The sequence below is a fragment of the Macrosteles quadrilineatus genome, unplaced genomic scaffold, assembly GCF_028750875.1.
Source record: "Macrosteles quadrilineatus isolate MER2022 unplaced genomic scaffold, UCM_ALF_1.0 Scaffold_5__1_contigs__length_97177068, whole genome shotgun sequence".
In the NCBI taxonomy this organism is placed as follows: Eukaryota; Metazoa; Arthropoda; class Insecta; order Hemiptera; family Cicadellidae; genus Macrosteles; species Macrosteles quadrilineatus.
Genome location: NW_026542598.1, coordinates 46259403 through 46327406, shown reverse-complemented (window position 1 = coordinate 46327406; position 68004 = coordinate 46259403). Strand labels below are relative to the sequence as shown.

General features: G+C 35.6%; 3 protein-coding genes across 3 annotated transcripts; 2 read left to right on the top strand and 1 right to left on the bottom strand.

Annotated features, from left to right (window-relative positions):
* Positions 1-9696: 9696 nt before the first annotated feature.
* Positions 9697-16698, top strand: LOC128995573 (uncharacterized). The gene is made up of 3 exons (XM_054420591.1): positions 9697-10054; positions 11258-11584; positions 16520-16698. The coding sequence occupies exons 1-3, from the start codon at positions 9697-9699 to the stop codon at positions 16696-16698; spliced, it is 864 nt and encodes a 287-aa protein (XP_054276566.1).
* On the top strand, positions 15145-29699 carry LOC128995265 (uncharacterized). The gene is made up of 6 exons (XM_054420224.1): positions 15145-15349; positions 17985-18199; positions 20752-20855; positions 27117-27280; positions 28002-28137; positions 29487-29699. The coding sequence occupies exons 2-6, from the start codon at positions 18010-18012 to the stop codon at positions 29697-29699; spliced, it is 807 nt and encodes a 268-aa protein (XP_054276199.1). The 5' UTR covers positions 15145-15349; positions 17985-18009.
* A 3673-nt stretch (positions 29700-33372) lies between these two features.
* On the bottom strand, positions 33373-64594 carry LOC128995050 (GILT-like protein 1). The gene is made up of 5 exons (XM_054419923.1): positions 64446-64594; positions 37310-37450; positions 36317-36502; positions 34728-34874; positions 33373-33696 (listed from the first exon to the last, which is right to left on the bottom strand). Exons 1-5 carry the CDS (start codon positions 64506-64508, stop codon positions 33529-33531), a joined length of 705 nt encoding a protein of 234 aa, XP_054275898.1. The 5' UTR covers positions 64509-64594; the 3' UTR covers positions 33373-33528.
* Positions 64595-68004: the final 3410 nt, after the last annotated feature.

The following is a 68004-nucleotide window of genomic DNA, read 5'->3' as shown; positions in this document are numbered from 1 at the left end:
AAATATCCTACAGTGAAAATATATCAATATATAAATATATAAAAAAATAATACAGTAGCCTACATTACATACGTATAACATTCACAAATTAAACTGGCAAAAGTTCTTTAAGAACTTATCATGCCAGTTACTTTGTAAAAATTTACTTAACAATCTGTAATGGAAATGAGAATAATTACCTGAAAAGGCTCCAATTCTCTAAAGAATCTCACTTGAAACATGTTTGGAGGTATTTACAAACAGCCAATAAAATACACGAAATAAATAACATCTGATTGACAATTTAAAACATAAAGTAAAGAAGAAAGGCAGAGTATAAAATATCATAACACAATCTTTCTTCTAATATATAAAATTCTCGTGTCACAGTGTTTGTCTGCAAACTCCTCCGGAACGACTTCACCGATCGTTATGAAATTTGGTGTGTAAATTCTGTAGGTATGCGAATCGGACGTAAACTATTTCCCGTTTCGAAATTCTTAAAAGGGCTCCGCCCCAGTGGCTCTGGAGTTTCCCATGTTAACCTTATGAGAAATGGAATTAATGAATCTTAACAGCTGTTTCAATTAAACAAGTTGGTTCTGTCCTATGATGTTCAATAGCATTAAAGTTACAAGGATTACCAAAAGGGTGCAGCACTATTATTTCTTTAACATTTATGACAACAGCTAATTTGCAACCAAAAGGTGAGTGAGCGTAGCGAACGAACTTCAACCTGGAGGCGAGTGAGCGTAGCGAACGAGCTAACCTGAAGGCAAGTGAGCGCAGCGAACGAGCTCCAACCTAAAGGTGAGTGAGCGTAGCGAACGAGCTCCAACCCAAAGGTGAGTGAGCGTAGCGAACGAACTTCAACCAGGACGTGATTGAGCGATGCGAACGAGATCATCTTGAAAATTAAACGTAACGGTAGGCCTACTTTCTTTCCATCGGTCTGTCTTAGGGGAAACCTATAACTTAGGCGATACGAAGTTCGCCGTGTCAGCTAGTCATTATACAAAGTCGGTTTTAGTCAACGTTGTGTGATTTATTTAACTCTCCTTGATGTCATATAAAATCGAAAAATGTACACTGTGCGCTTTATTTTTTGGAATACTAGAGCGCAACGAGTATTCGACAAGATCGTAATATATTACTAATTTTTTATCGTAATAATTTTAAAGTTAGTACAATAAAAGAGAAAATATTCACGCACCCCAGCGGTACCGGATTCGGACATAAAATCCGTTAAATTGTCCATAAGGATGATAAAACCATAAATAAGTATGTTTGCTCAGGGTTAATATCAACTAGACAATTTCCCATAGCAATCACACTTGACAAACACATTACCTTGGTTTAATCGCAAATCAACTAAAAACTTAACCGCAACAATTGTCTGCAGCGATTGGGGGTATAACAATTCAGTTTTATAGCTCAGTATGCTTCTAAAACATTTAGAACCTCTGTAACTGCCTACAAGATGGGTTATTGTTATTGCGAGATATAAGTGCTGTGGCACTAGAAACTGTGCCTCATTTTAGCAATCACCTCAAGTGGTTGTATCTTATTTTTGACAAAATAAGTTTAGTACTACCAGCATTGAATAAACCCTTGTTTTTATACCAAGGGTTATTATCAGAAATCAGAAACATTTATTGCCGAAAACATTACAAAAATGTATAGGCCATCGTCAGGTACAATTTCATTATCATTATCATTATATCATTATCATTACTTTATAGCAAAGCGCACTAAGGTACGTATTTTAAGCTGACTTTGAATGCAAGTTCAGTGTAAAATTAGGAAGATTCTGTGTGGCTTTGTTATTGTTTAAAATCAGCTGTTTTATAAACCATAGTCATTTATTTAAAGCCCAACAAAGGAACAGCTGGGTTGATTTTCTAACCATCGAAGCTTTAACTTTTTCGGGGTCAACCCGGCAACCTTTTTACTGTACTATATACACTCATTTAATAGTGCATTCTATTTTCACTCTATTTATGATGAACAGAAACATAGCAAAGTGTTTATCATTATTACTCCCTATTATTATCATTCCTCTTGTGTCTATCATGGATTATAACATTGACTATGGATACTAAGGATACTGAAGCAGACATCCCATCTATATGGACCAGCTGTAGCCAATTTTTTTAAAGAATGTAGTTGTGTACACCAGTCACAGAATGCAATAATCACTCAAATTAATTAATTTAGCAGTAGTTGAATTGGTTATCTCCACTACAAGCTTGGATTAATTCATTGATATTAATAATTTTTGTTGAACAATAACCGATTTAATCCCGTCTACATAATTTCATTCCAAACAGTTTTTCCTGTTTATTCACGTCTGTGTTGAAATTCACCTTACTATGATGTATCGCCATTTATGATGTATCGTCCGATTTATTCTTCTGTGTAGTTAATCAAGCGACAAACCGCAAATAAATAAGTGAAATCGACCGAATCAGCGCGTGTTGAGGTTAAGTTTTTACCAAACTGACTTACCACAATTGTTCCGACAAACTCATGTAGATGTTGACTTATCTGCATAAAAAAGAAATAATTTATATCCACAGAAGAAAGAGCAGCGTTTACACTGTGATGAAATAACGTAATTGTTTTATTTTATAGGATAGTTGCTAAAAATGAATTAAGGTAGGATAATACACGTGGAGCATTAAAGTAGTCATAATATTCTATTTGGTTGTTCATTTGGTTGGATGCCATAACAGAATAGGGAAATAGCCTCTGTTTCACTCCGTGATTACATTATAGCAAGCAATACAAGCTTATGTAGGAATACATATTGATTTCGTTAAATGCTAAAATTCAGACTTGCGACTAATTTCATTGCAACATAATCATACAATACACCTTTCTTCTTTTTAGTCTTAAAATATCTTGTGTAGCGGATTCCACATACGAAGGAATAAGCTATTACCGTAGGTTTGATGGTAAGACGTAGACCCGGGACCGATTAAAACATTTATTGCCTTGCCTGTAGCAGCAAACATATGTACTCGTTGATCTATTTTTTTACATATGATGTTTTAAGGAGATATTTCAGTGAAAATTCAACCAGGCAAATCGAAGTTCTCTTAGTCTACGGATTTGCTGCGATTGAGGTATTATTTATCTTAACCTTACATGCAAATCAATAGTACATAATTCATACGAAAACTAAATAAAAACAATAAATTCAACTCACATGAAACATCTGAACAGTACAACCTTTTCTTTGATAACTTATCAGCTAAAATTTGTATGAAAGGTGTCACTAACGTTGATACTTAACTATTAAAGTAAAAAAAAAACTCATTGATGATTTCAATGTTAATGTTCTAATACAGTATCAAACTCAGAATTCCAAAAAGTATTGTAGATATCAGGGGACTATTTTTACACAAGTTTTATTATAGATATTTTGTTTTAATGTATCGACTAAGACAAAAAATGTGGGTATTTACGTTTATTACGTTTTTTTTTTTACTTCTGTAGTAGGCCTAATGTTGTGTCAATCCAATTTTACCTACTCCACATTCATTATTTACGTACTTAAATACAAATTAAACATAAAACGGATCTATTAATAACTTTTAATTGATAATTGAGACTCTACTTTTATAGGGTAGGGATAAATTAAATCGTCATATATTGATTAAATATTACCATCGACGTACAAAGTCGAAATATATACATTAGACTATATACATCGATAAACAGTTAGAGAGAAACGACGTTTTTCTGGTTATGAAAAAAAAATTGGAAAGTAGCAAATAGAAAGGCAAAAACTCCATGACGAAAGCAGTTCCATATCCGATATAAATTATGTATTTCTATCGGAATACTGTATTTAGAGTAGGTAGGGATGAATATCAGAACGTCTGACAGTTTGTAAAGATTTTATTTACAGGTCCTATCTATATAAACAAGGTCTAGCCAGTTATTTTAAATTCTAAAAATAACATTGTTTCTCATAACGTGTATTACTACTGAAGTTATGTTTTCTCATTTATTATGAATACTATCATATTATTTAAAGGACACATGTAAATAGTGTAGTTTACAACAAAAGGTTTCCCTTTAAGTTTGAAACGATTAAAAAAGTTGAGTACAGTATTAAAGTTAATTCACAACAGCACACGCTGTCGGTGCCAATTGAACTATGTATTTATTTTAACTGGCTTCAACTTAAACATGGAAATTTAATGTTTACTTCAGTGTACATAAAATATACATTTTCATTTCAATTATCAATTACCAGTTACTGTAGTTAAGATTAGGACGCCACCTAGATGCGTATTTTAATCCGAATATGAGTGAAGAATGAGTGCAAAATGGCGTGAGATGCCTTGTGTAGTATTGTTAACCAGCTGTTTCATTAGCTAGAATCGTATATTTAAAGCCCAATAATCAACGACAGCTGGGTCCAGTTTCGAACTACCAAAAAGTTACGAAATTTACTCAGGATCGAGAGGGTGACCTTAGATTGATAGGTGAGCACTGTAACCACTCAGCTACCCAACCAATTTAAAGTGTTTAGTCACTTAACCTAACCTATGGTGTGACCGGTATAACCATAGATTAAAACAAGTGCCTATACTCCTTTTATCTATGGTGTGTATAACAGGTATAACATAATACTACAACAAATCAGAATGAATCCGGCAATGTCCGCTGATCTGACAATTTCGCTCCTCTGTGCTATAATTTCGCTTACTAACTGTCCTGCCAAGCTGCAAAGGTTAGCTCAAATTTCACACGTCGCGTTGCAGAAACGCTGTCTCGGTATTTCTTCCTCTTTGCGTGTGACATTTCTATGACTTCGCAGCGTAAATGATTCTCTTACTGCTGACATTACTTTCCTTGATAACGGCGCAGTTTATATTTTCATGTAAGTAAAAATTCCTTTTGTATGTATGCACAGTCTTGAATAAATGCAGAGAGAAATTAAATATATCTCTTTAAGTAAGTGTTTAGTCTCGACAGTGGATTAAACTATAAATCAAAGAGTAGGCACACTCTTTAATCTAAGTTATAAGTCTAATCTTATAGATGTAGGCCTATCATCCTTATGGAAAAACCGAATACAAATAATTGTAAGGTTAAATCTGCACGGGTTATGAGAAGGATACATTCATATGCAACTTTTAAAAATATGTTCATAAAATAACGATTTATTCGTAAACAATTTCTTGTTTTCTGGTATTATAACCTAATAGTAAAACACAATTTGTTAAATCAACCTGTAAATAAGAAAAACATAGTCGACATCAGTGCACTCAAACGTTACCAACACAAATCAAAACAGGCTTCAGACTTTTTAATGGGATGAGAAGTGTAGCCTACTTCCACCATTGAAAACTCAATGACTCTAACCACAATTCCGATGTTTTCTATGACACTCTAAAATACGTTGTTTTGACGGATGTCATTAGTATGACTAGTGTATAATGAATCTCTAGGGCATTCACAATGTTATCAAACTATAGAAATATGGTTCTATGCATAGTTCTGACATGTTCTACGTGACACTAATAATGCTCCTTGTTTCACCTAATTGTAATTACTTTTTCCTCGTATTCTGTTACGTTTGTATAACTAACTTAGGAAAATTAAAACTATAAGAAAATCGGAGATATACTCTGGAAATTTGAGTCAATTATCAAAGTATCAGATTTTAGATTTATCTGTAGATTTGTATGTTGATGAGATTGTGGAATCTTACTCTGCAAAATCATGTCTAAATAGTAGGCCTACTTGATAGAATTTTGCAATATTTTTTAGCATTTATATATTTTTTTATAAATACCATTCATCGTAGTATATAATTTAATGTGTACCTATATAACTGTGCGATATGCCTCATGAGTAAAATAGTTGTATAGCAAAATGATCATAATTAAAAGAAAGGTTTCGTTTGGTAAAAAATACGATCTGAAAACAGAACGAAACATTGACAAAGAAAAGAGTATTATATAAGTTCATGTGTAATGTGGAACAACAACCAACATAACTAACCAATTAAAAATTGAGTACAACAGATACAACATTATAAATATGTAAAACTAGGAACTATGACACACATGTACACAAAACTTTTTAATTTTCTATTGGGACTAAATAATTAATCGAAGGTAAGATTCTCAACGAGAATCTGAATACAACTTTTTAGCCCGATTAGACTTTAGGTTGCCATTTCCAGTTCGAGGTTTGCATGTATTGCACAATACGCACGTGGACCCACTCCCCTGTTTTGAGGGGGTGGCCTTCACTGATTCATTATATTGAAGGGAGATTCCCCTCACCCCATAGTGCAAGGGGTTGTTTAGCAATTGCACGAAAGTGCGCGGCTACTGCCCACTGCGTGTATTAATTGATGCTATTGATCTGTATTCATTTGTGGTAGCCTAAATTTACAGGTATGTATCCCAAGGAGGTTCATATTATTAGGCAATAGCCTGTAAAACCGTTTGGAATCCAAGCAACGAAAGGGATTATAAGTCAATTTTGAAAAAAAATATTCTTTTGTACAGAACATTTTAAATTTAAAACAAAGAACAGTGGAGAAATAGTCTAAGATTGAACTTTCGATTTTTTGTTAACTTGGGTTATGCATTCAAGCACTAATGTTGAAATATGTCTCATTCGTTTTGTTTTAGTTTAGTGTAGTGTGGTGTAGTCTTCATTTAGTTTCCATTTGTCTGTGTTTCAAGAGATGAGGGAGCCTTAAAATGGAGAGTAAGTGAAAAATACGTTTAAAAAAATAATATTCAGAATATCACCAATAAATCGGGATTAAATTAGGGAATCGTATACAATAACAGAACACGAAAATAATATTACAGTATTATACTCTCACTTTATTCTTAGACAAAGAAGGTAAACGGGTTCGGATTTTACTTGGGAACATTCATCATTGATTTTTATTTAACAATACCATACTTAATACTATGCAGATTTAACCCGAGTAATATTTACTCTTTAATTTAAGGTAGGCCCTAGTACTAAAAATTACAACTATCTCTACAACAACTATTTTCTTGGGTCTTGGCATCGATGTATAATAACTATACATCGATGGGTCTTGGTGACTAAACAGAGAAAAGCAAAATCACTATCTTCAACCCCTATCTAGTTATTCAGAACATAACAGAGCTTTTTAAATTCGAACTATGTTTATTATAAATGTTCAAAGTCATCTGTTAATGGGTCGCCGGAATTTTATCCCCCTGGAATTTTACCCCCTGAGCAAAGCTGACGTCACTATGACGTAGTAACCTGAGTAGCCAAAAGTTTGTTCGCGGCCGGAATTTTACCCCCGCGGATTTGGAAGTCTAATGAAAATAGTCAGAGCGTGATTAATTAGATTAGCGATAAAAACCGGAATTTTACCCCCTGTCCATATAACTAGCGTTTAGGCAACTGAAGATGTACGGGCCGGATTTTTACCCCCGGAATTTTACCCCCCGGAATTTTACCCCCCGGAATTTTACCCCCAGGAATTTTACCCCCTGGCTGATTTTAGAAATTGAATGATTGATTTTCTTATTTCTGTTTTTAATTAATTGTAAACATTTCATTATTTAGTAGCCTATCTTTATTTATTTATTTTGTAATCTCAACTAAGTAAACAGAATTCGCTGTTTTATTTTGATCATATTAACCAACAGTTGGCTTCAAAGATCGAATCCTGACACTCGAATCTCAAAATTAATATTAAAACCCTGTTTGATTAGTTAATGTTACATATAAATTAAGATAGGCTACTTAATAATAAAATGTTTACCATTAAATTAAAACTGAATGACGATAATTAATCATTCTCACTAATTTATACCTGGCCAGGGGGTAAAATTCCGGGGGGTAAAATTCCGGGGGTAAAAATCCGGGCCGTACATTCTAGGTTTTTATAATTTGATGTGTTCTGATTAAACTCACAACCGTGAAAATATATGTTTAATTCCGCGTTTAATCCATCGAGCTGATGTCGCGAAACTCAAAAGTTCGCGGCCGGAATTTTACCCCCTGGTTTGTGACGTCACGTTTGCCCAGGGGGTAAAATTCCAGGGGGATAAAAATCCGCTTCCCCCTGTGAATCAGCTGTTTGGCGGGAGAGGAGAGGTCGCTAACAGCTGACGGCTTCCGCATCCTGTCAGACACGTCGTGCGAGTTGCAATCGTATACTAACAATGGTAATTGTATGGATTTATCTCATGAAATTATTATTTTCAGTTGGTGTTGCAAAGTAATAACATTGCTAAAAGTAGTTTTTATGTAAGAAAAACTATTATTGAGCTTGTGCTTTGCAACTGATGAAAACTTAGGAAGTGTTACAGTGTAATAAAACCAACAATAGTGCAACAATTACTAATTATCAATGAAATTCCCAGCAATAGGAACATAGTATGATTGTATTTTATTCTACCTACACCAAAAGTTTGCGATCTTGACTTCAAATTATGGGGGCACACAAAATTTACGATTCTTTACTTACAACTTGTTCACTAGAATCTGTACTCGGCATCTAATGAAGAATCTACAATTCAATATGTGGCAATATCGAAATAAACAATCTGTGGGAAGAATCTAGAACCTATTGCTGTGAAGTTGCACAATCTAAGGTAAAAGACGATGTAAGGCGGTCTAGGGCCCAGGAAGTTTCAAAGTGGCTGCGGTGGAGTTTAGTTATGTTTTTTGTTGGGCGGTTTTTGAAAAGCGGGGATAATGACTAGGGGCGGATATGGCGGGACGAGAATTGTAGATCCATTGAGGGTTGTTAGAAGCCCCCATGTGGTTTTGGAGGAACAACTCAAGTTACAATTGGAAGACGTATTGTGTTAAACAATACAAGATGTTTATAATCGTGGATATTGTAGATTAAAAACTCGGCGTCTTTCAACAATTTGCAATTTGCTACAACGAATATGCATGTTGTACATTATTAGAAACATAATAAACGGCAGTACTGTATGTATAATTCGCAAAAACTAACATCTGTCGGCGCATTTACGGTTGACGGGTTGGATGTGGTTTGGACGACTTTGGTGGTTTCCCTATAAAACTGCAAGTAACACTGATAAGTGGTCATAACGTTATAAACTTATCAGTAAGGATCGGTGATTGTAAAAAATACTATCGAGTCGTGGTCGCTGGTCTAGTCTGTTACGCGATTAAATCACATGTTGCCACGGCAGATGGCAACAGCGACGATATGACGTTAGAACTCTCTGTATCTCCTCAACACCGATGAGAGATACCTATGTCTAATCTATACCTTACTTCAGTTGGCAACAATGGCACTGAGTACTCAGTTGGTTACACTGAAGATGGAGTTCTTCTCTCCCTCAGTTGGCCAAAATGATTCGGAGCTCTTAATTCCTCTACTAGATGGCAACACTGTAGTGCACTCTTTCCCTACTAGTTGACAGCAATGCAAAGGAAGGGAGCTCTCTGTCCCTCTCTGTAGGTTGGCAACGCGACGGGTGGGCGAGGAGGGAGCTCTCCCTCTCTCTCACTCGACTCCAGTTATTGACTCCGAGAGTGAACACTCCGCTCCGCCTCCTAGCAACATGTTGACGTCGACGTGTCATACTCATACTAGTAGTTCTGTCGTTCTGTGAAGTGAATTTATTTCTCATTCGAAGATTCGATTAGATTCTTGTGTTGTGGAACTCAGTTAGATTTTCTCTATACGGTAGTAAATATAAAAATATGACAGATTGTGCTAGCCTAGAAGCGGATGAAGCTCAGAGAAGATTCGTGTCTATTTTAAAAGAATACCCTATTATGTTGAACGTATCTATGCTTCCGGAAATACGAAAAAAGAGGACCGCCACGTTGACGGAAATCACAAAACGTGTTGAACTTGAAATGAACGTTCCGATCACCGAGTGTCAAATAGCGAAGAAGATTCAGAACCTGAAGAGTAGGATCAAGAAGAGAAATGAACTCATGAAGGCTGGGAAGAAAACGTTTTATCTTAAAGACTGGCAAAAAGACTTCTCAGATTTTATGGAAGAAGAATCTAAGTTGGCAGCGCTGAGGGGAAACAACTTCTGGGTTGAGCAAGGTATGTATCTTGCTTTGCTTTACACAAGCATAACTTTGACTGGCGAAAGGAATAATTGTTATAGCCTTGTATTTTTTAGTGGGATTGATAAATGAAATGGAAACGTTTGATAACACAAACTATTTATTTAGATTCAAACCTTAATTTATATATTTTTTAATTCCTTTGGTGTAGGCAACTACAATACTTTTAAAATATCCAAATTGTTTCTCTCAGTTAAAACAAAATCAAATAAACTACTATTAAGTTATCTAGGAAATTAATGGATTTGTTGCAAATGAAAGATATTACATTCCAGAAATTTATCAAAAGAGTTAAAAAAAATTATTTTTCAATTTTGTGCCGAGATTTTGCGAGGGGGGGCTGCTAAATCTGGTCTATTTTGCCTTTCTCCTCATATTATAATTTTGTGAAGGTCTGCCAGTACTTATAAAAGACAAATATTAAAATTTATATAATATTATAATTTGATAAATATTTTGATTCAGTAGAGTCAATATACTATAATATTTTTCCAATACAGTAGCTCTTTTTTGAATCTTAAAAACCTGTGATTTTAGTGACTCAGATGCAGAGCCCCAAAGTATGATGCTATATGAATGTCAAATTTAAATCAGAAATTAATAAACTCATTATTTTTTTAGCAAAAAGTTCAATAAAATCTATTATTGATGTAAAAAAACATACTTACATACTTCCCCTCGGGTAAAAAAGTGACATATTGAACAAAAGTGATTTTCATCATATTGCTCACTTTGTCAGTAAATCTAATCCACTGTGTTCATTTTTGTTCTGAAACTGGCTTTAACTGTACCATGGGAATTGAATGGAGTTGTAATTTTATTGATGGTCAAAGAGGGAACAAAATACAAGGAATGAGCCAGTATATTAAATTAATGATAAGTGCAATGGCCATCTAAAGTTCACTGATAATGATTGGTGGCAGTAAGTTTATAGCGCGGGACTTCAGTGCCTGAGGTCCCGGGTTCAAATCCCGCCAAATCACCAATGGATTTTATTTAAGTGATAATGCCGTAACCCCTAGGTCTAGCCTGAAGTAATGTGAAAAACAATCCTGGGCTCGTGCCTAGCGCCCTAAGACAAAAAAAAAAAAAATAAATAAATAATAACCATGGATTGAACCATAATTTAACCAATTTTATTGATAGAAGGGGAAGACTATAACAAAAGTTATGTTTCCAGGTGCTGTATCAGCAGAACTTCTGCGAAATGATTCTGAAGGTGGAGAATTTCTTACTTTAAATGCAGAAAACTCTGAAGTGGATGTAAACAGCTATTCAGATGAAGATGAAATGTTCAAACCTCTTCCCCAAGAAATATTGATGAATCATTCTGCTGGAGAATCAACATCTCACACAGAAAAGAGACACAGACTTCCGGAAACCGAAGAAACAAAAAGGTTGTCAACTGCGGAATTGAAAAGGCTTGTCTTACTAGAACAATTAAACTTCTACAGAGATGCAAATAAATTAGTTCAGTTTAAACTAGATGAGCAGTGTAAAAAGAGAAGTAATGTCTTATAAATATGTATTATATCTATATTTAAAAGTGTCCTTTCTTTACAAAATCCTTTTTAGGACAAGGAAACAAACTTATACCCCCCCCAGATTTGGTAATTAAGTTGTAAAAACCGCTCTCAAAAAGTAAGTCAGCAGCATCTCAAAAAGGTGAGACATGGAAAATTAGATGAAGATGGTACAAAGTGAGGTAAAAGATTAATGCAATGGTAATTTTACAAAAAAGAGTACAGTACAATCAGAATTCAACAATTATACTTCATAACAAAAATTGGAATCCCAGTTCCATTTTCAACTTTTCTAGCTGACCGAAATTTCTTTCTTGTTCGTCTCAGACACATACTTGTTGCCCTCATAACTGCACAAATTGTTCTTGATCTGATCCAATTAATTACCAAACTGTATGGGTTTTGTCCATTTTCCTTATAGTTTTTCATCTATAACCCTTAAAAACATTTGGAATTCATTCCCGAAAATTCCATCACGACTTGTTACCAGAGGAGTAAATGATGCATGTAATATTAATTTTGTATCTTTAAAAACTTGCTTGGAGTCAATGGAGACATAAGTATAAATAAAATTTCCATAGGGGGTTCAGTAAAAAGAGTAAACATAATTTACTGACTTTCAAGAAGGAATAGGTGGAGAATATTGAGAAAAACATTCATAGATCCAAGTACAGCACCAGGAAGTTTCTCCCCACAGAAACCTTAACAAAATGTTGGAACTCCTTTTATAATAGAAATTTTGGGGGTTCAATCAATCAATTCATTGAATAGTTCACAAATTATATTATTTTCCCAGGGAAGCTATAATTTTTATTTACAAACTGTATTCAAGTTATTTATTGGCTGAAATGGGTAAACTTCTGAAATCACACAGACCTTTATCATCTGTATATAACCGATATTACTTTTTCTACAGTTATAAATTTAATTAACTTTATCACCTTTGCTTTAAAACCCGCTATTATACGGTATACTACTGATTTAGCCCATCATGGTCACGGGGGGGGGGGGGGGGGGTACATCTCATTGTCTTATCTCCTTTCGTTATCATTGATATTACCTTATATTTTGTCAGCTGGTTTTAAATGTAGAATTGTTTTGAAAGGCAAATGAGGACGGGATTGTGATTTTTTGTTGATGACGTAGTCTTCTGAAAGATTCTCTATGCATATGAAACCCATAATAAGAAACATATACAACTCCAAGAATGACAAAATGCCATTCAAAATGCTATACTTCTACGATTGTAAGCTATGGAACAATTTACATTTTCTTTTATAAGCTAAGCGATTATGAGTTTTATGGAACGAATTCGCAATTATAAGCTGTATCATTATAAGGTATGACACCCTACCCCCTGGAGTTTAGCACCTCACCTCAGAGACTTCAGTAAGAGAGGGACGGACTCGATCCCAGGCGTATCCAGACATCCACTAATCAATGAGTTTGAACTGATTTCTCTTTACACTGTTTTCTTTACCTTCTACATTAGTGCCACTAGGGCCACTTGGGTGAGTGAGTTAGTAGCATTGAGATAAATAGATTACAACTTGAGTCACTACTCTTCTCTGGTTAAACATTAGAGAAAAGCGTGCCACTGTTTTTGCTAGTTTGTTTTCGGTGTTTCGTGTTGTTAGGTTGGCCGTGTCCGGTTGGTGGGATCATGCTGTCAAATTCCAATTCATTCTAACATAACCATAGGCCTACTATTTATTTGGGGTTATCCGTTATTTCAAGGACTTGTATCAAAAAGTTATTTAAGTTGTTGCACGTTAAAAACTTTGTATTCCAAGTTATTTTGAAACATAAATTGAGTTATAAATTGTTTACCGGTACTTTGTATGGTCGCCATTTCATCGAAAAGTATTAAAAGTATTAAAGTTTTTGGTTATAGTAAATAAATACTAACTTATTTACCTCTTTTCAAGCTATGATTAATGGTGAAAATAGTCAAGTTTCCTGGTTTGGGGTTGGAGATTTTGGTTTAGTCTTAGGTTTAGCCCACGATTACTAGAAAAATACCAGTATGGATCATAAACATAAACAAATGATGTTGTTGGCCCGAATCCTATACTAATAGCATGGAACATACGTTTTGGCAGTTCCATTTATTTAATCAATGTTAAATAATGTTTATTTTCGGGCCAAAAACGTCATTTTGTTGATGTTTATGATCCATACCGGTATTTTTCTAGTAATCTTGGTTAGCCCTATGGCATTTAAATAAAGAACGGCCATCGGTTTGGTATGATCTTGTTACCACTGTTAAAATGGGTTGCTCGTAAAATCCTACTAATATTATAAATGAGAAAGTTTGGATGTATGGATGTATGGATGGATGTATGGATGTATGTTTGTGACAAGTGAACGCGAAAAATACTGGTCGGATTGGGCTGAAATTTGGCATGATGATAGCTCACATTCCCGATTAACATATAGGCATATTCTTATTTCAAAAATCCTTTCGGGCTCCACCCCAGTGGCTCTGGAGTTTCCCATGTTAACCTTATGAGAAATGGATGAATTATTGAATCTTAACAGCTGTTTCAATTAAACAACTTGGTTCTGTTCTATGATGTTCAATAGCATTAAAGTTACAAGGATTACCAACAGGGTGCAGCACTAATATTTCTTTTACATTTATGACAAAAGCTAATTTGCTACCAAAAGGTGAGTGAGCGTAGCGAACGAACTTCAACCTGGAGGCGAGTTAGCGTAGCGAACGAGCTAACCTGAAGGCAAGTGAGTGCAGCGAACGAGCTCCAACCCAAAGGTGAGTGAGCGTAGCGAACAAACTTCAACCAGGACGTGATTGAGCCATGCGAACGAGATAATCTTGAAAATTAAGAAGTTAAACGGGGCAAAGCCCGCGGGTTACAGCTAGTAAATAAATAAATTTACATTGCAATCATAATGTTTACATATCTTTGTTTACTATCAACAAAACAACAGGATGACGCCATCTTCATCTAGCCTCTAATTTGACAAGTCCCACCAACCGATCACATGGCCAACCTAACAACACGAAACTCTGAAACGAAACCAGCAAAAACAGTGGCTACGTTTTTTAAACACAGTAACACTGTTTTTTCCTTCCACCATGGTAACACAGTGATGGTTACTCCAACTATTATTATAGCTCACTTAAGCTCAGTGGTTAGTAGTATCATAGATAAAACATTAAACATACTTGAGGAGTATGTTTATCTATGTTAGTATATTTAAATGCTGGGTTAGGTGGATAAAAAAATAGTTGTAAAAATCACTAAAATCAGTGCTCTCTGAACGTTATCAACATTACACGCATGGAAAAAGTCTTCACGTTTGATAGTAGGATGATAAATTTAATTTACAAAAGCAAAATACAAGTCAATTATTGATTTTGTTTTCATAAATTATTTGCTATTATATGCACTCAATATCCCTTTTTAAATGCGAGAGTATAGTATCATTGACTATTGGATGTCAAATATAGTATACTCTGTGCATAATCTTAGCTACTGTAACTGTACTCCGTGTTTATTGTTTCCCACCATATTTTCTAACCTTTAAAATCTTGAATCTTCCGTTCGAAGTAGGCTATTTATTTATCCAAATGAAAGGTATAGTTCCTATTTATCAGTAGCTTGTGTATTTGTGAAGTTATAATTTTAAATAGCCCTAATTTACTGTAACTTAATCTAATCTCAAGCTGCACTTCGAAATTAGAGAAACAAAATAATTAGCTACCTAGGTGTAGGCTAGTTCTGGTGAGTAAATACATTGTAAATATTATGTTCTTTAAAAATACTGATTTTAAACATACAACCAGGCCAATGAATTTTACTGTAAGCCAGCCGATAGGTTTAAATTATGACTATAGGCCTATCTAAGACTAAGTTTTAAAGCGATTGCTTTTGGTTTTCCAAATCCACGACTGTAAGTTGCACTAAGGTCACTTCTAGTATCAAATCAACATTTTAAAATTCCATTCTATAGGCGTACTTACTTACTTGATACTTGTGTGCTACGTCGTTGACCGACAATGTCGGATAGACTGCAAAAAAACACTAGGTAAGTTACCGTACTATTTTTTACATACATACAAAACTTTACGAGGCTGTGGCGGTAAATAAGAGGAGTTACACATTTTTAGGGAAGGGCTTCTAAGTAACTATTAGGGGCTCTTCACTCAGCTCCTCCAGCGAGTATACTGGCCTATTTACTAAGCTGTTTCTGATTGCTGCTTTGAAAGAGGTGATGTTCATATCCCGCACCTTATCCGCAAGGTGTTAAAAAGTCTTATGGCATTGCGGGGATAGCTCTTGAGGGTGCGGGTGAGACGACATCGCGGCATGTCAAGGTGTAGTGCTTGCCGGGTGTCATAGCGGTGATGAACTTCTCTTTGGTCGAACAGATGGACATTCTCTTTCAGAAGTATTAGGATGTTCAATACGTATTGATTAAATACTGTAAGAATGCCCAGGTCTTTAAAAAGGGGTCTACAATGCCCGTTGTAGTCGGCTGACATTATGATTCTTACAGCTTTTTTCTGAAGCAATAATATGTCCTGTGGTGCTGGTGAATGGCCCCAAGTACCAAGCCGTACATAAGATGGCTATGAAACAGAGCATGGTAGGCCTACACAGTTATCAAGAATTGCTTCGGGATGACGTTCCAAAGTTTCCTTAGGAGGCAAATTACCCTAGATAGCCGTGTGCATACCCTATCAATGTGTGAGCTCCAGCTGAGTTTGGGATCCAACCAGAACCCTAGAAGTTTAACCGCGTCAACCCTTTCGGTTAGTGGGTTCAGTGTGCAGAGCAAGGACTCAGTTTTGGCTGCATTTAATTTCAGGCGGTTTGCTGTAAACCAGTTCTTGGCCAGCTCCAAAAAATGGTCAGCTTCAATATGCAGTTGCTCAATATCGCTTCCTCTAGATATCAGGGTGGTGCCGTCAGCGAAGAGGAGGGTGGAGCCATTTAGCCTCAAGTCATTCACCGCCACACTAAAAAGGAGAGGGCCGAGCACCGAGCCCTGTGGCACTCCATGTGAGATACTCCTGATGCAGAAGAAGGCCCCATTTATTGAGACTACTTGTCTGCGATTAGCCAGATAACAGGACCAGGGACTTCAGCACAATTCCGCCCACACCATACTTTGCTAGTTTGCCTATCAGTAGCTTATGGGACACCACATCAAAAGCCTTGCTCAGATTGCAGAGTCTGAGGAGGATTGACTCGTTATGTTCGAAGGTGTCAATCCACTATATGTTATTTTTGCCTAAACAAGATCAGTTGTCAGTTTGTAATTTAAATACGTTTGAAGATATTAAAATAGAAGGAATATGGATCGTAAACGAAAACAAAAATATCGATATATCGAAAAAGTCATCCATAATAATGAATGTTCCCTTAAACAGGAAAGTAGGCTACCTTCAATTGTTCTGAAAGACCTGGCCCAAAACTTGGATGGATGAATTAGGCCTATGTTTTAGTCTAATACTCTAATAGGCCTCTATTAGCCATGAGCAACATGTGGGGCAGCTAGTGGAGCCGCCGGTGTCGGACGTGTAGAGGGGCACGAAGTCAAATGGCGCCTATTAGCCGCGAGGAGACTGGTGGCGACGCCGAAAAAGCTGCCCGAGATGTTACCGGGAGTGATTTTGCCCGGCAACATGTGTCGCGGCCATTTTAGTGTCTAGGCAGTCGGGGGGCATTGCAGTCTCCACTGACTGCGCGCGCATGCTGTAATAACTTGAAAACGAAGCCTGTCACACAGTCTACATCGTGGTTTGAGTTGATTGAGACGTGCCTTGCCATATTGCTGTTCTATTCATTAGTGACTCTCTGTTCACTTTGTTTACCAGTGCCTTTTTAACAGTGTATTCTTTCCTTCCAGTGATGGGCAGAAGTAGTTGAAAAACTTACTGGGGTGAGCCCAAAGATCGTCGAACAGAGTGTAATAAATGCCTTTGCTGAGCCTAGGAACTAGAATGGGATGTCTCCTAAACTGCCTGACTCTTCGCCTCCTTTTTTTTAACAGGAGAAGAAGAAGAAGGAGCTCCGAACTGCTCAATGTCATGTTTGACACTAGAGTGTTGTGGTGAATTCCGCTGTTTGAGCGAGCTACGAATGTGTCGCGTGACTAGTGTCCAGGTTCCAAAACGCTGTGGATCACCGGTATCACCACCGGCGGCTCCACTAACTGTGCCACATGTTGCTCACAGCTAATAGGGGTCTGAAACTGTAGTAACTTAGGCCTATTGATACAGTACCACTAACCAAGAATCATTTGACAGAGAAAGATAACATTAACCTGTAAGCATATCATATGTAATTGTTTCTTGTTATTTGTATTCTCTAGGGCTATAGCCCTACTTAATGATGATCGATTTTCTTTTAGGTGGATGAATGCAGTATAGTTTAATATGTCATCTCCTTTTACATTTGATGAAGACAATAGCTCTCTTAAAGCTAGTGAAGATGACTTAAATAAATTCTCCACGTCGGTATCATATGAGTTTAACAGTTCTTTTGCGGACAAAGAGAAAAATGAAGTAGCCATTGATCAAGCGATTGCTGGACTGAAAACATGTTTGCAGCAGTATGAGGATAAAGGTGAGTTTACCATTTGTAAATTTAAAAACAATACTCCTCTCTTAACCGACTCTTATGGAACCCAGATCAGGTTGTATGAAAAAAAGAGTTAAAACAGGAAACTACATATAAACTTGTAAAATACTGTAGAAATAAATTTATTTTTCCTACAGTCACCCGACAAAGTTGGCTTCCTTGTACTGTTTATAGTACAGAAAGCTGCTAATTGCTGCATATTTATACTTTGTCGTACGGTTTATACTTTGGCGCACATCAGGATTCCAACGAAACAACACAAAACAGCGTGGTTCTATTATGCACGTAATCCGTGTACGCTTGTAAATAGGTTGGCAACACTTAAAGATATTAATACTATGAGCAGCTGATTGACTATTATAACTACGATTTAACCTGTCATTTTGTGTTTATAGTTTTGGTATTTCTGAACATTCTGGACTTTTCTTTTAAACGTTTTTAAAACATTCCTACGATTTTAATAAACAAGAAATTACCTTTAAAGCATTTTTTTAGGTGCGGAAACCACTTGAAATTACAAAAATATACGGAACTATTTTCTCAAGTCGCAAGGAGCACATTGCTTGCCGAGGAAAAAATAGCGGAATGACTACTTTCTCTAGGGCACCTATTTGTGTTGCCAGCTGAACCTGAAAACGTGTTGTATAGTGTTTGAAAGACTTATTATATTTATATGCTTTATAGTGACTGTAGGAAAAATATCATGTGTATCTCGAGTGCAAAAGGCCTTTGCTGCACTCGAGATCATTCCCCACTGCTCTCGTGTGCAGCAAAGTGCCACTTTGCTCACTAGTTACACAAATAACTATTTGACATTGTATGAATGAAAAACTCAAAAAATGAAGCTTAAAGTGTAGTTTTGTGATGTTTTCTTACAAAATGAACTGTTTCTTTCTTTAAAAAGTTAATCCATCACTATTTTTAATTAGGTTAAAATAGGATATGCACATGCATTGTAACATCTTCATAACAATTAGTTATTTTTGACACAGATCTTAGTTATACCGGTACCGTAAGTATAAACGTGTTTATATGTGCCTATTCCCAGATCGAAGTAACAAATATTCAAACTTTACTCATATTATATATAGGATTGTTAATCAATAATTTATTGAAGTTCATTTCACTTGTAAAATGTTCCATGAACATTTGGTAGGAGCATCTTGGAGATTTGGAGATTTGGCATCTTGCTAGGAGGATGTTAGAAGTTGTCAGTTTACTATATACAGCTAGTGTAATAATTTGAATCAGCTGTTATAGCTATTTACCTTACAAGTGTAGTAAGAGCGTTTTTACATCACGCAGGTGAATGTTGTGCAACGAGCGGAAGCGAGTTGCATAATTTACCTAAGTGATGTAAACACGCTCTTGCGTAACGTGTAACCATAGATAAAACATACTCCCTTAGTAGATTTCTCATCCTTATGGAACAGCTGAAGACAATTTTATTGTTAGTTCTGTACGGTTTATGTAGAGGTCGTGTTTTGTTTACAATTTGTTTCCCGTTATTACAGCCACTTAAAACCTCGTTTAGCCAACTAATACAATCTAATCATAAACAATAACTTGTCCCCTAGTTATATAACCAAACAGTAAAGCACAAATCAAGAAATTAACCCTAAAATAATAGAAACAAAGTTTCGTCGACACTAGCGCCTTTGTGACACGTACATGCACTAGACATGAAAAACGTGCTTCAAAATTTACAATGGGATGAGAAGTCTACTTGTGTTGGTTAGTCTATGGTGTAACGTACAAGATTTTACCTGAACCGACAATATACAGGAGGTTACGAATTATATCTTTCATTATCCATTTCACTCATCTTCTAACAGTAACGTTCATTTACAAACAAAAGCTAGGTTAGGAAATTTCTTCAAAACATAACAATAAAATTCAAGCGCACAGCTGATTTCTAGCGTTGAACGTCGTTGGCTCCATAGAGGTAGGCTATATTTTTTAAGTTAAGCACTCAATGTTATTTAAATGGGTTTCATTACCTCACCGAGTGAGATTTTTTCAACTTTACATCACTTGAGAAGTAAAGAAGTTGTATACATCACGCTTGGGATAGGGAAGTTTAACATTGCGGGTTAGGTAAAATATTTTATACTCTTTAGTCTTTGCAGTTGTTGTTTCATTGCTAAGATTCAGCTATGATAAAACACATTCATTGTTGTATTGTTGTGAATTCAAATTGGAAATAATAAAGTGTGTTGAAAGTAACAGCTCTCTGATTTAAAGTTTTTTAAAGCTTTTACTATCTTATAGAATTTAAATCTAAAATGTTGATGTGATTCCAACACCGCCGTCACAAGTATTTCCGGAACAATACTAGATTAGTAGAGCTGAAAGCGCACGACTGTCCCATAAGCGAGTTTCCGCTGTACCTCTCAGTTTCTCTGTGGTTTTTAATGGTTTTTAAGACCCTCATAACTTACAGTGCTTCAATATTGTTGACCATAATTTTTTTTTGTCTGTAGGCCTAATTATGCTGATGATATCAGCTGTTATTTAATGAGATTCTGTAATTTCAGCAAAATATTGTGAGAATCAACTAGACAAGTTGGGATTCAACGTCAGTGATTTACCAGAGAAATTAAGACAAGATTTAAAAGAGGTCTTTAAAGATGATGATGGGGTGAGTTTTGGTCTCTTTAAAGAAACTCAAATCATTAAATTGAATTTATTTACAGGTATATTGGATGGAATGCTTTAAGGTAATTACACAATAAAACATCCACTTATCTACCTATAAGTCTTTGCCGGAAATTCTGGGAATAAGGGTTGGCACACTCTATCCCGACCATGACCATGACCAAGACTCCGATTGGTCGGACACGGCCTGTTTTACAATAGGCGTAAATGGAACAGCGTGCACTGGTCGACTGGTCGGACCCTGGTCGCACGACCAAAGTCCTTGCAGTTTGGTCAGGTCCGACTCGCTGGCTGTTGCCGCCAAAAATAGCACACAATGTAATGGGACGACGCGCACTACCCCCCGACTTGTGTCCGACCTGACCAGTACACCAATCAACCCCCAGTATTCATAGATCAATCAAACGGTGAGCACTTGTTTTTGTGTGGTTTAAGTGACTTATTGAAGTATATTGAAGTGACTTATTTGTGAAGTCAGACATATTTTAATTCAGTTCCTTTTTAGTTACACATTCAACAACTCTAACTCGATCCTTGCAGCAGTCACACATCACCACTACACAAGATATTTGCACAATGTTGGATTATCTGTCCCTCAGCTACATAAGTCAGTTCTAACTACCAACTGTTTTTACGTTTCTCAGATTCTATATCGAAATCTAATTCAATAATATAATATCCAACACCTTTTTAGTTTACCCTCAATACAGAAATTCAAAAAAACAGATGCATGTTACTCCACATAATTACCAATGAAGAGGCCGAAACTTAGATCAGACCTAACCATACTTGACCCTGACTAAACAATCTTTGACCCTTCGACCCCCTCGCCCTAAGAATGTCTTCTGTCTTAGATCGTACTGTCTTTGGTTGTCATCGCCGACATTCTCTCATCCACAAAACAATTTGGTATAAAAGGCATAAAATTATTAAATTATTAAAAATCTTCCAAAATCAGTTTGTACCCTTTATTTTTTAGACTGATAACAGCCAGGCATACGCACATACACCTGTCCATGAAGGCCTATCCCATAAGTAAGGCAAATTTCAACTTACAAATGTTGTATTGTATTGTTGTATAACTACTCTCTGTTTTAGTTTAAATTTCTTGGGATAAGTAAACGTTTTTCATTTCATTTCATTTCAAAGACTTATTTTGTAAAATGTCGTAGGATTTTGAGAGTTTTATTTTAGCTATTAAAGAAAGGCCCTTTTTATGGAATCTATCAGCAGTAGATTATGCCAACAGAGGGATAAAGAAGGAAGCTTGGGAGGAGATCACACTGATGTTTGGTGGACGTGATGACGCTACTCAGAAGGAAAAGTCTCAGTTAACATTGGATGTACCCAGTATGGTTTTTTCTTCCGCTTAAAGTACCTACGATACAAATGCACAACAGCAGCTACTTCTTCAACATCCATCTTGACACCGAAGTTGGTAAAACATTCGTTGTCGTGGTTGGGTCTTGGTCGGGTCGTGCTCTGGTCGCATGGTGAACGACAACAACCGGTCGGGCGTTTGGTCGTGGTCGAGGTCGGGGGAGTGCATGCAGGCCCTTATGCGTAAATCTGCCGGAGAATAAAGGTAATTGTGTGGGGATTTTGAAATTTTACTTGGACAAACTGATTTCAGTCTGCAAGATAAAGACTATCTCCTAAGATTACAGCAAATACGTGAACATCTTTTCTCGTCACAGCAACATCATCGTCTCCCATGATCTTGATGAAATTGTCCATTTGGAACGCACACCTTGCAAACACTTTCCACGGTCGCGGAAATATGCATTCAATTCGACCCTATTGTTGATATGTTTTTCTTTTTGTGAAATAAATAAACTTCACTTGTTAAACGGGAGTTTTTTTGCTCCTCCATTTGGCCGTTTGGAGATGAGGGGTTCTACTGTAACGTTAAAGTCAATCACTGTTTGAGCAGTTCATTGTATGGCTGGTTAAGGAACAGAGTTTAACCCGGTAACTCGAGTAAAGCCTCGATCGCTATTACTAGTCAAGCCTAATAGCTGACATAATGTTGTCCGATTGAATGAATAGAGCTGTTTTGCAATTTACTTTGAAAGTTACAGTTGGTCATAGAATGAATCATGATGAGCAGAAATCAATTGAACTACTTTTAAGTACCTTTTGAGATATTTAATTCAGATCAGCTGTTTCATTTGTCAGGAACATTAAAATCAAATCAAATCAAAACATCAAACTATCAAAACATAAAAATAATATAAATAAATAAGCCGTACAACAACTCATCGGAAAAAATCATTGAGCTTATAGCAACACTTGTTACATAAAAACTTAAATAAACTTTTTTTAAATGACCTGAGGGAAGATGCAGACTTAATGCAATCAGGCAGGTTGTTATAAAATTTAATACCAGAGTAGTGGGGGGAAAGTTCAAAGGTAGAAGATTTGTGTTTGGGATATGTAAGGCAGTCTTTGTGTCTTGTGTCATAATTGTGGTTGTCTGAACTAACAGAAAATTTAGTGATGTTTTGTTTCATAAAAAATAGTAAATTATAGATGTAAAGGCTAAGAAAAGTAAGAATGTTATTGATTTTAAATATATCTTCACATGAATCTCTACTTTTGAGAGAATAAATTATTCTAATGATCCGTTTTTGCAATTTAAATACCTTTTTCTTTTTGTCAGAATTGCCCCAAAAAATGATTCCATAATTATGAATAGGATAAACATACCCATAGTACACCATCATCAGAGTGGAGACATCTACTGATCTAGATAAAATAAGAATTGAAAAATGTTCAACTTTTTTATAACTTCTGCAACGTGAGTTTTCCAGGTTAATTTATTGTCTAAAGTTATCCCTAAAAATTTGGTACATTCAGAAAAACAGCATGGTATATTGGTGTTATCATATTGGAAATTTTTATTGTGGTATTTTTTTTTAAAGTTGATTAAAAGTGACTTAGAGTGATTCAATAATAGCCCATTAGCTTGAAACCAAATTTCTAGCTTATAGAATTCTTGTTTTATCAGTTGTGGAAACCTTGATTTGTCAGGATGGGTAAATATTGCAGAAGCGTCGTCAGCAAACATTACTAATTTGGAATCTAAGGCCATAGGCAAGTCATTTATATAAATCAAAAAGAGCAAGGGTCCAAGAATAGACCCTTGCGGAACACCTTCTGTGATGAATTCATAATCGGACTTAAGCCCCAGTGACTGCAGCCTTATACACTGTTTTCTATGTGATAAAAAAGAAACCAACAATTTAATAGTCCTGCCCGATATACCATAAAACTGCAACTTACGGATCAGGATATCATGATTTACACAATCAAATGCCCTTGACAGGTCACAGAAGAGACCAGCTACATTCTGCGAACTGTCAAGAGCATCCGCTACCTCAGATACAAAGCTAAATATGGCATCTACAGTGCTTTTACCTTTCATGAATCCATACTGATTTATGTTAAAAAGTTGACAATTGTTAAAGAAATCATATAACCTATTATAAACTACCTTTTCAAAAAATTTGGAAAATGCCGGCAGTAATGAAATTGGCCTATAATTAGCTAAATCTTTTGGATCTCCTTTTTTTAAAATTGGTATTACGTTTGACAGCTTTAATAAATCTGGGAACACTCCTGTATAAAGAGAAGTGTTAATTAAATGAGCAAGAGGTGTTGAGATGAGAGATGAGCATTGTTTTAAGATAAAAGGTGATATTTCGTCCCATCCTGAAGATTTAGAAGGTTTTAAATCATTAATTATTTGCTGAACTTCTTGAGGATCTGTCATTTTGAATGATATTAACATGGATTCAGGATGGATTCCTTGTTCTAAAAATTTGATTGACTTATCAGCATCAGAACTTATATTTAAAAGCTTACAAGTATCTATAAAGAAATTATTGACTATATTTAACTGATCCTTAATATTTATAGATTGAGACAAAAAAGGAAATCTGTTCTTGTTACTAGCAGCAGTATTTGTTTCTTTTTTCACAATCTGCCAGGCAGTTTTAGTCTTATTTGAAGATGTTTTAATTTTATTTCTGTGGTATGAAATTTTAGCTAATTTTATACATTTACTTAGAACTTTGCTGTATTTTTTAACATAATTTTTAAAAGGAGTGCTTGAAGAGTGTTTACTAAGATCATAGAGCTCTCGTTTGCGTTTACTAGATTTTCTTATCCCAATTGTTAACCAACCTTTATCATTATTCTGACTAACACTATCTCTAGACTTAACAAATGGAAAACAAGCATCAAAATGTAGTTTAAACATATGTAGAAAACTCTTATGAAGAATATTTACATCAGATGTTAAATACAGATTCTGATAGAAACAAGACCAATCCTCTGATTTTAAAACATTAAGGAAGTTGGAAATATTTACCTTAGAAAAATGTCTCACAAATATTGTTTTTTTGTTAATAACAGGTTCCTTATGTTTTCTAATGATAGACTCACAATTCACATTAAGATGCTGAGTAAGGTGGTCAGATAAACCATTTTGTACAACATAAGACATACATATATTAGGGCTGAAATTGGTAATAATATTATCAAGACATGTACTGGAGAGAGTTGAAACCCGAGTGGGGACCTTTATTGTTTCAAAAAGTTTGAAAGAATTTAATAATGAAAGGAATTCTTCAGTTTGAGCATTAGATTTTAGAATATTAATGTTAAAATCTCCCGTTAGTACAATAAAGGATTTAGGATTCTTCAAAATAGAGTATTGTAATAGAGAACGCAAGCCATCAAAAAAAGTATCATATGCAATTTTGGTATAAACGGTAGGTCTGTAGACACAGAGCACAATTAAATCAAGCGGATGAGTGATCTGAACACCACAACATTCAAAATATGAGTCAACTGTAAATTTTCCAAGATCAGGCCTAATTTTAATTTTGAAATTATTATTTACCAACACACAAACACCTCCTCTTTTTTGTTTATCTCTGCAATAAGAACCGCCCAATTGATATTCATCGAATTGGAACAGTGGTATTTGGCATGAGTAAGGAACCCAGTGTTCGGAGAAACAAACTATATCTGGTTTTGTGGAAAAGGAATTAATGTAAAGATTTATTTAATCAATTTTGTTGCTCTGGGTTATCCCTTGAATATTACAGTGCACGATGTTGAGGTATTTAAGTGCTTGTGTGTCAGCAGTGCTTACGTTTGAGGAATTGGTCTTAGAGTTTGTTCTTATACATTTTTTTGCACGACTTTTCTTTTCCTTAAAAAATATTTCATATTACCTTGCTTACTATTTACATTACTAAAGCTTTTATCAACTACAGTGGATTCATATTCTACAGAAGTCAAGGTCTTGGGTATTTCATCTCCATTTCTATGTGGTGTGTTGAGGTCACAGTGGAGTGAGGAGTCTGGAGTTGTTACTTGTGTGTCTTGATCAATTGCATTGGACATCGAAGAAGTAGCATCCTGAGTTCCGATCGCTTTTGCAGGTAGATCCGTAGGTTTGAGCTGTTCAGGTTGACTTTCGATGGAATTAGACGTGGAAGGTTTACAGTTAGTAGTTTGAGATGTCTGTTTATTTACATTGACACTTCTGTTGATTACTGAGGATGAAACTCCCAATGATAAAGGAGAGTTCAGCCCAGTTTTGAACAATCAAAAACCTACTGACTTGTCTCAAGGTCAAACTGGTGTTCTGATAACTTAGCGGGCACTCTAAATACTCGGCTGCTATATCCATACTAAGTCACTTTTCACAAATAGGCAAGTCATAACGTTAACAAATACCAGAGAACTTAATAATCTGGCTTCCACTTATGTTTCTTAAACACCATTACTCCTACTCTATCCGAATAAGGATGTAAATATGTATTTCATGGTATCAACCTGTAATTAGCTTGGTTTCCTTGGAATCATACAAGCAAACGATACGCCAGTAAACTCCCGCTGACGACTAGGACTATGATTAACTAGCAGTATTAAACTTGCTCAATGTCACTAGCAAACAAGTATTTACAAGCAGTGCTAATTTTACTTCCAGCTAATGTTTGGTTTACACTGCACTAATTTACTAATAGCTTGAGAATTAGCACTAACACTAGCGATAGCTGATTGAAGCATGATATTTTTTCCCTTCTAGAAATAATCTGGTATTTTGGAAGTTACTGTTAGTATCCTTTGCAAATCTGTTGTTTGATAACAAAAGACTATAACTAAAAATTCTGTGACTAAGTTTTTATACAATTTTCTCTTTGTAAAATATTTACTCCCATTACAGGTGTTCAACTTTTCACAAACAAGTAACGAGTTGGTGACGATCAACGCAGATCATGTGTTTGACAGCCTCCGAGAAAACTATGAGTTGGCACAACTGCGTATGCTTCAGAGTCAGATGGAGACGTTAGTGGAGGAACACAGTCGGCTAAACAACAATCTTCAACGGTCAGTGTTTAAAGGCCATATACCATTTCTGTGTTAACCCGTTGGCTCCGACTTACGAGCGTTACTCGTACAGCCGCTGCAGGCCCAGCGACTGACTTACGAGTGCCGCTTGTGATACCGCTACGCAACGCCACTAGTTATGTTATTATTTTTTTTTTTTTTTACAGTTTGATTATCCAGTTACCCCTTTTTTTTTAGATAATTTTACTGTGAACAAACTGGTGAACCAATTATTAATTTATTACCTAAGATTTCCTTTCTATAACAATTAAGAGTAAGAGTCTACAAATTCGGTAAAATTAATTGCCGACAGAGGATGTAAGAATAATTAATATGCTATCCACTGGACATTTTATCCTTGCAGATTATTGAGACTTCTTAGCCTAAGTTACTCTCATATTGACCTCAACTATACAAAATGTTCTTTTTGTAATTTGTTCAATAAATTCTTGATTCTTCTAATTCTCTTAGGGACTACAACTCCCTACTTGTCTGAGTTACTAATACATAGCTTAGTACACTTAAACCCTTTTAAGCCATTATTTTAAAGCACCTCATGAAAATTTACTTTCTATAAGTAACAGTAGCTCGGTTCTCTTTAAAATTGTGCTTTTAAATTCTACTAGTAAATAAAACTAAGGTGCTATTGTTTACACCTTAGAGAAATGACTACGAAAAAGAGTGAAATTTATGCATGTCATGGAACTTGTGTGTTTTACAGAAAATTAATTACTGAAAAAGAAGAATCGGAAAAGTTAGAAAATAAACGATTTGAGAAAGAAGCAAACATAATGATGTTTAACCAGAGGTTGGAAGCTGCCAAATGGGAACTAAATAATCTGCAACAACTGTCCCAGGTAGGTTGAAACCCTCATTGATTTTTAATTTTCCCCTATTGGAAAAATTATACGGAGAAACTATTTTTTTTTTTAAACTTTTGAGTTTTGGAGATATTCATATTTGGCTCCCCTCTCATATTAGGCCTCAACTCAAAAAAGTGGTTTTTGTAGCGAGATCTGTGTGTGGGTATAATGTGGATCACAAGGTGTTTTATCAAATTTTTTGAAATTTTGATTTTTAATGGTAAATATTTTGTGAAATCCATAAAATAAAAGAAAAATCAGACTCACAAAAACAGCTTAAACAATTTTGAGTGATATGATCCTTTTAACTCTAAACAAAATGGTACCACCCCCAATTCTGTAAAAATTACGGTTCAAAGTAATTGCAATGTTTGTGATTTTACCCATTAAATATTATACTTACTCCCACCACATTTTAAGGATTGTTCACAAGCTAATGGGAGAAAGTCTTTGTCGGTTTGTTGATACCATTATTTATTTTAACTTTAACTCTTGATTATCAGTAGCCTCTCAACTCTTCCTGTATGGGTGACTGATATACCCGCTTTAGGTATTTGCATTGAAAGACAGGTGTTGGTTATAAGTTATAAAAGATATCCTCAATTTTTGTTGGTGTTGTGGACGTAAAGCAGACATTTCTACCACTTTTGTAGACCGACTGGTTAGCTGGTTCGCAGTACTATGGGACTATACGTGGTATTCCACCCTTCCTAGGCTCAACACTTGCAAGTTTTAATTGGACAACTTTTTGGAACTTTTATCTTGTTAAAGTCTTTCATTATGTTTTTTTCTTCAAATAAAGTCCCATAAAAATTTAAACAATTCCTTTTTGAGTTGAAATAAATTAAAAATTGCTAGAAATTAAAATTATATTTGAATTTGTTTAATTGTTTGCTCACTGTAGGTGCACAATCCCTCTGAAAGGTTAATTGTACTTAGTGAATTAAGATTGTTAAAACCAATAAAAGTTAATTTTATAATTTATGAATTTCTATACTGTCATTCACCTTAATTGTGTTTGCAAATAATTCTTTTGAAATCAATTTATCCGTTTGAATTGGTTTTGATGAACATAGATTTTTGTTTATCTTAATGCCTTGAGCATTTTTTTGCAAATTTAGTTCTAAACCGCCCAAGCCTAGGTCGTGTTGATAAAATCTAATATTGTAAATTTTGTAGAATGCACCATTAATTAATAGCCCCATAAAGTTTGTCTACATACAAAAATATCAAGCTCAGGAACTGAAACTTTGCTACCCAACAGTGGTTATTGTTTACGGTTTTCACAGAATTTAGATGTGTAACGTACAATCAAAACTAATTAAACATGCGATATTCTTTAGGGAAACCAAAAACCGAAGTATAGTGTGGAAGAGCTTGATAATTTGAGACAAGAAGTACAAAAACTGAAGATAGAGATAGCCCATACAGAGGCAAAACTGAAGAAATACAACAAACTCCCATTGAGTGAGAAGGATGCACTAAAGTTGTTAACCAGGATGAAAGACGACATCAAGATTGTAGACAAAGAAATTGAAAATAAAGTTTTGGTCTAGGATGGCTTATATTGTTTCCTTTAATCTAAATATGTAAGATCGGTCTTCTGTGACCGTGGCAAAATTGTGAATACTTCCCGCAATTACGGAAACATCATTGTCTACTGTGATTGCAGCAAAAACCCAGGACACATCTTGTGGTCGTGTAGACAAGATCATCAGCTCCTGCGATCGAGGCCAAATCCTAATACAAAACGTGATGACGGAAACATCATATTATGTTACCGGTTACCGTAATCATAGCAGAATCCAAAATGTATCCCGCGGAAAAAGAAATGTCATCATCGTCTTCTGTGATAGTGTCAAAATCTTGAACATCTCGCTCGGTCACAGAAATATTAATATCGTCTCCCCCGATCATGTGGACATCATTTCTTAAAAAAGTGGTTTCTTTAAAAAGTAACTACCAATCATATGACAACAATCAATTCATCCATCAATATCCTACTCGTTTTAAAAATAATTTGAAATATCCAAGACATTGCCTCTGTCTGTATGAAAGATCACCATTTTATATGAGTCTCAGGCTTTACAACAGTCTACCTACCAAATTCAGACAAATTAACAATATTTCAAAATTCAAAAGCGAGTTTAAAATGAATCTCTTCCAAATGCAGTTTGAATCTGTTTCTGAATATTTGAATAACAGTTAAACATTTTTCTATTACATTTATTTAGTTTATAGGAATGAATTGTAAATCTAGTTTTAACTAGGTGGCGTTCGCAGAGGCATCCACAAAATTGAGCGGAGTCATCAAGGGTTCATATTATATTGTTTTTGTAATACTGCAGTAAAAACAGTCGTCATTGGTGCATGCGTTGCGAGTCTAAAGTAGCATTTTTATTCTTTAGGGGAAACGATAAACGATTGCATGTATTGAAATATGTATCGATTCGTGCTTCGTAATCATTTTAACCTACAGTCTACAGTCTCTTCCCATAGCATTTTAGCATTGCAGATAAATTAATCCATTCCCACACTCTACACTGCTCACCTTTACTACTTCCTTCACCACCCCCTACGACGTGGACCTGTTTCCCTCTCTTCCCATAGCATTTTAGGATTTCAGATACATTAATGTAATTGCCAAAGACAGTTCCCACACTCTGCACTGCAAGCCTTACTACTTCCTTCACCATTTCCTACGTCATAGACCTGTTTCTTTCTCTTCTCATAGCATTTTAGGATTGAAGATAGGCCTACATTAATCTAACTGCCACAGACGGTTCTCACACTATGCTCCTACTTTACTATTTCTTAAGCCACGTCCTACATCGTGTACCTGTTTTCATCACTTTCCATAGCATTTTAGTATTTTAGCTACGTTAATCTAATTGCCACAAACATTGACCACACTCCGCACTGCTAGCATTTAATACTTCTTTCACCATTTTCTATGTCGTGGACATGTTTCCATCCCTTCTCATAGCATTTCAGCATTGCAGGTATATTAATCTAACTGCTACAAACGGTTTCCAGTTCCCACACTCCACACTGCTCACCTTACTACTTCCTTCACCTCTTCTTACGTCGCGGACCTGTTTCCCTCTCTTTCCATAGAATTTTAAGATTGTGGATACCTTAATCTAACCGTCATAAACAGTTCCCACACTCCGGACAGCTCGCCTTGACTACTTTCTTCACCACTTCCTACGTCACGGATCTGTTTCCCTCCCTTTTCGTAGCATTTTAGGATTGCAGATAACTTAATCTTATCGTCATAAACAGTTCCCACACTCCGGACAGCTCGCCTTTACCTGTTTCCCTCCCTTTCCATAGCATTTTAGGGTTGCATATAATTTAATCTAATCGTCATAAACAGTTCCCACACTCCGGAGAGCTCACCTTTACTACTTCCTTCACCGCTTCCTACGTCACGGACCTGTTTCCCTCCCTTTCCGTAGCATTTTAGGATTGCAGATAACTTAATCTAATCGTCATAAACAGTTCCCACACTCCGGACAGCTCGCCTTTACCTGTTTCCCTCCCTTTCCATAGCATTTTAGGATTGCAGTTATACCTTATTCTAATCGTCATGAACAGTTCGGTCAGCTCGCCTTGACTACTTCCTTCACCACTTCCTACGTCGCGGACCCGTTTTCCTCCCTTCCCATAGAATTTTAGGAATGCAGATACCTAAATCTAATCTTCATAAACAGTTTCCACACTACAGACTGTTCACCTTTACTACTTCCTTCGCCACTTCCTACGTCACGGACATCAAACTCAGGACTATCTCAAGCTAGTGTCGTCATTTGATTATATTTATGATCCATACCGTTTCTGTTCTAATATCTGTGGAATAATGCTATCAGCTATTTCTTTATCTACTGCATTCAAAAGTCAACAGCTGATCATATGACTTTGTTTATGTGTCAAATACTGTTTCCATAAGGATTATATTGAAACTTTGAGACCCAGTGGGGCGGATTCCTGAGAGACTTTTTTAACGCCATATAGATGTTGGCACTCACCGATATGGTCTTTATCACTATTCAAAATTTGAAAACAATTGATTCAGCCGTCTAGGAGGAGTTTGCGTATTACGAAATGCATAAGAGTCGACGTATAAGAGCTTCGCTCGCTCCGCTCAATAATGGACAAAGTCACCTGTTTCATCAGCATTTCTGAAAACTTGAAATGTATTGTGATAATAAAGTAATATTTCATTTCATCATTATCCTCTCCCGCAGTAGCGGCAAAAAATGAAAGTGCCCCGCGGCCGCAGGGACATCAGCATCGTTACCCACTGAGGAATGTTCTTGTCAACATCTGCTATCGCTTAGATCTTTCTATCCCATGGGCGTAAGAGTTTATTGTGTTGAATCAGCATAGAGGGGCCTCTCTAGTGTGAACCGCCGTGGGCCACATTGATTCTGAATACGGCCCAATTTTAGCGACTTCACGCAGGCCACGAGGACAGTTGATGCAACCCACATGACTGCAGAAAATTTAAAATTTAGGCTGGTAAAAAATTTCTATCGATCGGTCAAGTAGTAAAAGTTTAGCTGTTGTAAACTACTTGCCATAGCGCTCTTACTGATTTTAATCAATTTTCTTCATAAATAACGTGTGTTAATATTCATATAAATATCGGGCCTGTGTCGCAGGACCCGTCGCAGGTTTTGGGTCCCACTTGTTCTAGTCTCGCGGGCCCTAGCCCTGGTGTGTCAGCATCGGAAATCTCTCTAAACCTTTAAAAGTATATGCGCTGTTGGTGGGGGGGGGGGGGGGTGCGACATAATGATGCTCTGTCGAGTCCCTGGACACTCAGAAATACAAGGCAACAAGGTGACAAACTTGGCCTCAGACCTTGTGGAACCAGCAGAGCCTTTTTTGGAATCTCCTGTGGGTCTGCAGGTAGGTTCACGAGGAGCACAAGAGGATGGCAATGCTTCACAGGGTTAGCAAGGTCCCTCTATTGCTCCTCTACTCAGATAGTCGCCCAAACATTCTATTATAAACGATTATAAACGAGGCAAGTAACACTGATCACAGCAATGATCAAGGACAATGCAAACGGGGAGTGCTACAAGTGGCTAACATGCCTAAGGACATGGTCCGCCTCGACTCAGTCATTTAATCAGGTATAAAGTGGTCGCGCATTTGCGTAGGCCTAAATTTCCTTCAGAGAAACTAGCCCATTCTGCCTTGGTAAAAAGCAACTCCAAATCACTTACATATAAAAATCTTTATTAAATAATTTATGCACAGGCTACGTACAGTCTGAAACGTCACACTCTAAAACAACATTCAACTTAAGTACACGTAAACTAAGCGCAGACCACTACTGCAGGTCTGGGAAATGTTACAATATTTTGATTATGTTCACACTCGTGACACGACGTAGACGGCGAAGAGGAGTGGCAGGATGGCAGCTTGTAGACCCGACGCACCATTCTTGGAACACTCTGCGGGCTTGGTGCCGGGGATCTTGCTGCATAGGGCCTTGCGGAAGTCACTCACTGCGGCATCATGGTCAGCCTTGACGAATTTCTGAAAATTAGAGGTATTGTCAGATTTAAACATTTCCAGAGGTGTGCACAAATTTGCTAGTACTAAAGTTGTCAAGTATTTTTGAGTGAGTATTTCAGTTCTGTCCTCAGCTTGACTTGAACTTTTCAAGAAAACACAATGAGCCACTTGGTTTAGCAAGGTTTTTTGGAACCATTTATTTACATTAGTATGTCATAATCTTAACAAGTTATTATAACTCTTACAGTCAACTGAAATTAAAACATGTTAAAAATAAAGTTGTTAAAGCTATAAAGAGAATTATAAATTGCTTGGTTGTAGCAAGACATATGCTCTCATTCGGATATCTCAGGCCCAGACCTTATTTGATAAGAAATAGTGGTAACAGTAAAAAAGATACTTCAAAACTAAATGGTCATTGTATTAAATGTAAATAAGATGTGGAAAATCTGTAACCTTAGTAGTTATACTTTTAGAATAAAAGTGAATGGTAGTTGAATGAAAAACTGAGGGGTTGTTAGGATTTTTGTGAGGATAGGGTTACCTGAAGGAGAAAAAGTCCAAACTGGCACAAGAAACACAACACTTTACATTGTACACAAAACATTAGAATATTTCACTGTGACTGACAGCGACAGCATATTCAAATTAATAAGAAAGAGGTTTTTCTTCAGGTCTGAGACTCTCTCTCTTCCTTAGTTGAAAATGGTGTCAGTGACAGCAAAATATTCTAATGTTTTGTGTATATTATGTAAAGTTTGGTGTTTCTTGTGCCAGTTTGGACTCTTTCCCATCCAGGTAAGCCTGCTATCCCGAAAAAAAAACCCTATAAAACCTTGGCCCTTGTGTTCTATTGTAACATTAACACACAATGTAAGAGGCTCATGTTCTCTTGAATCAAATAATTGGATACAGATGGGATGTCTACTGTGGTAATGTTTCTTTGGACAGGCCCAAGGCCCATGAGAATGAGCAAAACTGATCTAAACAAGAGTGAATAGTTCTAGTTTTGAATTTGAAACTACTGAATTTTCTATCAGACTAATACTTACGTCACCAAAGACGATGGTAGGGACGTTCTGGAGGTTGTTGGGGAACATTGCTGTGGTCATGTTGCCGTACATGTCCAATAACTTTGAGCCTTCTTGGCCGGCCGCACATCCGCTCACCTTCTCAACAGTCAGACTGCCGCTGACGCACTGCAAACGTTGTGAATTATTTACCAATACTTGCTCCATGGAATTTCCACAAATAGGTACCTAGTTTGAGTCATTTCTACTAGGGAATCGGCAACGTTATCACTAGCTTTTAACTAACTATGTTGTAAAATAACAAAGTGTAGTTACAGTAGCAAGTGAACAAGGGATAATAAGGATTTATCTTGATCCTCAGGACCCTTTCTGTTGATACTGTTCAATGAAATGGCAACCATACATAGTAGGTATTTTAAGCCAAGTATAAATGGAGATGATTCATTCACCGTGGCAAGCCGCAGTGGTTTTGTAAGTGCTTTGCCGTAAATGGATGCTTTTATTAAAAAAGGAGTACAGTAGTACCAGATGTGGTGTTTGTGAACCCTTATTTATATGAAACATTTTTACCATAAAATTTATGAAATTAGAAAATGTATATTATTATTTATTACAAACTACTCTTTGACTTACACAAATTACAGCCATACATGTATAGTAATCCCTGTAGTACATTTCTGGCAAGAAAAATAGTTATGTTAAATATTCACATTCTTTGGTTAAATGAAACTGTAGAGAAACTACTTCATAGGTTACATAGCTAAAGATGCTATCACCACTAATCACCAATTTTAAAATTAGGTTTTTGTTCATGTGAAATTAAACAATAAAAGTTAATGTGAATATGGGTAGCTTAAATATCAATCAGAAGATGTATGTTAGTAGAGTTGCCTATATTTGACATTATTAGAACTATAGTCCGTTCACAAAATTTACGCCGCTTGAGGGTAGTAAGTTCCCCCACCACTTATTTTCTGCTTAACCCTTAGAGTGCCAGGCGAGAAATAAAAGTAACGCTCAAAAAATGCCGATGATTTTTCCCGAAGGTCGCGCTAAAAATGCCGAGCGCGATCTGGCGATTTTTAGGTTAAAATTTCGTAAAAATCGAATTTTCGATATTTTGACCAACGAAAATTGATGTATCGCATCTAGTAACTTTCGACTCAATGTTAATATATGGGTTAAAAGAATCCGAGTATCCATTCGGTTGTTATGACAACTGTTCGATCATTACGAAACGTCCGGTCAGCCGGACGTTGGCACTTTTGGCTCGTTCTAAAAACGTCCGGTCGGCCGGACGTCGGCACTTTTGGCTCGTTTTAAAAACGTCCGGTTCCCCGGACGTTGGCACTCAAAGGGTTAATATGTTGCAGCTGATGATTAACATTTGACTAATCTCAGTTATGTTTTAATGGTAGGAACAAGACGTGGAGGCCGGAGGGTATAGATTTCTTCTGCTAAAATTGTCTAAATTTTGTGAACGGAGCTTAGTTTTGGAGGCAACATAACTATGAACTTTACCATGCAAATCCTCAACAGAATATGTTTATTATTTTTAGTACTTTTACTGAAGTTAACGATGAACTCAAATCCAGCAACAAGCAACTCACCTCATTCACAGGGTAGTCTTCTTTCTTGGGGTTGCTTGCAATGATTGAACTGGTACAGTTGATAAACTTGAACTGGTCGGCAAAGCTGATGCTCTCATCCAAGACGCAAGCAATCACCTTGTTGCCCTTACATTCCTTCTCCCCATGATGGCATACGAACGTCACATTCGAGTCCTCTCGTGTTGTCTGCAACAAATTAAAAGATAATTACATGAATTGGATACAATTTCAACTCGTAACCTTAAACAGAAATGGATTTGAGTTAAAATTTGAGGATTTTATAGGAGTTGTTGTGGATGTGAACTATTTTTGACTAAGCTTCTGTCAAGTATGTCCAAACATAAAAACTGCATGTCTCCAATATTTTTTGCAATGATAATTAACTTAAAGGCTGCACCCAACAACTCAAATTTATTATTTTGTTTTCTGCATCAGTGGCATCTTTTATTTGATTTTGATGTTTGTTTAAAAGATACACATACCTATAATATCTCAATTTCACAAACATTTTTATCAAATCCATAGTAAGTACCTATGCTTATGTGCTATTTTACATACAAATTAACTTTAAAGCGCCAATTACAACTAAAATCTTAATAAATAACTTGAGGAGACCTATGTGTGCAAATTGCACATTTTAATAGTTCTCAAAACTTGTTTCCAAGCAAAACAAATCCGCCTTATACCTTTTTACCTTTCAAAGATTATGTTTTAAGACAGCTATTAGATCAATAAAAATACTTATTTACAATTAATAAAAATTTTGGATTTTATAGACTGCAAGTCCTTCCACATCACTGGCTTTTAAAAGTGAATTCAAGAAAATAAATAAAACACAAGAAGGGTGAAGCCCTAAAGCAAAATTACCATTTGTCCCTCTCCTAGATCAGTTTCATAATGACACCTCAATTATTTTATAGATCGGTTAAGTCGGATGGCTAAAACAGGCATGTTACATAGAAAACCCTTAGATAGAAGATTCAAGATACTTACAGTTGCTTTGCCGTAGGGCACCAACGTCAGGTTGAGGTATTGGCCCATTGGTCCGGCAAAGACAGGGTACAGCTGCTTTGTGAGGAACTTTACGCTGTCAGGACAGTAGGACTCAAAGTATACAGAGACTTTCACCTTCTCCTGCAAACATTACATTCCGTTAAATCAAACTGGAAAACAGATCAACTTATTAGGTTAAATGACATTGAAACACGTGCATTATACAGAAAATTTCTGCGGAAAAAAGTTGAAAATGAAAATCTCAAGTTTGCACACTTCTAAAAGGATCTGTTCAAAAGGCATTCAAATTACGCTTTTCTGCTTAAAATTATTTAAAAAGTTGAAGCGACCCTGACCTCCCTGCAGTCTACATTCCCCAAGAAGAAAATTCAGTGTTAACAATTAACATGTGTGTAAACTTGTTTTGACTTAGGGAAATACAGTATGCTTAGTTCTACCATTGATAGTCAAAGGTTCTACTTTCACTTGAAGTACCTACAGGTATTTTGGGAATGTGAGATTGATTCAAACATCATGTTAATTGTCATACATGTTGTGCCGAACTGTTCTAGCAACAATTGTTAAATCTTCAGTACATTTTACTTATTTCTGTAAAATTCAGAGAAAACTCAATTACATGAGTGTGGAGTCCAAATAGATGATTTTTATATAAATTATAGAAAATATAAGTTTGAGTTAAAATCTAAGACACCCATGGAGTAGGAATCATCACTTCGGACAGTAATTTTCCACAGTGGATTACTGAGGAATTCCCCACTAGGAACTACTCGCGAATTAAAGGTTCCAGGGATCTACTGTAGGACCAGAAGAGTCATTGACCCCCCCCCCCCCCACCACACACACACACACACAGAACACCTGTAGTGTGGGAGAGAGACGGAAAGTGAGGGTTCAGGTTGTGGTTGTAAAAGGTTTGTCTCTGGAAGCCTATAAACTACAAACTACATTACTTTTCTGAGCATCCCACTTGTATTGCTCCTGAAAATATTCTAAGGTTCTACAAAACAATTAATTATGGAACTTGTTGTGTCTTTACATCACAGAAAACATACTATACTATGTTTTCTGTGCTTTACATTGAATATTGAAACGTCAAAATGTAATATAGGATATGCTAATACATAGTCAAGAATAACAATTGATTTTACATGCATCAAATCAAATTGTTATAATTTTTCGATTGACCTTTTAAGGGAACTGGAAAAATGATCAATAATTGTAAATTTTATTTGCCCTTTTTGAGCGATTTTTTAATTGTCTTGTTATTGCTGTCAAAAGATATGTAGGCCTATTGAAACTGACATAGTATATACAAACTGTAGTTGATTTATTAGGTACTGCAATCCCACCTAAAACTTAATTTACCGATCAGCACAAAACGCATTAAAGGAAATACTCTTTGAGGTTGTAGAAATACCATTTTGAGTTTTACTGAAAACAAATTACCAAAACCACAAACAAAATATTCTAAAATGCAATGGAGTAAAGGAAGCAGGGGTGTCAACATGCGATCTTGTTTTGTCCCTAAACAGTAAATATCTGTACTTTAATTTGGGTTGTGTTAAAAAAAATACCCCGTACATAAATTCTGCTTAAAATTATAGCAACGATATGGAACATTGTCGAATTTTTTTAGATTTTTTTGTTAGAAAATTTTTTTTTCCTAACAATCTTAGGTAAACAATGAAACACAATGTATGATATATTGGAGATATCAACGTTTGGTTTGACAGTGCTCGCGTATGCAGAGGTGCAATAGTGTAGTGATAAAACTAAATCAGCATCATTATCGGTACTTTAGTTTATTCCTAAAAGAAGCCTAATTGAGTTACTTAACACAATCCAATCTTAGTAATTGTTATGGAATGTGTCAACTTTTATAGTTATTAAATCCAGTGCTATTTTATTAGTCGATGATAAATGATTTACATTTTAAAAATCAGTCTCTTTCATTCTATCTACCTAAACGTGTTTCATAATTACAATAGTTTATTTATAATATTCAACAATATTTAGCTCAGGATTCTCATCGTTCAAAGATAATGAAAATCCTACACAAACGAGACAACAGCTATACCCCTGGTTCTGCCTCATTCTAGCCTGCAACTCAGTATAGTCACAGAAAACATACTACTATAACCGTATGTTTTCTGTGTTATAGTAGACGAAGAAACATTGAAGTTAGTGGAAAATACAGCAAAATCTGCAAATCCACTGCAAGTGTTCGAAATCAGCTGTTTGTAACAATGCTTACTCTTCTTATGCTGCGAGGGCTCAAGACATTCAATGGTAGCATTTCCATATGAACCATCTCAGTAACGAGGCCATTATGGCAAGATCGTGCTCGACTCCCAGTGTGTACTACGGCCACAACAGAGAGCGCCACCAGAGGTGAATGACCGCGCGGTATGCATTACAGTACATTTTGTTCAAATTTAACGGAATCGGGTATTTTTTTTATTTATGGATAAGGAATATAGAATGTTCGCCTTATTGGTTTCCGTTGTCTTAAGTTGTTTACTTTGTATTGACGTTTGCATCCGATTGTAAAATTCGAAGTTTAACTAGTGTGAGTTGTTTTGAGTGAGCTGATTCAGATTTAGGTTTTCATTTTATTCAGGGATTTTACGGTTCATGCTACCTATGTTTAACACCATTGCATTAGATACGATTTGATGTAACTATTGGAACAGTGGATCCCGAGTGATGTTCACCATTGATCCACAAGACAATAGGACGTGCTCTGTTTTAATCCTTCACTTGCATAATTTATATTGAGACAGACTTCTTCGTTCCACCACTAAAACATACATTACTTCTTTTACGCTTGTCGAATTTCTAAATTTTCAGGAGAAATTGCATTATCCTAGTATCTATTATTTATTGGCTTGATGACGAAACCATTCGATTTGTACAAATATAATACTAATTGTTTCACCCTAACTTAGAAAGGGCGAGAAAAATAGCAGAAGGTAGGTATAGTGCATGTAGGAGGAACTGGTACGGTACTGGAACGAAGAAAAATAACACTGTCACGTAGAATAGAATAATTAATTACTAATAAAACTTCAAGATCGGCGAAGTTAAAAATGTGAAGAGTGCGACTTTTCTTGACGTTTTCCTGTATACTGATTGCTAAAATACTTCTCTAAGCTTTACTTGGAACTTATTTATATCTAGGGTAAAGTTCAAGGTCTAAATATCAAAACGCCAATAAACCTCTCTACCCCATACAACAATCCATATTTGTGTTTGTTGTATACTGTATAATTACGTTTTTCCATTCTAGTGAGGTTAAGTAAACAATCCATAAAATCCAAACTTTAAAATGTACTGGATTAGCCATGGCTGTGCTAGTGTTAGCTGCTTATAGAATATCGACCCCACAACTCTGTGTAGTTCGTTTGCCATTTGTCCATTACTCCCATTGTTCCTACCGCCATTATCGATCGAGTTGCAACCACTCTGTTAGTTTTACCTGACATTGAGTCTAATTAAATTCATCTTTAATCAATAACGGCAAGTGGCGTTTCAATTTACTGTGGATGTACTTAGCTTATTAGCGCCAATCAAAAATGAGTATCAGTAGATAATTAAAATCCAAGCTTGGTGATTGTTAGCTACATTTGAGATAATATTGGAGTAACTATTGTTTCAATGGCTCGACGCATGCGAAACGCAGCTTTATTTTCACCCAACACAAAGACCTGACCTCACAATGTTAATTAACTAATTACGTTAGAAAAGTGAAATGTTTCTCATTCAATACGAAATAGAAGTTTATATAACACAAGGATACAATAGGTGCCAACAGAAATATCGTTGGTGACATGGCATGGTGTTATGTTAGGGAGTTAATTTCGTCAAAGATTAATATGCACAACATCCGTATCGGTCAGCTAAAATTATATAAGATTTGTTTATGCTCGATAACGCTTTATGTCTTATATTTAGAGTATTTTACTATCTATAAGTAGTACAGAATACTGTTTCTCCATTGAGTTTTCTAGGTGAACACTTATTGTTTTAAATTGTGGAAGATATATATATAGGGTTTATTTTTACAAGGATCGCAAAAAAATAAATTTGCCCTTGATGCTTCCTTAACAAAAAAAAAAAAAAAATGAGTTTTTTCAGTCCTCTTCCCAGTCCCTCTTGATCACTATATAAGTTCAATTCCAATAACTCCACACTCCCCAGTTATTTCAACAACTTATATAATACTATGACAAATTAACAGAGGAGACACATCTTGTGAACTACTACTTTATTAGTCCTCTAGTATCATGAGCAAACAGGCGAAGTATGGGCATTCAGTTGAGATCGACATACTTATAGTCTGTAAGATGCTGGTACCTGTATCCTGACCCTCCGGGCCAATCCTACGTAAATGGTGGGTTAGGAGACAGGTTCCATCATACAGACTATAACCGTGACAAGACATGAAACTGGCACCAAAGCTCCAGTTTGTAAAACAGGATGAGAATATCTTAGAAAGTTCCCAAACAGAGCAAGTCTCGTCGCTCAACGGTTTTAATGTAATACCATAGATAAAAGGAGTATCCTTTTATCTATGGTATTTCTTAGCACGGATTTAGACAGTAGACATTTTTGGAAGAAACCTCAACAAACAAACACAGTCTGGAAACTGGTCCCGGTCCGGTACGGGATCCAAAGATAATTTGGCTGTCCTAGGTTGTAGTAGTGCTGCGGCAAAATCCGGTTTTCAGAAACTTGAGGCGAATCATCTCGACTCCGCGCCGAGGCCTCAAAACTGACTAAAACGCCTTCAGAGCTCCATCGAGAACAATCCTTAATCGTGTAACGGGAGGAATACGATGCAGCAAACCCGCAGACTCATGAAATTTAAAACATGACCGTGCATGATTATTTATGAATATTCTAAGGCAAAGGAATTATTTACCGCTACAAGTAATGACTGAAAACGTTTTACCTCGATGATTTTGCACAAAAAATGATCAATAATTTAAGAATTTTATTATGTATGAAATAATTGTTAAGATTTTATCAGTTTTTAAACTTGAGTTTGAGTTCGGAGAAGAGGAAATTCAGGGTGATCTGAAAGCAAATTTCTGGAAGAAGGCCAAAGAATTTCCAAAGAAAGCGAAACTCAAAAACAGTCGTACACATCTAACCTAGGATATTCTCTACACTTCACTCCGATGCTCGTGCTTAGGTAAGTATGCCCTTCTTTTGTGTAACTTTAAAAAAGTAATTTCCTTTTCCAATATATCCCTCCTAATTTAGGAATGTTTAAGATCTTCCCAATGACTCCTATGCTATCTGTGTCCATCTCGGCCGAGATTTTCCCATAGCTATAAACCCAAGTTGTATTTTTCATCACCCCTGGAAAGGACACAAATCATAAAGTTCTAATAGTATTAATAAATCAATGCCGTTAAAGTTTTATTACGATTTTACAAGACCTCGCTCCCATCAAGAGAAAATATAATCGACGGCCACGCAAGTACTGACGCAAGATAGCCCGGTGGAAAGCAGAAGCGGAATTACAAATGTGGTTTTTAATTTCCCAAGCAGTTGACGCAATACTGTTGTTTCCTTTACTGCCCAAGCGAGACTTACAAAGTATCACTGTCCTTGTGTGAAGTGTGTTGAGCACCTCATTATGAGCAGTTAGTTAGCCACTGTACACAATACACTGAAAACTTATCACAGGAAAACAGTGCATTTATCAGAGTAGTAGGCGCACTTGTGTTGATTACTGATCAAGTTGCACCACTCTCAAGTTGCACAAATTCTCTTTTTAACAAGCAAAACTGAAAGATCTGCAACGTCTTTTATGTCAAACATTGTCATTTTTGAACTAAGAGGGAGTAATCTTTACTGTAACTTCATGAGTGGCTCATTTGAGTACGTTCAATTGAATAAAACATTAGCTACAGCTATCGGCTCCACTCGACTAGTCCTTTCTTATTCCTGGCTACGTGGGATGTATATAGTCAAAGCTAACGTGTTCATCTTCTGAACATTCTGAACTCTCTACATCACCTGGAGAGCTGTCTGCTTGTCCTTCGTCAGCTGAGCGAGTAACATCATCATCGTACACAAACAGATGTCTGTCTCGGTATTTCCGTCGTCGAAGGCTTTCTGATAGGTAAACAAGGAAGCTGGGGTAAACAATAGCTTTCGTGATCCCATCCCTCCCATTACTAGCTCGGCGCGGCGTCGTGATCTCGGGGAACAGAGCGGGGAAAGGTTTACGGCCAGCAATCTTCGGGAAGTAACGATGAGTCAGTGATATTGATATTGGGTGAGTCAGATGATATTACACGCTGATTCAATATCTGTTCAAGCAGATTTAATGATTTTGGGGAAATGACGCAGACTAGATAGTCGATATGCATCATAGTGTTTTTCCTAAGATTTCTTGGTGACCATGAGGACAGAGTTTTGACGACTTAAACATCTCCAAGAATCTGTTCGTTTAGCTATGGGAGGTAGCAAACGCCATAAACAAAATAAACGACAACAATGCAACAATGGATCAGCTGATGTCTTGAGCTGTGACACAAAATCCGAATAACATAGTATTTTGCAGTGTTGAGATTTTGCAATGTCAATAGAAGTTATGCAAGTTATCAAAACTGTAACCTCTTCGAATGCCTGTACAGCAGCTTGATGGCAGAGTTTGAAAATAATTATCATTTGATCAGCATAAATTACACGCCTCTACACCCAAACAACCAAAAGCAGAATTGACAAGAATGTCTTTAGTGTCAAACAAAATCGTCATTTGGTCGTCATCGTGTTTTGTCCATTACATAACGCAATACACTCAATGTTTTAACTTTCCATTTCATTTAGTCTATAGTTTCAACGTTACATTTGATGGGTTTAGCTATCTCCCATGATGGCCTGTCGTTAAAATAGCTAAACACTAAGCAAACAAAACGTTGGAGGTGGTTGCATCATCAAAAGTAAACAATATTTCCCTTAGGTAAAGTCAAATACAATAATGACAATGGTATCAAATATTAAACAACCAAAAGTAGGACAACCGTACGATGATCAAACACAATTTAGGTCAAATGGACGTCATTTAGGACACATGCAACATTGATTCACCCCTACCAGCTGACGACAGTAACACAACAGCTGATTTTTAATGCAGTCAGCTGATTTATTTATTCCGTAGTTGCTACTTTCAGTGTAGCATTGTTTATGCATTCAATGTTTTATTTTGCTTGTAGCAAGAAGAGACAGCTGTTATTGCTGGTTTAATATTTGATGTTGTTTAGGGTTCGGGTTTATTTAATGTTGTATTAGCTTGATACAAAATACCCCCGCCGCAGCAAACCTGCAGACTTAGCGAATTTCCATCTGCCTGATTGGATTTAAACTAAAATGTCTCCTTAAAAATATCACATTTATTCCCTATTTAAACAGAATTAGTTTAATGAGTACTTAGGTTTGCTGCAACAGGGAGGGTAAAAAAGTTTTTTTTAATGTAAAATATTAAAAGGTACTGTGGTTTAGTAAGAAATTAATGTATATTCCAAATTTGATCAAAATATGTTCATAAACAAGCAAACTACAACAGTTTACTTATTCCCCATAAGAATAACATGGGAATTTTAAAATTACAATTTTTTTGAATTTTCTCCGTAACAATTAGGCGCATAGTAACGCTTCAATATACTAAATTATTTGTTTTTTTAAGCTCTACAAAATGGTTTGAAAATAAATTGTGAAATTTTGTGTTTTTAGGGCCAAAAATGGGAAAAACCTATTTTTACCCCATAAAACCCCCCATAAACCCCCGTTCCCATAGTCCGATCATGCTGGTTCGCGAACTCATTCAAGTTTATCCCGCCTTACACCTTTAAACCAAGTTTTATCAAAATCGTAAAAAAATTACTCAAGTTATCGTGCGGATGGACACATATATATATATATAAAAATTTGAACGAATGGTGTTTTTGGCCTCTGGGGACATCAAAATGAAAAAGTAAATTGGTCCCGGGCTTAGGTCTTACCATGAGACCTACGGTAATAGCTACTTCCCTATAGGGAAATTCGCTAAAACGTGAAAGTGATGTTAATTTTTAAACGTTTATTTTTTAAGTGTGTCAAAATTAAGTTTACTTAAAATAACACAATACAGTTGATATTAATATATATTTATAAATATGTATATGCCTATACATATGTCCTTTATGTATAAAACTAATTTTCTATCTTATCTCCAATCTTAAAATTGCATATGGTTCTGGCCCCAGGATTTGGAATTTACTATATTATTACCATAAGAATGTTATTGATTGATTTCCATTGAAGAAAAACATAAATATCTACATTTGACGTATTTTTTTCCCGATTTACACTTCAAATAGTTAGATTTAAAACAAGCAAAAAGAATATTTTACATGAAAATGGTTAAATTAATTTAGACACCACAATAAATTAATGGTAGTCGTAATTTTGTTCTACAAAGAACTTTGTTTGTCTTCAGTTCTCATCCCGTTGCTTACATGGGTTAAAGCATACAATCAGATAGTGATCTACAATCTTGAATTTATAAATTTAGGAAACAATATTTCCACAATTTAATCGCTGGCAAATTAACTGATCTCAATTCTTCGAATAAATACAAAGACGATTTTTTATTTTTCATACGTTCCAAATTTCGTATTTAAAAACCTCCTTTAGTAAAAACTGTTAAAACTATATTATAATTGTTACTATGAGAAGATACATTTTCAGTTTTACGTATTTAATTTTATAAACTACCCCGTAAAAGCATCGATGTAAACAATTGTACGTTTTATTTAATTCTCTGAAGTGGCTTTCTTACGTGACGAATCTTACTAATATTATAAATGTGAAAGTTTTTGTGTTTGTTTGTTTATTTGTTTGTTTGAGGTTCAATCACGCATTAACTACTGGTTGGATTGGGCGGAAAATTGGTATGGTGATAGCTCACATTCCCGATTAACATATAGACATATTCTTATCTCAAAAATCCTTTCGGGCTCCACCCCATTGGCTCTGGAGTTACCCATGTTAACCTTATAAGTATTCATATTTAAAAGGAATTAAAAGATTTTGTCAGCTGCTTCAACTACACAAGTTAGTTCTACAGTATTATATGGTATTAAAAAGTTATAAGGATTACCAGCAGGGTGCAGAACTATTTTTTTTGTTGCATTTACGACTACAGCTAATTTGAACCAACTAGCAACAAAAAGCTGTGATATACAATGAGACATTAACTTTTTTTATTGTTTAGGTGCAGTTAAGAACATTATGGCTATAGTAGATGCGCTATATTATAGCGTACCGTAAATTAAAGAACCAAATTAGTATAACTGCAATACAAATTTTATACTTATATACGCCAATCCCGTACGAAGGACGGGTACTCTGCTAGTAGTTAATAAATTTGTCACACACAATAATGAATATAATTAAATAGCTACATAATCCGTGATAATAGTTTGTTGATGAGGAGCGTGCAATTAAAACCATTAAGTTGACGATTTAAATAATTAATTCCATGAGTAATAATCTGTCGACGATCGTACCACGTATAAAACCACTCAGGACGAGTGGTTTATTAATGCATCACACACAATAAAGTATTCGAACAATTTAAATTAATAAACTAATTAAACACTTTTACAAGCTGTAGTTTTATTATATACTAGCTGGCCCGACAGACGTCGTCCTGTCCTAACGTGGTTTTATGTCAAATGCTCGTTCATTTTCAAGATGAGCTCGTACGCATGGCTGAATCACGTCCTGGTTGAAGTTCGTTCGCTACGCTCACTCACCTTTAGGTTGGAGCTCGTTCGCTGCGCTCACTTGCCTTCAGGTTATCTCGTTCGCTACGCTAACTCGCATCGAGGTTGAAGTTCGTTCGCTACGCTCACTCACCTTTTGGTTGAAAATTAACTGTTGTCATAAATTTAAAAATAATAAAAGTGTGCACCCTGCTGGTAAACCTATTAACTTTTTAATGCTATTGAACATCACAGAATCAAATTGTTTAGTTGAACGAGCTGTAAGATGCTTTAATTCCATTTAAATATGAGTACTCATAAGGTTAACATAGGAAACTCCAGAGCCACTGGGGCGGAGCCCTTTTGACGGATCTGCACCAAACTTCACACAAACCATCCTTGAATAATGCTTAATAATGCCTGAAAGTTTCATTACAATCTGTCGAGCGGTTTTGGAGTCCATAAAGGACAAACAAACAAACAAACAAACATACAAACATACATACATTGGATTTTATATATATAGATTAAATGCAATTAAAACGTAAGTTATTGAATGATTCTGTTAAATAATAATGAGTAATAGTGCGTGAATGCATTGCATGCAATTCAAAGTAGTAACTTACTACCTTCAAGAAATATTTTGCAAGTGGCACGCCATATTGATTTTATGTGACTCAGGCAAAGTGCGAAGGCGTTCGTGAAGGGTGTAACATAACCGCCCTGAGCGAACGGGACACGCTGAGTCACACCTGCGTAAGTGTGTGTTTGTATGCGTCATTTTACAGGGGGGTTGACACGAATTACAGGGCCTGTGACTGTGTGCAGGCGCCACAAATTGCAACCTAATCTGCCAAGTTTATCACGGACACGCCACCTTGGGTACAATGCACTCACCCCGTGCGGCGTTGCAACGGTTGTATTTTATTATTGGATTGGTACGTGATATTTTGACAAGATGTTATTTTAAAAACAAAAATTGTTTCCTTCATCGCAATTAAGTTTACTAAACTGGTTTAGAACTTGAGATTTTTTGTCACCCAATAACTGACGGACGGAAACTAATGATAAGTGATAAGTATAGAATGCAATCTACAATTCGGAAACTACAAAAATTAAAATTTAAGGCTATGGAATTTGAGCGATAAAAAAGTATACTAACAAATCTTTAGTTGATGAAGGTGTCAGTCAAAGTACAATACAATACAAGCAAAAGCCATTAACAGAGAAAATGTTAAGCTATGAAAAGTTAAGTTAAGTTAAGAGAAAAAGTTATACAAGGTTCGATTCATCGAGATCAATAGGTTAGCTGATCGGAAGGCAAATTTCGTTCAAGTTTTTGTAAAAGAGATTCTTATGCTGAATCACAAAAAAGACATTAACATAAGCAATTAATTGCAATGGGTGCGTATTTAAACCCAGATATGAGTGTAGAATGGAGTGAGATGATCTGTGTAGCTTTGTTTGGTACTGAGCTGTTTCATTAGTCAGGATAATTGAAAGTCCAATGATCAGGGACAGCTGGGTCCCCAGTTTCTTACCATCAAAAATCAACTGACAGTGACATACACTCTTTGTTTTAAGCTTTACCTATTTAGCTGTGAGCTCCTTCAAATAAATTGTGTACAATATTTAACTACTCATGCATGCAGTTGAACATTCTATATATGTTTATCCAATTAGAGAAACTGCCTAGTATTTTCTCTAAATAAATTAAACAGTATTTAATTGTATGAACAAATTAGATTCTGCAGTATTGACGACCAAAATGTAACGTTTTAAGGGAATTAGTGTTATTCAATTCACAAGATCCTATATGATACATAGGTCTACAGGAGCAAAGTCCTCGAGTGTGTAGGTTTGTGCAGTATGTGTTCAGGTGGATACGACTGATTAGTTTGTAGTATGCAAACAAGAAACAATGTGAGTCTGTGAGACTAGAGCTACCTTCTGTTGGAACTGCACTCTTTAACAAGAAAAACTATGTACTTCCCCACAGCAATTGTTGTCTATTGGAATGTGTGGTATGTAATATGGTCATTAAAACTAAATCAAATCTACAAGAACCTCAAAATATTTACATAACAGCGAGAATAAAATGCATATAAATGCATAAAATGCAAATATAATAAAAACCTACATCCAAATTGATAAAAAATGAAATCCCGTAAGTATGGTATATAAATTATATAAAAAATAAAAAAGTACATCTAAAATAAACATCTAATCTTAGTCAGTAACACGTCTAACATACACGGTTCGACCCACTATTCTGCACTCACCCCTAAATTTATGCTCTTAAAATGGTACAAAACTATATCATGTCAAAAAGTGCTAGGATGAACTACCTTACCACGTCTTGGCAACGCTAAAATCCACATTTGATTAGCAAGACTTGAACCCGGGGCCTCTAGGACGAAAGTCCAACATTCTAACTAATATACAAGCCCCGCCCAATTTAGATCAAGTAATTTATAAAGGTTACACCATGTAGTGCATTTCCTGATCCTACCGGGTTACTTTCGCTCAGCTTCCTATGAGAACCTGTTGCTGTTGGAAGTGTCCCCTCTGGTCGCCAATCGCACTTACGTAATAATCTCAGTACTTGATATTCTCACACTGTTGGTAAGAACGGGTATTGAATTTATTTAGGTTGGCAAGCCTTCAATCATCGACTTTAAATTACACTAGTTTCCGGTGTCTATAAAACATATGCTTTGTTATTGACCAAGATCAGCTGTTTAGTCGATACAATGATTAGGACAACTACGTACAGCTTCGAACAATCATAAAAGCTTCAGTATTAAAATAATACTGAGTGTTTTGGCGTTGTACTGATTAATTATCAACAATGTAAACAATATCATTCCACTGTAATTTCAAACAATCCACAAAAAGATAACAATGATTCATAAAGCATCAACAACCAAAGTAAATCTGTTTAAATTATTCCAATGATAAACATATCAATAACATCGGCCTTTGATACTGTGAGTATTCATCCTTTGGAAAAATCCAAAGCCTATTTTATTTTATGATTCATGCTTGATTGAGAATAGTGATTAGGCTACTACGCAATAATTCCAATTCGTCATGCGTTTACAAATAAAACATTTTAACCATGCCGTTGGTTTGTTGCCATAACTTTTACTTTTTTTCAAAATTGTATCTAGTAATCTGTTAAGGTTTTTGAACATTCAGCAAATAAAATAACAATTAATACAAAGTTAGTTAATCCATCGACAGATCTAACTTAAAAATATTTAGGAACATTATCCTTACATAGAACTATTTATTTGCCTTAAAATTAATTGTGTTCGGCTGATCCATAAGGACGAAAATCTACAATTTATTGCTTATCTGTTTCTGTACCTAATTTTAACACACAAACCAACAGTTAAATCCGTTGTGCTCGACCCGATTATTAATTGGAGTTTCAAGGTAGGTACAGAAATAGAAGAAATCGAAGTGCGCAAACAAAAAGCTGTAGATCTAATACTTTACTTGACATATCGACATTCTGACCTCATTCGCCATAAACTTCACTTTCACCGCTAACCTTCTATTGACGGGAATTAGCTTCCCAAGTCAATATGTTGACTGTAGTTTATCTAATTCGTTGACCTAAGCAAAGTTAATGTCATTGAAAACATTATTATCATATTTTTTACCTTATGGAGCTATACATATATGGAAAGAGTTGTTTTTGTCAAAATTTTAGAATTTGAGTTTTGAGTAACTGTCGATTTTGGGCCCCTCTAAAATCGAAAAAGGGGGGTTTCAAGGTGATATCTGTGTCTGTGTGTGTATAATATATGTGTATGTATGTGAGTGTAGATAGATAGCTTCAGACTACACCTGAGGTCCAATGTTAATAAAATTTGGTATGTGGGCCTATTTGGATACAAATCCATGGTACCTAACGGCTTTCATTTAAATATTTTTGAAATTTAGATTTTTCATGGCCATTTTCAGCAACGACCCCAACGTACTTAGGACCATATTAAACAAAAGCTAAATCAAGGACAATATATAATTGGTCCCAGTAACTATCAATAAGCTACTGAATCTTTTCCTTCCAAAACAGTAGTTGTCGTTCGTTACAAAACTGTGGTTATACTTAAGAACGTGTTATTTCCTGTTGTAAAAATTTTACAACAAACAGCTGATTAGCAATCACAGAAATATGCGAAAGCAGGCGAAAGAATAGTTAAACACTCGCTTTAAAATGTAACCACCGAGAGAATAGGCTCAAATAACAAGTAAAAATTTGAATTGTTTAAGATTCTTTGACATCCAAACGCCCCTACGAACTTCACATGAAGATCGTTGTGGGAATCAACTCTTGACATGGGTCTGTTGTCTGTCGAATGATAACAGCAACTGAAGAGATAAGCTAACTGCCTGGAACGATCTGTCGTTACATGACACATGCTCATGTCCAGACGAGAGAGTTGTTTAATTTGAAACTGAGTGGAGACAGAAACGATCCTTCTACTGTTACGAACTAGAGTTCAGAAAGTCTACGTCCGTGTTACAGATACGAGTGACTTGAGACAGAAAAATCAAAGGCTCACAAACTTTGCGGATATTTTTTAGCATATTTTCCCCCTAGGACGCCATATACCCTAGCCCGGGATTGTTGTTCATATTACTTCACGCTAGGGGTTTCGGTATTATCGCTAAGACGTAATCCATTGGTGGTTGGTGGGATTTGAACCCCGGACCTCAGGTACGAAGTTCCGCGCTCTACCACTAGACCAACTCCCCTGAATTTTTTTATTACGTGTCAATAGTAACCCCTAATGGCGTCCTATTTGAATCAATCTCGATTCTTGAAAGCTGATTAGTTTGCAAACAACGTTGGTCAATTATTCATTTTCTCTCCAAAAGATCACATTTTTGTATGTTGATAACGCAAGGTAAAGAATTTTGCCTTATTGCAAACTAAGTTGTAGTTCCCTAATGTCTAAATTCGCATTTAAGTTTGGTTGGAAAGTTTAATAAAATCAGTACACAGCCTTCATATGATAAACTTGCTACGACAAAACAAAAATCATTGAAACCTTTAAGAATCTCAAACACGATAAATTACTCATAAATTGCGTAATAGATAGGTAATTAAATGCAATATTCCTACATAGAGTCTCTTTAAAAAACCCCTCTGTTGATGGAATTCAGTGAGTAATTAACATGATTGTGTGAAACATAAAACAAAACAACAATACAAGTTGACAGAGAGACTTCAGTACTTCCTGTACAGAGAACAACAATGGGCTATTGGTGTACAACTGGTTGAAAATACTGTGGTTTGATACTGATAGAAAATCTAAACAAAAATCAAATAATTTACGAGGTGTTAGTTGAGTTATTCTACACAAATACAATTTAAATTACTCTAAAAAACTGACCTTATGGTATAATCAAAGTGGTATAAACTGATTACAAAGGAATAATTATGACAATTTCATCCATAGTTCTTTATCATTCGTACTGTGTATAATTAAAATTTACAATTAAGCTATTTCAGTCACATAGTAATAGTTTTCTAATTTCCCAACGCTAGACCCTGTGACTCATGTTAGCTCGGTATAACGGTATAACTGTGTTAAACGTGTTAAATGTGCTAAACCTTTCTTAAGTCACGAATTAGTGACGTGCTTTAATTAACACTTCCCCGAGTTATTTTGATCGACAAACAACGATACAATATCAAGGGAGTCGTTCCCTTAAAACGAAAAACAGCGTATGAACACACTAAACAAAATAATAGAAGAGGTATTGGAATTCGAAGCTTTGTCCCTATACTATGTATGTTGGCTATACTAATTTAATCCCTGACCAAAAACTATGAATCGGCCATAAAAGTCCAATTTTTGTATCAAGAATTTGAGTCTTTTGCTATCGAAGCAATGTTAGGCGTCTCAAGCACAAGTTACCCCCAAAAGGGTTATTATTAAATAAATGACGTTTTGGGAGAAGAAAAAGTACGTTCCCTAAAGTTATTTTTATAATCTATAGTCTGTGTGATCGTAACTGTCTCATGAACTTCCTAGGACATGAAATAGGTTCAATCGTACAGACTATAGGATCCGGAACAATTAAACGCGAATACAGTACTCTAAAACCAAGTAGTCCACCACATTGTTAACCTGACAACCACACCCGTTAAATTCCACACATTCCATGACGCCCGTCGCCCATTCGGTCTGTAAGACTATTGTCATTGTCACTAACTGTGAGTACGAAGTACAAAAGAAGTCCATCAGTTCAGTGCCTAATCGACCAATCTATCTTGAAAGCTTGGCTGGAATACTTAGTGAAATTTCTCTGCACTTGTAGAAATGTGGATTCTTCGAATGAGCCACTTCAAGGAATTTTTAAATCTCCAAAGTAGAATTTTAGTATTTAATTCTAAAGTAAACTTTATAGCACGGCTTCAATCTGGAGGAGTTCACCAAAGCAAATTTGAGAGAGAGACCTTCACTTGTTATGTTTTCTATATAGATAAACCAACATGGTTTGAACTGTGAAACACCTCACGTTGAAATAATAAATTGAACAGTTGGCGATCGCCGGGATTTGGTCCCTGGTCTTCAAGAAAAAATCCTAGGAAACTCCATTACTGTGGTGTTTTTATGTTGCCAAACCATCTTACTACCGTTGCTTTTATTTATTTATTGTCAACGGCAAAAGCCAATTTTTACCGCTTCTTAGAAAGTAATGCAATATCAACAATAATAGTTAATTTTGGTATCAAAAATAGTAAAAATACTACAAACCAAGTGAACGCTATTGCAATTGAACGATTAAATTTCCCTAATCCTTGTGGAAAATAACAAGAAGATAGATGCGCTGGGAAGAAAACACACCACTTATGTAAGAGATTTTGGGGGTTGCGAGGTGGTTCGATGGGTGGTCTAGAGATAGAGCGCAGGGGGAACCGGAGTTTTGCCAACGGGTGTCAGGTAGATGGGGGGGATGCCGTCGGGGGTAATGGTTAGCTGGTCCCGTAATCCGAGGGTCGAAAAAGGTTGGGGCAATAAAACGACTCCACTGGTCCCAAGAGGTCCAGGTAGTTTTGGGGCGGCTAATCCATAGGGGCAATTATGCATGAAGCGTGATGTAAACAAACAATAAATACTTGCAGTCCTGTCCTCGGCAATGAATGGTGCGAATTTTGGAATTCCCTCGTCATCATCCCATCGCGAAGCTCTAAACAATGCATCACTTCACTCTACACGTCAACAACAGCAAATACTTGCAGCGCTCTCGGTATCAAAGAATGTTGCGAATTTGGGGTTTTGAAGCACTCACCTACCATAAGGGGAAGTTGATAAATATACCTTTAAACATCTATGAGAGAAGTAAACAAAATGGAGTACAAAAGGTAGTACTGTAATAAGCAAAGTTAGTAGGGATATTTATGTTCAAAATCAAATGTTAAGAGGAGAGAAGGACGTGGAGGAAAAAGAAGACTGTAGCAATGAAATACTTCATCGACAAAAAGCTAGAATCTCTTTCAACAGGGGAGATCGACCTGGTCACTTTTAGCGAATTTCCCCTATAGGGAATAAGCTATTACCGTAGTACTCATGGTGAGACCTAGACCCGGGACCGATTTATTTTTTCGTTTTGAGGTCCCTAGAGGCAAAAAACACCATCCGTTAAAATTCATATATAACACCACACCGTCCGTTAGCGCGATAACTCGAGCAAAAATGTTCCGATTTTGATGAAATTTAGTACAAACGTGTAAACTTATGTTTATTCGAATGAGTTCGCGAACCATCATGATCGGACTATGGGAACAGGGGTTTACGGGAGGTTTTATGGTGTTTTCCCATTTTTGACCCTAAAAACTTAAAATTTAGCAATTTCTTTTCAAACCATTTTGTAGAGCTTAAAAAAAAAACTATTTAGTATATTAAAGCGTTATTATGCGCCTAATTGGTACGGAGAAAATTCCAAAAATCTGTTAGGCCTATTTTAAAATTCCCATGTTATTCTTATGGAGAATAAGTTAACTGTTGTAGTTTGCTTGTTTATGAACATATTTTGATCAAATTTGGAAAATGCATTAATTTTATACTAAACTATTAAATTTTACAAAAAAAAAAACACATTGTTACCCTCCCTGTTGCAGCAAACCTAAGTAGGCATACTCGTTAAACTAATGTTATTTAAATAGGGAATAAATGTGACATTTTTAAGGATACATTTCAGTGTAAAACCAATCAGGCAAATGGAAATTCGCTTAGTCTGTGCAGGTTTGCTGCGGCGGGGGTATTTAAAAATGTGTATCAAACGTTTCCTTACCCAGGGAGGTTTAGTCGAGGGGAATAGAGTCTGTAAATATAGTTTTTAGTCATTTGTAATATGGTAGTTTGTGTGTAAAATATTTGTAAGCATTCAGTTTGTCGTATTTTTCGTATATTTCATGAGTTTTTTGTTTTGTTATCAATTTGTAAATATATCTTTTCCGCAATTTAATTTCATATATCATCGTATTTGATCTGGTTTTTGATCAATGTTTATGTCAATTTTTGTGACATATGTTTTTAAATGTACTTACAGTAGTAATTATTAAATCGTAAATATTCCTAAAAACTTAAAATTTAGCAATTTCTTTTCAAACCATTTTGTAGAGCTTAAAAAACAAATTATTTAGTATATTAAAGCGTTATTATGCGCCTAATTGTTACGGAGAAAATTCCAAAAATCTGTTATTTTAAAATTCCCATGTTATTCTTATGGAGAATAAGTTAACTGTTGTAGTTTGCTTGATTATGAACATATTTTGATCAAATTTGGAAAATGCATTAATTTCATACTAAACTATTAACATTTTACAAAAAAAAACACATTGTTACCCTCCCTGTTGCAGCAAACCTGAGTAGGCATACTCGTTAAACTAATGTTATTTAAATAGGGAATAAATGTGAAATTTTTAAGGATACATTTTAGTGTAAAACCAATCAGGCAAATGGAAAATCGCTTAGTCTGCAGGTTTGCTGCGGCGGGGGTATTTAAAAATGTGTATCAAACGTTTCCTTACCCAGAGAGGTTTAGTCGAGGGGAATAGAGTCTGTAAATATAGTTTTTAGTCATTTGTAATTTTATGGTAGTTTGTTTGTAAAATCTTTGTAAGCATTCAGTTTGTCGTATTTTTCGTTTTTTCGTATATTTTATGAGTTTTTTGTTTTGTCATCAATTGTAAATATATCTTTTCCGCAATTTAATTTCATATATCATTGTATTTGATCTGGTTTTTGATCAATGTTTATGTCAATTTTTGTGAAATATGTTTTTAAATGTGCTTAGTTATTATTAAATCGTAAATATTCATCTTTTAGCTGTGTGCCCGTTCTACGCACGGGGATTTCATAGTGGTCAGTTGAAACCTTCCTATATAAAGAACAGCAGTTGGTTTGCATATTTTCAAATATGCTGGCCAAACTATTATATATAAACAAATACAGTATCCGACAGTTTCAAGTAAAAAAAAAATGCGTAATAGAACTATAAGGGGTACACTTCCATATCTGTTGGCACAAACAACCAAATGAGTAATATTGATTATTCGATTGTTTAATTCGATATATCGTTTGGTTAGTTAGGTTAGGTTAACCTTACCTAACTAACCAAACGATATTTAGTTAAAATACTATACCTCAACCTCAGGTTGGAAATTCCACTATCAAAGGGGTTCTTGTCCTGTCCGTACGGAACACTGAGTAATATAATATGCGCTACCAACTTATGAATAATTGTTTAGGCCTACGATCCCAAGATATAGGCAATTGGTCTATTGGCTGTATGGTCCACCGAGCAGCACATAGCGTTGAGAAGACACATTGGAAAAGCGATTTGAGCATAATCCGTAAACCTCTGTTATACATCGATGGTTACAATCACCCACTGCAGTTGTCACTTTACACTTTACACAACAACCATTAAAGTGCTGTCAATGAGTTTAAACCTTTTATGTAAGCTATTGGTAATGCTTATGTAAAAAATGTAAGTTTCCCAGCCATATAAAACACTGATTCAAGGTATTTTTCCCGGTTATCAAAACTCAAGAAAACCTTTATACACAAAGAATCTCTATTTTCATTTACGGTTACCCCACAAATTATTGAACTTGCGATTAATTAAATCCGTTATGTAAGGAAAAACTGCTTTAATCCAACTTGGTTTGGATTTGCTTTTGAAACGTGATCGGAAATGATTGCGGTATTTGTAAATAACATTAAATGTAAACATATCAGTGACATCTAGAGAAAAATAATCTTGATCCGAACAGCTGTTCGCTATTTCATAGATGATTATGTGATAAAAATTGGGAGAAAACTTGACAAAAATCGCACAAAATTGGGTTTTTAAACGTCCGTAAGTTTATTTAAAAAGTAGTGAGGCCATATTTTAATAGCTAAAGACACTCTCGCCAATCCAGTGAATACATTAAAATGATTCGGATCTCGATAGGTACTCTCGTTTTTCAGGAGAAGGCCGCGTAAATGGCTCTTGGGCCGTGACAGACGGAAGACAGGCAGACAGAAATTGAGATGAGACTTGTTTCGGCTTCTTTAATGTATACAACGTAAAAATAACCTAAAAATTTATGATTCTGAGCAATGTACATACAAAACTCTAGTTTTATTTATATAGATTGTTTTAAACACATGTCTTTGTATATTTTTTCAGCCATATTACTGATACTCATTCGCTGAATCACCTTTTAAACACTTGAAAGTATATAAACATTAATGCTGTACTTTTTAATGTTACCGGTAACACTATCTAAATCTATCAAACACTCTCCAAACATGTGTTTTTAGAGATAACGAAACACCTCAGGCCCCTTCCTCCTACTGATGAATTGGCATTGATAGCCATACAAACACTAGCCGTAATCCTGTTAGACAAATTACAAAGGGGCTGCCGACGGGACCAGTGGAAGTGCGGATTAAGAGACCTTACTTGAGACTGGGACCAGTAGAAACAGGGTACCTGGCTTACGGGACCAGTTGAGTCTGCCCCGCCGTCGGCCACCTCTTGGTGCGGAGATTTGCCAACGGTGGGGGCGGGAGAAAGAGAGTGTGTGGGAGGGAGAGAGAGCGATTGTCAGGGTTGTCTACGCTTGGGGTTGACAACCAGGGTGATCACTGCGTTCATAGGAATGCAGTCGCATTGGGAGAAAATGTATAAGATTTTTTAGCCAGGATCACTTATGACACATCGATTCTTGGAGTGATTATTAAAGAGCATCCATCTTTCTCATAACAGGAAAACGTACATATGTCCCCTAATGAGTTGAGTATTTATCCTTGTAAATTAATGTTTTCTTATACAGTAATTTTCAACTTTTTAATAGCATACTCAAGCATAGTAGCATTGACTATAGTAGTATACACGTGTCTTTAAGCGCCTTATTTATTAGATGCACCAAAAATGTTCTTAAACTCTTCGCCTTAAATAATAAAAATAATTCAATTTATATTTGCACCATTAAGTTCACCTAAACAAATAAATTAGCTCTAAGACGTTGCTATATTTGACAAGAGCTGTGTCTAAAATCCTGTTTTCATGCTGAGATAACGCTTTTATTATTTATATAATTATTTAAGGCTTGCAGTTAAATCTCGCGTTTTCCCATATATTGATAACATTTTGTGTATCAAATCAAATGAAATAAAAATATATATATGGCTTCGTTTAGTTGAGATTTATCCAATATTCGCTTACAAATCCCACTTAGAAGGTCCTCGTAGCAGAAATCCTATCCAACATACTCAATACAACCACGTACTTTTGTGAGTTCACGTAGCAGCATACTCATATCCCTGTTATCTTTATGGGCAACGAGCAAAATTTAGAAATTGGTATTTAGCCTTATTGTTAGTATATTCAAGCATTCAAAATTTGCTGAGTATACAGATTTTCTGCAGCAGGGGTATTTTAATTTTATTTAAATTGGTAGCATTAGGATGGCAAATAACAGTAGTGGAATATGTTATATAACAGTCATAAAAAGATCGCACTAGCTAATTCGATTTTTTTAGTGACCTTACTTAGCCTATTAATCTTGAAAATATACTAAACTCCCCTCTTTGCCAGAATCAAATACAGTACAGTACTGCATTATCATTTTTATTTTGAAGTAGTATTGAAAAAGTACGCTTGTTTATGATATTGGCCCAAGATTTTATGTTTGCGACTGAATCAAATTATATTGGAAAATACAAACACTTATAATAGATAGGCCTAATTGAAGTGAAATAGTGAAATAATGTTCATTTAAGATCAAATTAATTAATTTAGTATTACATATGTCATTGTCTGATTCATTAGAATAGATTCAGTGTTTGTTTAGGCTCCTGTGTTTTATAAACCAAACTCGAATCTTGCTACCTCGGCCTATCGTATAACGTTTTACTGTTTGATACCTGGTAAACTTATCAGAATCCATAAGTGAATTATTAGCAATTAAATTTAGCTGTTAATTATAATTTAACTGGGTCAAAGCTCAAAACGTTAGGCTATAATTTCATTGAAAAGTATTAAAAGTATAAAGGCTTATCTCGTCATCTCGAGAGTATATAATTCTGTTGACCCCTAACTTGAAACCCTTAAAAGGTGGCCAAACGAAACGTAAATTATCCCAACAGTTTATCATGTGTATCCCAGTCACGGCAACTACATTATTCTATTAATATAATGATCGACATTAATTTTGCAAGAAGATTCAATATTTTAATATTTGCTCATGTAAAATTATTTATTTTTTAAATCAACCATCACTTAATTTGAAGACCATAATTAAATACCAATTTATTCATAAGTTGATTTGGTATTAGGAATCACGTTTTTATTTCACTGTAAATATTCTCTAATGACCAAGTGATTTTATTAAAGTAAAGTAAGTACATTTAACGATTGGCAATTGAGTATTATGCATGCCAGTTTGTTTGTTTTGATCTAACCTCAAAATTTGACACGTATGAACACATGATCGCACTAAAAAGGTTCATCTTCAAAAATATTCCACCATATTCCATTTTTAAATTTCAAATTCATTGTTCGTGTTTATTTTTGAGTCTATTTGAATCTTTAAAGGCATTCTGCACATCTACAGGAAAATATCTTTCTAACAGTATGAGTAGATTTTCTCTGCAATGCACACGAGCTAAGAAAAAAGGTTTTAAAGAAATATGCTTGCCTATGTATTAATATATAGTAGATAGATGGTTACAACAATGTAGCTTATAAGCAATGTACTATTAAAAATTTGTTGGTATTAAAAATTAAGAATTATAAATAGGTACGGAACATATACTGTGTAAGTTAAACATATATTACAAGGGTAAAGAGTTGATGTTTTGTAAAACTATGCTGTTTCCGATTTTAAATTTCTCAATGACCGCCATTTTGAATTGCTTGAACGTATACATGTGTTAGTCAACAAAAAGTAAGATCCTGTTACTATTCATACATTGATCGACTTTAAAGTTGATTCCAATAATAGTTTAGAAGTTAAGTGGAATTAAATAAAAATAACAAACAAACCGTCATGCAGAAAAGTAGCCATTTTAGACCCATGTTTTTTAAATATGTTTTTTATTGACATAAAACACAAGTGGACAACATTTTTTCAGGTAGTTTTTATACACCCTGTATAATATACACACATAACAATTAACAGTTATAAACAATCTGGAAACCTCTATCTACTGAAGTTAGCAGTTGTCTCGCACGTGACTTAGAAAATATAAAAAAACGTCACTAATGAAGTTTGCATTCTACGTTAAATGATTGCATTCTGTTACGGTTATGTAAACCAACCGTATTTACTATTAACCGTATTTATTAACTGTATTTTGCTAATGCAAAATAATTAATTAATGTGGCCACTGTTAAATGTTTATTTTAAAATATTTTACGCAATGCGGCCAAGGCCAAAATAAGTATGGTTGTATGGCTACTATGCTTGTACAAACTATTATATTAGTTTTCTGAATCTAACCATTTGAATCCCCAGTTAAATGTATGTAAATATTAAAACATATACATATTTCAAATAGCGTATCCTGGAAGATGCTATTACGGAATATGTACGTTTTCATTTTACGGAAAAGGCGGATACACTTAACAATCACACGTCCTTTCCACAAGAAACAGTGTGTCAAGTGTGCTTCCTGGCTCAAAAATTCAATACATTTCCTTTCTCAGTCAGAGGTGCATAACTGCATTCCTTTGAACACAGTCAGCATCCTGCCTGGTTTGTCCACCCCTAGCGGAAGCCACCCTCACGGTCACGTGGAATCTCTCTCTCTTCCATCCCCTCTCGCGCCAACCCCCAACCGTTGGCAAAACTCCGCAGTATGAGGAATTCGCGGATGGGGACCCTTTACCCGTGGAGTTTTGATGTGGATGGGGAGTTTTGATACCCGTTGGCAAAACTCCTACACTCGAGCGCAGGACTTCGATCGCCGAGGTCTCGGGCTCAAAACCCGCCAATCACTAATGTATGTTATCTAAGTGATTATGCCACGATCCACACCTAGCCTGAAGTAGTTAAACCATTCTGGGGTAGCATCCGTCCTAGTGTATAGTGGGACATAAAGAATAAATAACTACAGCAAAACAAAACATGAAGATTTTTTACGAAACGCACGCTGAAACTTAATGCAATTAGTTGGATCAGAAAAATAATTATATTTTGAAAATTCTAGTCGTCAAACCCTACTCATCGGACTTGAAACATTGTCCACTTTTTGATTTCAGTATATATTTTCCACTAATTACAACACAACAAGATCCATGAACAATCAATCGACTATCTAGGTCTATAGTACTCAAATCAACGCCCAGTGTCGGCTTCTGCATGTAGAGAGTTTCGTCATGCATTTTAAATGGAGCGCAAACGATACCTATTCTCATACTCAGCACTATTCAAAGGGCAAACAAACAAATCCATGGAACTTGGCTAGTCGGCAAAACCAGTTTCTCCTTAACTTAACCGGTTTGCGTCACTGAGACAAGTTTTGTTTTGACAAATCATTTCACAGGTTTTGCACGATTGCAAATTAGTCACGTATTTGTTTGACAGTAAACTAAATTTCTTGTTTTCTCCGATTTGATGCTTTGGCGATTGAAAGAAAGATAGCCATATGTTTGTTGGCAGTAAACTACAAGATAAGCTATATTATTTCAATTTTTGAATAAGTTATGTAAGAGCAGGGGTTGAAAGAGATCCATGAAATAAGTTGTATTTACTACATTTAAATTAATGTCGTTATTATTGGAATTACTGTATTTAGTTAGTTGTGTAGTTCAATGACAGTAAACCAACAATTAGTCTAAGTTTTGATTTCAATGTTTGTGATTGAAATACATTATATTTACTTACACCAGAAGATAAGTTATGGTATATTTTCAATGTGTAAATAATTTAAAGATATCCATTCATTTATTTACCAAGGAAACTGTGAACTATAACTACTGTACTCTCACTTCCAACGATGTGTTTAGTCTTAATGATCAAATAAAATATCGACTATACAGTACAAATAATGTACTTATATTCTTCTACAACAATGCAAAACAGTGCAATGAATGCTTCACAAATCGTTATCACAAAATAATCTTTCCATTGCAAAATGCAATCCAAGAACTTGTAACACATTAAGCCAAATGTTGATGTTATCGTCGGGTTTGGACAAACCATAACCTACTTCCTCATCAATTGAACAGTTTATTTATGTACGCGCACTAAATTATTTTTGGGGTTTAAGCTCTACGTAATATTTTAGACAGAATTTTTGGAGGACTAAAAAATGAGGAAAATCAATGTTTACCCCATAGATCCCTGTTCCCACAGTCCGACCATTCTGGTTCACGAACATGTTCTAATAAACGTAGGTTTTACAAGTTTATAAATGTTATCAAAATCGGCCGCAAGTGATCCTGCTAACGGACATACACACATACGAATTTTAAACAGATGGAACCTCTGAGGACATAAGAACGAAAAATTAAAGTCCCGGGACTAGATTTTAACCATAGACATATTGTAATAGCTTATTCCCCATGGAAAATCCGCTAAAAATATATAAACCGTTTGATCGATGTGGATTTTCCAGCGGATCCACCGAAGTAGTTTCCCCTTCAACAAGCAAACTGATATTTCATCCGCCGATTCTTCAGAGTTTCAGAAGGCTGAGCAGAGTGTGAACTTCGTGGCAAAGCCTGGAGAAAGTTGCACGACTGGTAGATAAACTCTGTAGGCTACGAGGTCCAACTTTCACACGGACTTGCAATGATCCGAAACCTCTGAGAAATCCTAAGGTAAACCCCGAGAAATCTTCAAGACTTCGAAGTACTTTGTATAAAGCCTACGTTAAATACCCTTTCGCAACCGGCTATAAATGATGCTGGAGGCTGGAGGATTGGTTATAAATTATCAAGTGTGGATTAGTTAAAGTTGCTAAGTACTGTATTCAGGATTTACTTTGTAGGGAAATGTGTTTTACTTTGTTTCAAGAGTGTCAACGAAAATGTTTTTCAATTTTCAATTAAATATTGTATTGGTTTAAAAGTATTTCACATATTGAAGGTAATAATTATAACATTTCGGGATACAGTAACGGTGTATTTTGTGCTAAAGAATTAAAACATTTACAAATCAAATTATGTAAAACCCGCATATAACCAGTCTATTCTACAATTTGGTTTATAGGCTAACATCAAACGTCGATGAAATACGGAAATTTCAAACATTGAAACTTTCTATTTAGAGATGTAGCCTAATAAATCATACTAACAATTTATCTTATTATTCGTAAGAAATTAGACGCGCAAATCCGTATAACCGAGAACTAAGTACTACAATGCTCCCGATATTTCTAAAGGACAACGCCCACTTTACGCGTCGAATAAATACCAATGCATTGCAGTTTTATCGATACCGGTACTTTAAAATAAAATTCACGAAGCATTAGATATAAAATGTTATATTATCTTTAAAAATGTACACTACCTAACTCATAAATTTTGATCCGCTAAAAAGTTTCTTTAACCAAATCACTACATAAACCACTTGATAAAATTCAAAATCGCATCGAATAAAACGAACGCCTCTATCAAAAGTGAACCCCCTCCAAACCAAAACGGGTGTAAATCACCCCTTGCAACCCAAACCCACCGCTCTAAACAAAAGCGTTCCCTGTGACCTACCCTAATGTAAAATTTGGCGCGCTCAAAATAATTGTATTGAATTTCATTTTCACATTTATCTATTTACGCATTAAAATTAATTTGATTATAATTGTTAAATATATATGTTTTACCTGTGCTGTAGCGATTGTAGCCAAGACTGTGAGAAGTACGATATAACTAACTACAGACGCCATGGTAGAAGTGGTAGAAGGTAGTTTAGTTGTTGAACCCACGGAGTTTAAACGCTTACTGACCGGACCGGCACAGACACTTAGGTACAGTCTGGTCACGACACAAGCGACGGTTTACACTCTCGTCCGACTCATATAGACCTCCACATGAATCACGGTGAGTCAGATGGTTACTTTATGATCTGTATAAAGTTATCTATGAAATTCGAGCTTAAATAATTTTTATGACTCCTCGAACCATATTTACTTTTTGAGTAATCTCAGTTGGGCTTGAAAACTATTTGCAATCGACATCCTTATGACCTTTATATTTTGGGAAAATATGGATTGTAAAAAATATGATTCAAGTAGTCATAAAAATATTACGCTATAAAATGGAATAGAAAAACAGTGTTATTTAATTGTGTTTTGTTTGTACATATTGAATAAAACTTGTTAATAAAGTCGAGAATATTGGGATTATTTAAAAATATTGATAAAATATCCTTTAATAAATAAACCAAATAATATTATCCAAAAAAGGGCACAAATTGATGTTAATAATGCTTATAGTATGGTCAATGCTGGTTTTAGATCATGGGCTTATACTTTAAATTTTCTATAAGGGGGGCCGGGGCCCGGTCTGAGGATACAGAATGACCACCACCAGTAAAATAGCCGCCAAGGTTACCGGCGTACCAAAATTTAAAATTTCGGTACAGAATGGTTGATAGGGCATATTTTCATACGTAAATGTTCTTATTACTGTTCTTATTGTTACTCTCTATTTGAATCAGAACCCCAAAACAATCTTTGAAATGAAAAGCTTTATCAACCTGAAAGCCTGCATTCAAAAGTTCCAAACTGTCCAAAAGTTCCGACCCACAGTAATGGTGGATGACACCTCTTTAGAGGGGGTTGAATCCATCAAGTTCTTGAGGATGCACCTGGATAAGGTGTTGAACTGGCAAGAACTCATATATTAAGAATAAGAATAAGAATATTTTTTTTCCATTGATCTGTTTGTAAAGAAATAGGACAAGTCAATTTGTTAAACAAATGTTATACAATGTTATACAAATGTAACATAGATAGCGTCTGTTCCAAAATCACAAAAGGTATTTTTACCTCAAGGAATCTCAAACAGACCTGCACAACACAAGTTCTGATCATGGTCTCGTTCACCCCCACCTTTCCTATGGTTTTATGTTATAGGGTGGTTGTGCCAAGTGTGATTTTGAAAGGTTCATATTGATTAAAACCCATGTCCCTCTTAATGACGAAACGGCCGTAACGTAGTTACACCAAATGAATTTGAGCTGCAGTGACGAAGGTAAAGCCTATTTTAGTCATATTGATTATCTTGTATCTTAAAGTTGTAAGGTCCCAAATTGGACCTCTATTCAATTTTAAATTAGAGCGGGAAATGTTACCGGCAGTGTCCACCCGCAGCACTAGTAGCGTCTTAAGGACGTAGTGGTAGGGGTAGGGCGAGAGTTCTCCAGGACCTAGGATCAACCGACACTCGATCGGCCGGCGTGTAGCTGGTCACTTCCCTCTCTTGACTACTCCCTGTTAACCCGCTCTCATTCACAAAAACCCATTGGGTAAAATAAACGTGGACGTCGTCCCTATTCTAAACGATCACCAACTGTAAGTACTCTGGGTATTAAATATAATTAATTAAATTCACTACTATTAATTTTGCTGTAATATTCCTTTTTGTTGGAATTTATGGGCCACGATAGTTTCGAGCTAAAACAGTTAGATAGGTTATACTCTTAACAAGACTATTTACGGGTATTGTTAGTTGTCTTCTTGAGAGTAGATTTATTTCATGGTGTAGACGGATAGTGGTCTACTATAGTTTTATTATTAAAATTCGATTGTTAGGGGACGGGCGAAACAGCTCACGTCCATCGTAACCGATAGTAGCTCAGCCCTATTCCTCTTCATTCATAACCATAAATTATAGTGGTTACAGAACGCATTTTATTGTGTTAAATCGGATTACTAGGTGGCGGGCGAAAAAGCTCAGCTTATATTAAACCACTACTTATTACAAATTACGATGATTATTAGGTGACGGGTGGAACAGCCTTGTCGTGATCAGTCCCGTCGTGTGGTCTATTAATTAATACACATCTATCTAGATTAATACACTTAAAATAATTGTTTTAAACCTGATATATTCCCACGTCACACCCGGGTGAAACAACTCAGGGAACCTAGGACGTAGTTGTTAGTCGTGACAATAATTTTCGTTAGTTATTTTTAGTTTTGATTTTATTAGTTTTTATTAAAAGGTGAAGTAACCTTTGTAGAAGTAATTTTATTTTGGTGAGCGTAGGTAACGCACGAGCGATAGTGTTTGTTCACGGCTAACCTAAGGTTCTTCCTTTTTGTGACGTTTGATTAACTTTTTTTTACTTAACTTCAATGATAATAAAACACGATCGGGGATTAATTGGCTTTAATTTGGGCAATGATGATGACCAATGATTTACTGAATCAATGATAACATCCTTTGGTCTGAGCCCAGCCAATTAATAATATAAATTGAACCCTGGACACACCTGACTGTTAGCAGATCCGAGGCATATAAGGTGTAGTTTTACCCCCCTCGGAATTAACACCTTACAAATTGGCGCCCGAACAGGGACTTAATTAATTAATTAATTATACCGTATTGTTGTAGAATCTTAAACTTTCAAAATGAGGATTTGGCGTTTGTTTTTGAAAGTTTTGTTCCAGCTATTCTGGCCTACATTTTACATAAATACCCCTGATAAGAGCAAGGGTGATAAGGGTGATAAGACCCTGAAAGTCGTTTCAAGTACAGCAAGTAGTACTTTGACTAGTACCAGTACTAGTAGTACTGGGACAATACCAAAAGTTGTCAAACCAGTCGATACAGTTACTGTGAGTAAATCACAATTAGAGTTACCATTAACTACACAGGCTGTAGGTGTAATATCCAAAACCCCGTCCGAAGATGACCCCAGAACTAGCTGGATAAGGTCATTAAGCAAAGATGAACTTAGACTTGAAATGAATAAGTACGACTTAGATACCTCGGGAACAGTAGACGAACTTAGACGGCGTTTTTCAAAGTTTTGGAAGGATGGAATTCCCCGCGAGAAAAATAAACAAACACCTACTGGTCAGGCCGGTGAGTCGACCGAGGCCGGAAGTCTATTGTACCGCGATCACACATTACATAGCGCGGATCATATTTTTCAAAGCGATATTGCTCAAAGCGTTTCACAACCAACGTTTACTCAGTTGAGAGGGAATGAATGGCATAAAATTTCTGAAGTGTTAGGAATGCCACCTGAGACCTCAATAGATGAAGTTTGTAGGTCGGTATCCCAATTGTTAATTAAATCACAATCGACGTCGAACGTTAAGGAAAATGATGAGAGTAATTATCTAGGCTGGCCTCACCAACATGGGCACGACCTTGTACATAGTCATTCAGCTAGACCTATTTCGTCCGTTATTCCGCCTCAAAACAATA

Excerpts from the sequence above, each read along its gene's own strand:
- LOC128995573 (XM_054420591.1), top strand. The coding sequence starts at position 9,697 with ATGACAGATTGTGCTAGCCTAGAAGCGGATGAAGCTCAGAGAAGATTC. Across the intron at positions 10,055-11,257 it reads CAACTTCTGGGTTGAGCAAG|GTGCTGTATCAGCAGAACTT; the intron begins GTATGTATCTTG and ends TTATGTTTCCAG. Across the intron at positions 11,585-16,519 it reads TGAGCAGTGTAAAAAGAGAA|ATATCAGGGTGGTGCCGTCA; the intron begins GTAATGTCTTAT and ends CGCTTCCTCTAG.
- LOC128995265 (XM_054420224.1), top strand. The coding sequence starts at position 18,010 with ATGTCATCTCCTTTTACATTTGATGAAGACAATAGCTCTCTTAAAGCT. Across the intron at positions 18,200-20,751 it reads GCAGCAGTATGAGGATAAAG|CAAAATATTGTGAGAATCAA; the intron begins GTGAGTTTACCA and ends CTGTAATTTCAG. Across the intron at positions 27,281-28,001 it reads CTAAACAACAATCTTCAACG|AAAATTAATTACTGAAAAAG; the intron begins GTCAGTGTTTAA and ends TGTGTTTTACAG.
- LOC128995050 (XM_054419923.1), bottom strand. The coding sequence starts at position 64,508 with ATGGCGTCTGTAGTTAGTTATATCGTACTTCTCACAGTCTTGGCTACA. Across the intron at positions 37,451-64,445 it reads CTACAATCGCTACAGCACAG|GAGAAGGTGAAAGTCTCTGT; the intron begins GTAAAACATATA and ends TAATGTTTGCAG. Across the intron at positions 34,875-36,316 it reads AAGACTACCCTGTGAATGAG|TGCGTCAGCGGCAGTCTGAC; the intron begins GTGAGTTGCTTG and ends CAACGTTTGCAG.